The following is a 60948-nucleotide window of genomic DNA, read 5'->3' as shown; positions in this document are numbered from 1 at the left end:
TCACTGAGTTTAGCAAAGAAGATGCTATTTAACAAAGGGACAGATGTATGAACCAGCGTTAAGTGCAGAAATGCACTTAACGCTGGTTAACTGGGGGATTAAGATTTTCCTAATGTATCACTAACGTGCGCTAGTGACAGCCCGCCGAGGCTGTCCCCTGCAACCCCCCCCCCCCCCCCAGTGATTAGCGGCCGGGGCGATGTATTAACAGCCTTCAAGGCGTTAATTTGCCCAAGCCGCTTCGCCAGCTCAGAGCTAGCGTTGTCCTATCACTGTGGGGACAACGCTAGCCCTGCTTCTGGCTCGGGCTGCACTGGAGATCTCGTGGTTTTAGCAAGATCTCGCGCATGCCCATTAGAGCCGGGTAGGGGGGGGGGGGAGCGCACTGAGAATGCGCAATGCGCCGGGGGGAGCCGATAAGGATACAAAAGTCATAAAAAGACACCCAATTTTACACGGCTCTTGTGCATTGTAAATATGCAACTTGTATTGCATGGAGTTCAGTTATATAACTGTAGCTACGTGGCCACATCGTACTCACCACCAATAAATGTTCTACTACTTTGGTGGTAAAGCAGCTTTGACATTGGGAACTCCTAATCTTTGTTTTCTTAAATATATGTAATTCAACATAGCCAGGTGATAAACAGCCTATATAACAAGTTCTGAGGACAATGCAGTACTCTCTACAAGTGATAGGCAACAGAAACCTCATGGGATCAGAAGGCTTGTCATAGGGATGGAGGCCTTAACTGTCCCTGTGTATGAAATTCCATGAAGTGTTACGAGCATCTTATGACCCATAATTCTGTTTACGGTGCAGTTCTGGCTCTTAATATTGTATGTAGCCTGTATATGAAGCGGAAGCCTGGATTATATACCCACATCACAGTTTTGGAATGTAACATTCCCCCTGCATATAGCAGGTACTAGACCTCTGTGACAAATGCAGTAAAATACTCTAGTTTCCAAACGGTTTAATATTATTACAAACAAAAATAGTTTTTTGCAATGTTTTCCACATTTTAAAAAGAAAAGTCCTTCAAAAATGATCAAAGGAAAGTTCAGCAAGTCAACTTTTTATTTGCGCCCTCTTTTTGCAGGACTTTGCCTTGTGTCTTTTCTAGCTCGCATAGAGTAGCGGTATTGTGTGGGTGGAGGCGTTAATGTGGCAGTAGATGCTACAGACTGATAGTGTGGCATTTCGTCCGGTGAAGTGTAGATACCGGTCGGGCGCATTGTTCTGTGCAGTTCCAACAGGCAACGCAATTCTCGCTGGTTGTCATTCTGTTGGGTAGCCAAGAGCTGCAGACTTGCGGCCAATTTGCCAATGTTTGTACTCATCTGCGAAAGCAAAATGTTTCGGTCTGTCTCCATCTTTAACATCTTCTTAAATATTGCGCTATTTTTGTTCACGCCCATGGTCAGTTGGCATAAGTCTATATGCAGTGCGCTCATCTTTTGCATTATTCCCTTTCTAAGACCCTCCTGTGCCTCAATAAAGCTCTTGATATGTTCCTCAAAGGTCCATAGAGTTGGGTCAATGGATGGAGCACTCTGGCGTGGCTCCTCTGGGTGTGAAACGTCTTTATCAGGACAGTTTGTCCAAGTGGAGTCCAAAAGGAGACTGTCCTGTGTTTCCAAAGCCTCTGCAGATAGTCCTAAAGATGGAGCAGTACCCTCTTGCTCTTTCTGTTTGGACCTGGCCTTTATAGGCTCCTCTATCGAAAATGGTGGAACCTGGTACTTGGATTCACAGGATCCCTCCGCCTCCTCCTCGTAGTGTAATTCCTGATAACATGAATTTCCTAAAATAGTAATTTGTAAATATTAAAATTATGCAACTTAAAAAAAAAAAGCCCCATTGAAGTAGATTTGGCCCAAAATTAGCTGCACTGTGACTTCTTTATACATGGGACCGGAAGTGCATTTAACAGCATGGTTGCAGAAACATTAAACAAGCTTACTAATGCCCTAAGGGCCAGTGCACAATCGGTATGTGCAGTAAAAGTCCTGTACGTGTAACACATGACAAACCCGAGACTGAAGAGGGCAATGGATGATCGTGTGTGCATAACCCGAATTAAAAACAAATTCACCTAAATAGTTACAACAGAGTAGGTTTCACACGCACACACAAAAAAGTCTTGGTGGCAAGGTACACCGGACAAACATCTACTACTTGTGAGGCGCAGAGAGTAAGGCATAGTTCCTGCATGGTGGCAGTCTCACCGAGAAGAGCATCTACCAGCTCAATGTGAGGACAGCAGAGGCCTCTAAGCTTGGAGGAGCCATCGGACTTGAGTTGATGTCCCAGGAGAAATGTCCTGCCAGACAGCAGGAAATAACCAGAGAATGATTTGGGGTCTATATTGTTGAGTGTTTGGCCGCCCATCGTCCCACATCTCACTGAAGAGACATTGTTACTCCTGGATGAAGTCGGATATAGAGGATGTTCTTACTCCACTTTCATGCAGTTTTCCAGAAGCCAATGTGGTTATTAAATCACTTTTAAAAGTAGTTTTAACTAGTAAATGCCTCTGAAAGCTGATCCCACACACGTGATATTGATGGAGCAGAAGCCTCAAGCTTGGACTACCCGATGAGAGGTCATCTGCTGGTTTCTTTAGTCTCTTCAAAAGTGCTCAGTATTTCCTCTATGCTCCCCGGATCTTCCCTGTCCAGTTACTCACAAAACAGTCACAGAAATGAACAATCACAGACCTATGTACTAAACCATGCATGGGGAACCTTCAGCCCTCCAGCTGTTGTTGAACTACACATCCCAGCATGCTCTTCTACAGTTTTTCTATTTGGCCAGGCTTAAACTTGCATGGCAGGCTGGAATGTGTAGTTCAACAACAGCTGAAGGGTTGAATGTTCCCCATCCCTGTACTAAATGGTCAGCGACTACAAAGACATATACTACATGCCTCACCAGCCATTCCACTTTAAGGGGTATATTTACTAAAGCTTCTAAAAAAATAAAAAGAGGTGATGTTGCCAATAGCAACCAATACAATTTTGTTTATCATTTCTCAAATGCATCCTAGAAAATGATAGAAATTGATTGGTTGCCAAGGACAACATCACCTCTTAATTTTTTGTCTCACAAAGATAAAAGACAATGAAAACAAAGGACACATACACAGGAGAATTGTAGACAACTCATCTATGCTATCTACCTCTCTTCCACCGATTATTACAAGTAGCAGAGAAGATATACAAAGTGTCCTAGAAGCAAACTATTGCATTGATTGACGCTCTTTAAGAGAGTGGACAGAAAAGATCTAGCACTGAAGATGTCTATGAACTTAAAACCTGATGTTTATTCGGCAAGCTCCCCCCCCATACAGATTGAGCCCCTCATTCACTGCAAGGGCTCGCCAGAACGTCCCTGCTGGCGAGCGCTTGCTGAGAGGGACTTCATTAGACTGGGACGTGCGAGCATCCCACATGCACGTGCATCCCAGTCACTCTGCGACAGGACCCTGCCCATCTCCGCTTCAGGGGAACGGGCAGGGTTGGGGGGAGGGGTATTGTGCGGGGGGCAACCGGTGACGGGGAGCTCTGTCGGAACGGGTGCGCGAAAATCTCGTGCACGCGCGCCCCCTTCCGACGGGTGGAGGGGCCTGCCGATTCTATCGCCAGCCCCTGCAAGCATGAGAGGGGCTCCGTCTGTATATGGAAGAGGGGGCACCCAATAAAATGGGTGCGGACAACCGTGAAGTAGTAGGCGTAATGCTGGTCATACACTAGAACAACATAAGCACATACGATCTACTTACGACCGCAAGCAAAGGCGACTGATCATACGTGCAGCACGTATGATCAGTGGAGCAACCCACGTGACCGCACCAATAATCTCACATTGTGAACACAATCGATCGGAGGATCCGTCGAAATCGTGCAGATCGGCCAGATATCATTCTTGTGTATGTCCAGCTTAAGAGGCAAGACAAGCAAAATTCCCGGGTTCCCTACCTTTGGTCTGACAATTTGCAAGGCTTGGGCCGTTTTTCTGAGGGAGATCTCTGCTCATCCCTGTCACACAGAGGAAAGAAGGTGATGAGATACAGGCTCGGGCCAGTCTAGAACCTCTAGTCAGCTCAACATATAATTGTGCTTTACAGAGAAACAGAACTATAGTATTAATAGAGGCCTCCCAATAACATACAGCCAAAGGCCAAGTTACCACTGTGATCATTACATATTGGCCTTGTAGGATCAGAAGAGACCGGAGACGATGTGGAGAAGGGCCGAGCCATTTCCCTGGGGTTTATGTTTTATATACAGACATGAAAAGTGAGGACTAATCTCTGATATAATTTTGGCGACATTCACCCTCTTAGTAGCCTCCCTCCCGATCCAGCAGTTGGGTCTGGCCGCTCCCAAATCTAATTCGCACATTTTACATCTGCCCCCCTGCAGTGCACATGGTTTTGTCCATCTAAGAAGGATTTTGTCAGAAAGAGTGAACTAGAATAAGGCCCATAATGTGTGTGTGGTTACAACAAGTTTATCTTATTCCTTTTGACATCAGTGTAATGTGTGGGGTCACTGAAGGCCTAAAGACCACAAGTAAATGTATCCTGTAATCTTTGGGAGACTGGGAATCAGATTACAGATATTTACCTTATATATGCGCAGAGATTAACCACCACCTAGAGAACCGTTTACAACTTGTTAATGCGTTTCCCATTTGTAAATAAGAGGATTATTACCCAATAAGCTTCATCCAGATGTTTGAACTTGGAGCAAGGCTCCCTCGCTGACAAAGTTCCAGAAAGTACAATGATACATGATATTAGACCATACTGCCTGCCTTATTTGGGGCGCTCTGACATCTACCCCACTTTCAGTATCCCCCTAAAGTATTGTCCCTGGCACTGGAATACTTTCCTATTTGTCTCATCTCCTCACGTCTGGTCTGCCCCACTCAACATTGGCTCAGGACCGATGCTGCGCATCTGCAGATGTATGGTGTGTGCACCCACAGTGAACTTTTGGTTCGCCGGGTGTACGCACTCATGACGGCGTGGGGGGGGGGGGCGAAGGGCGCCAGGCTGCCTCATTACCATATGAGAACTCCCAGCGTTCCATGGTCATTCTTATGAGAAGGCTGGGCATCACCGGATGTCAACTGCCCGGCCGTATCCGTGCCAGTGTGCACGCATATGTAAGTAACTTAAATGTCACTGATATATGCGTGTACCTTCCACATCTTTCGAAGGTCCCCGACCCTCGAAAGATGTGGGAGGTCACCCGCTGGCATTCGAAAGGATGTTTATGCTAAACATCCATTCGCAGCCTGTGCGGGCAAAACCGCGCTGCAAGGGGGGGGGGGCGTTCATTCGTCGGGCGGGGTTTCGTGGATTTGCAAGGCTGCAAGTTCGCAGCCTTGCGAATCAACCAGAATTACCCCCTATATAATTTGCGGAGACCTGAGGAAATCTGGACCTCACCAATTGGGATGCTATATGAAGAGAGATATTTATTCTAAAGAGGAGTATTAAAAAGCAGAATGGTCTTACAAATTAAATAAAATCCCATGTACATTGTTAAAGTACTCGCAGCTGCAATTACATTACTTACAGTTTGTCTGCAGCAGTTACACCGCTACATTACTTGCAGCGCTTCTGCAGAAGTTACATTGTCACATTACTTGCAGTGCTTCTGCAGCAGTTACATAATGTAACTGGTTACTTGCAGCACTTCTGCAGCAGTTACAATGTTACATTATTTGCAGTGCTTCTGTAGCAATTACATTGTTACATTACTTGCAGCACTTATGCAGCAGTTACATTACTTGCAGTGCTTCTGCAGCAGTTACATTGTTCCATTACTTGCAGCGATTCTGCAGCAGTTACATTGTTCCATTACTTGCAGCGCTTCTGCAGCAGTTACAGTATTACTTGCAGTGCTTCTGCAGCAGTTACAGTATTACTTGCAGCGCTTCTGCAGCAGTTACAGTATTACTTGCAGCGCTTCTGCAGCAGTGACATGGTTACATTACTTAGGGCAATTCTTCAACAGTAACACTGTTACAGTACTTGCAGCGCTTCTGTAGATACATTACTTGCAGCGCTTCTGCAGCAGTTACATTACTTGCAGCGCTTCTGCAGCAGTTACTGGCTGTGTGGCTTGGTGACGTAAGCCTCATCCAACCCCCGAAACGTAGCCTTGTCCTGCCCTGCTTTCACTCCTCTCCATGCTTCTCCTGGAGAGGAGTTATAAAAAGTAGGCAGGTATGCATTACTTGCAGTGCTTCTGCAGCAGTTACAGGGTCACATTACTTGCAGTACTTCTGCAGCAGTTACAGGGACACATTACTTGCAGTACTTCTGCAGCAGTTACAGGGTCACATTACTTGCAGTACTTCTGCAGCAGTTACAGGGACACATTACTTGCACTGCTTCTGCAGAAGTTACAGGGACACATTACTTGCACTGCTTCTGCAGCAGTTACATGGTCACATTGCTTGCAGCGCTTCTGCAACATTTTCTACACTTGTTCTGCAGTACAGTTTTGTTGTAACCTGAGGAATTTCTCTAATCTGCATCCAGCTGAGAGACGTCTATATGAATGTGACTATGACTCACTGGTTTGCTGCAGAAAAAAAACCTAGAGAAGAGTGAAGAATAAGAGACTGCATCCTATATAATGTCTTCCTGAGAACTAGCTCCCAATTCAGCAGAACTGGGACAGGCCTTGGCTGTCCATCACAGCAGATTGTATTCTATTACACCGAATTAAAAAGCTGGTTTTATTCAGATTATTAGTACATAGATTTTCATTTCAGATAGCAATTTTTACAAAAATAAAATATTAGATCCAATACAAGATCCAACACCGACAGGTGTTAAAACAGAAAATTTCACAGATGCGACCCTACGCGCTTCGTCTGTTAGGACTTCTTCGGGGGTGATCTGGATCTAAATGGTGAAAAACGGACAGTCCTGGGGGCAGTTGCTAGGCCGAATGGAAGAACCCGGAACTGGAAATGACGAATTTGAATAGCAAACCTTAGGTATTTCTGGTGTGCGGGTAGGATTGGAACATGCAAGTAAGCATCCCGGATGTCTAGGGAGACCACGTAATCCCCCGGTTCCAGGGCTAGGATTATAGTCCTTAAAGTTTCCATCCAAAACTTAGAAACCTTTGCCACTTTGTAGAGTGACTTGAGGTTTAGAATTGGCCCGTAAGTTCCATTTGTTTTGGAACCGGGAACAGAGTCGAGTAGTAGCCTAGTCCTCTCTTTGTACTGAGGAACTTGAAGGACCGAAGAGAAGATGTTCTTTTTTGTGTAGATAGACACGCCGATTTGGCAGCTGTCAGAAAGGCCACAAACTTGTTAAGCTCTTCCCCAAAGAAATTTTCACCCTTAAAGGGTAAAAGTTCCAAGGTGTACTTGGATTCCAGGTCCGCTTCTCATGGTCTTAGCCAAATGATGCGGCGGGTCTGAATGAAGCTGGTGTGGCAACTTAAGTGGCCGCATCTGACCTGTATATAAATAAAATGCTCGATTTAATGTGATATACACATAACTTGGCATCCTTCGAGGTGTCAAGGGTAACCTTGTAGGACCTGATCCATCGTAAAATGGATTTAGCCGTGCTAAGGTAGAACCGCCCCAGTGAATGGGGATATAGCCCCTAGGGAGTGTTCTAAACACCTGTCCGCAGGGTCTTTTAATACTGAAGTGGCCGGCAGAATTAAGTAACCAGGCCACATGAGAATGGATACCTGGGCTTTTCTCACCCAGAATTCTCACTCATCCTTCCTGATCTCCACGGAGTGGTCAGAATGAGGGAATTGAAATCACTTTCTGCTTTTATTAAAACCATATTTGTTTCTAGCAGTAGGTTCAGGCTCTCACCGAGTCAGACATTAACACCTCACAGATTGCATGAATGAGAGCTGCCACATCAGTTGTCTCTGCTTATGAAGCAGGAGTGTCTGTAGGCATAGGATCATTATCCTGGTGAACATCAATATTGATGTAATCCTCAGCATTTACATTATCATGCCCATCATGAACTGTGTCATCCTGTGCTGCAGAGAGCAATGGTGTGAACAGAGGCCTAGCAGGTAGCGCAACATTAGGTAGCAGCTTTTGTATACTACCGAAATCTGCTGCAAGGTCTGCACCGTGGTTGACAGGGCATCCACCCAAAGTGGAGGGGGCTGGACTACAGAGAGTGCCATGGGGTGTGCTGAAAATGGTTGCGCATGGTGGTTGTTGATAAACCACCGTGGCAGAGGACTGGCCAGGGGGGATAAAGAAATTTACACTTAACCCTTCCTGGATGCATCCTGTTCAGACAGGTCTGCAGCACAGCTCCTGTATAAAGTAGGAGCTTTGGAGACTCTGTCTGTATGCGCCCCCGTTTGGATATAATGCCCATAAATCCAAAGTGGGGGGTTGCAGTGCACAATAGGTATATTCAACAGAGGAAAACCTACAGTGATATCACTGAGTGTATGTGACCCCAGAGGATGAAACCTCTGTCATCTTCCTCAGAAGATGAGAGAAAAACAGTGCATAAGTACTGACAGACAGTGAAAGTAAAGAGCTAGCACATTGTGGTCATATACAACAGCATTTACATTTAGCCATTACAGCCTATAAATGCTATCACACCCTGTGTCAACCACTTAACTCTTTAAAAGGAGTAAGGGGGATTTAGGGTGGCTGTGAAAGCGACTACTTAGGCTGTAGACAGTTACACAGAGGAGACTGTGCCCTCTCTCTGTAAGACATTTGTGCCTTTAAAATGGCACTGGTCTGAGAGAAGGGGGGCAGGCACAGGGTTAAAACAGCTAATGGACGACCATCTGCGGAGAGAACGGCGCCAAAACTGGGGGAGGGATTACAAGCCAAGCGACACCTCCCCTGCTGGACTTCCCCCACTGGGGCAAAATGGAGCCTTGTTTTAAAATGGGCCCCCCAGCCCTGGCCTGTGCTCTGTCCCCGGTGGTCTAGTGGAGTCCCTGATCGGAGCCAGTGTCCACGCCAGCTGCTGCGGCTGTCTCCCACAGCGATTTGCGCTCCCTGAGGGAGCCTTACCTGCTCCTGGTATCGGCCACACTGCCGGGGGGGGGGGGGGGAGATGTCCGGCGGTGCTAGTCGCTGTGTGTCTCCCCCGCCGGGCTACCCCGCTTGACGATAGTCGTGGGTGGAGTGATGTGGTAGCGAGGGGGTTACCTCAGATGCAAAAACGTCTCTGCCGCTAGAGCGGCTATGCCGTTTAAGCGGCAAATTCAAAGGTAAAAAATAGAAAAATAAAGCAGCTTCTTATGGGATTACCTCAGTGAGGTAATCCCTGCTGATAAAAGGTGCATCTGCTTCCTGCAGGCTCCAAACAAAAACTGAGCTCTGTGAGCCTGGAGGCGGGGTTGCAGGGAGAGGAACCAAGGCATCCTGGGAAATCTTCAACAAGCTTCGCTGATTGGTGCCTAATAAAATACTTTAGTGGTCAAACTGACCACTAAAGGAGGAACGAGATATAAGAAAAAATGGAGGGAGTGAAAAACCGTAAGGGTTCTATGTCCCATCCACCAAAGTGTGCTTAAAAAAAATTCCATACCTAATTCAATGCAAATGGTCTTGAAATCTCAGACAAAATTAATTTTAAAACCACCAGACAATATAAAAGGCTGAAGTCATCAGACTTCAGGCTGCATGAGTTTTGAATTATGTATGTTGAGCATGTATTATATTTTATTATTTCTAGTCTATGACCGAAGAGTTCTGAATATACTGGTTTATAATTTGTTGCTTATTTTTTTTTTTGAAAAATATTTTTATTCAGCACTTTTTTGTACATTGTGAAATATTAAATTATAACAGTTGTACATCATTTCAATAAAAAGAAATTTTACATCACAGTATGACATTGACTGTTGATTTCACAGTATTTGGTTTTACATATCCATTATATTCAGATCATAGTTATAGTTGTTTTGTTTTCAGATCTTACAGATAAACATATTATGGCATTTTATATTTCTTCGTATAGTGATGTTCTAGTAGTTCTCCGGCATTAACAACATTATAAATTTATTGTGAGTACAAAGTGTTGTCACAAAAGAACAAAAATCAAAAGAGGTCCAGAAGTGGACCTAAGAGATCAAAAAGGTGTGCTCCTCTCTCTCGCCCCCCCCCCCATCCCGCCCCTGCCAACCCCCCAAAAAAAAAGAATAAAATAAGTATTGGGGAAATGCTGAAGTGAGGAAACTATGTCACAGCCACAGGATGGTCCTCGGCTATCACGCGTAATAGATACCAGGATGTGTCTTTTAGACTTTTGTGTATTTGTTGTCTCACCTCTAAAGATAGTGTGTCTATGTAGCTTTCCCACATTGAGAAGAATTTTTTTACCTTGGATTCCTTGCTTAGAGTAGTCTCGACCCAGTCCATTCTAAATAGATGAAATAGTTTATGTTTAAATAATGGAAAAGTTGGGGGGGACGTTGAGGTCCATTCTTGTAGTATGGTTTTCCTTGCGGCTGCACTAATGGCTAATAATAGGTCTCTACAACCTTTTGTTACTCTTAAGTCTGAGGGAATTACGCCCAACACTGCCCAGTCATCTACAAATGGGACATAGTTTACTAGGTGGGTTTCTGCATATCTTTTTACTTGAAGCCAGAAGCCTCTGACCATTGGACATGCCCAGAAGCAGTGGTAAAGATCCGCCTCCAGTTCCCCACATCTATAACAAGCGCTCGAATTTGTTCGGCCCATTAAATGGCTCCGGTGGGGAGATAAATAAGCCCTGTGGAATATATTAAGAAACATCTCAACATATGAGGAGGAGGGTAGCGTTTTGCAGGATTTTAGTAAGAATTTAATTAGGTCGTCTGTGTCGTATTGTGGAAATTTTAGTATCCATTGGGCTATGCCTTGCTTACTGGATGTATAGTCTAGAATGGTTCGAAAATGTTGATAATAGCAGGATATAGCTTTTTTCTCTAGGGGTGGCTGTAGTAAAAGGGTATCAAGGGTATTGTTCCAATCTTTGTCTGAGAAGTTGCGTATTACCGTGGAAACATAATGTTGGGCTTGTAGGAAGGCCAGAGGGTGTCCCGTTAGGCAGGGGAATTTTTCGCTCGCCTCTAAGAAGGTTAGAGGTCTACGTGCTGATCTGTCAACCAAGGATCCGATGCCCGTGACGCCCCCCACCCTCCATATGTTGAATGGGTATGTAGCGGATCCCTCTTGGAATTCTGTATTGTTTATGAATGGGAGATGTATTGATTTGTGGGAGTTTAGACCTGCTTGGCCTCTTACCCAGTGCCATGTTTTTTTCGTGTTCCATATCAAGGGGTTTTCCTGTGAATGTTTCGGGACCTCTTGATCGTGAAGGTGTAAGAACGACAGCAAGCATTTCCCTGGAACCATCTCTCTTTCCAGGGAGGTGCATGTGTAATATTCTGTCCCGGCTAACCAATCTGAAAGATAACGGAACATTGTGGCCTTGTTGTATTGCCTAATGTCTGGTAGGCCCAGGCCACCGTTCCATTTAGGCTGTTGCAGCTTTATTAGGCCTATTTTGGGTCTGCCGTTGTTCCATATAAATTCTCTGATGTTTTTATTAAAAGTTTTGATGTCATTTGGGGAGATGTAAAGGGGTAGTCCCTGCAGTAGGTACATTAATCGTGGAAAAGTTACCATCTTGATTAAGTTTATTCTCCCGATGTAGGAGATGGGTAGGTTTTTCCAGTTTTTTTAACTCCTCATAGGCTTGTTGGAAAGTGGGGGCATAGTTTAATTTGTAAAGTTGTCCTAGGTGTCGGGGGATTTGTGTGCCTAAGTAGGTAAATGAATTGGTGGCCCAGACGAACGGTACACTGTTGGTGAAGTCGGTGGGTAGGGGGCGTGATGTTAGGGAAAGTGCCTTGGATTTTTGCATGTTGATTGCGAAGCCCGATATTTCTTTGAAATGTTTAAACAGTTGTATAATGTGATGGAGCGACTCCGTCGGGTTAGAAATATATAATAAAATATCGTCCGCAAAGGCGGTGAGCTTCACAACCCTGGATCCGATTGGTATGCCTTTGAAGATGGGGTCAGCTTCTAAAAGGCGTAGAAATGGGTCCAGTGCCAAGTTGAACAGTAGGGGCGATAGAGGGCAACCCTGGCGGGTGCCTCTGTGCATCACTATCGGGCCGCCTAGGGTACCATTTACCATAATTCTAGTTGTGGGGGAGTTGTATAGATATTTAATAAAGTCTATCAGTGTTTTATTGAATCCTCTTTGTTCTAAGGTTTGGAAGAGGTGGGTCCACAGAACCGTGTCGAAGGCTTTTATGGTGTCAAGGCTTAGTAGGATATTGTTGTGGGTGTTAGTTAGGGCGGACGATGCCACCGCCGCTATGGCTGTTCTAATACCTTTTACCGAGTGCCTTCCTCGGATAAATCCTAGTTGTGTTGGTGTGAGGAGGTCGGGGAGTATTGTTTGCATTCTGTCCGCTATGATTTTGGCTAGAATTTGTTGCTTATTGTAGCACAATGCACGATAAGATTTTCTGTATAAGATCCGTTCCTTGAATTATGTATGTTGAGTATGTATCATATTCTATTATTTCTAGAATATACCATTGAATATCCATTTGGAAGTGACACGAAAAACGGCTGTTTTAAAGTGATACACACCAATAAGTGAATAGCCCCTACATTCGATATTGGGTTTGTCCCCTGGTATGTGCCCATTTATTGTTTTTAGGTGTTCCTATATATATTTATGGCTCATAAGACTATTTTGGCTTACTAGGATTACATCCATTTATAGGCAATTCTGGAGCCCTCAGTGTGACAAGGGTTCTTCACACAGAGTCTGATGACTTCAGCCTTTGATATTGTCTGGTGGTTTTAAAATGAATTTGGTCTGAGATTTCTAGACCATTTGCATTGACTTAGGTATGGAATTCCATTTTTTAAGCACACTTTGGTTTATGGCACATTTTTCACCATTTAGATCCAGATCACCCGTGAGGAAGAAACGCGTAGGGTCGCATCTGTGAAATTTTCCGTGTTAACACCTGTTGTGTTGGATCTAATATTTCATTTTTTTTTAAATTCCCATCTGAAATTAAAATCTATGTACTACTAATCTGAAAAAAAAACAACCCATATATAAACAACCCATATATATGATGGGGTTATCCCGCTTACAGCATGAGAAAAGCCCATTTATGAAGTAGCCCTGAAATGGAACTAGAACAGCATGCAAGAACTCAACATGCTCCCAGTGAGGCGCCATCATGCACTTGTGTGTTACCTGTACGTCCTTTGGTGGAGATCTCGTTTGCCAGTCTCTCAAAGTACTCGGGTAAATCAGAGTACTCTGTGCCATAGGAGATGACCTTGATGCCCTTGTCCAACATGTTCTCCCGCAGCTTCTTGAACTCATCCACATCCTCCCGACGAACCAGCATGAAATGTTCTAAGTCTGACTTATGTTTCACCGCCTCCAGGAACAGGGCCTGGAACGTTGTGTCGTCCACTGTGCGGCCACAGCCCAGGAACAGGAAGGACTTGGTTTCATAAAGCTTCTGAATTTCCCTCTGCAGAAGGAAAGCATATTAAGGATTAAAATAAATATGGTACTGACTGACCATGTTACTGGGGGTTGGACTGTCCTAACATGGTCCCTATGCAATCATGCGGTCCCTGAGAGCTCATCGCTGGAAAACAAGCTCATTACCACTCATTCCTGTGCTCTGCAGCTTTATCCCAACACACCAGAAGCACAGACATAGCTGTAAATCACATGTCACATGACTTTGTGCAAAATACCAAACATCATTATGGGGCAGAATCCCAAAGGAGACGCTGTGTGGTGGGGATACCCATGACAAAGAATAGTGCGGAGCAGTGTAACTGCAGAGACCGCAACCCGATTGGTTGAAGAGGCTCTGCATCAATGGCTGTTCCAACACTGGGCCAATAAGAAGTGTTTTATACAACCAAATAATAATAATGGTTAATAACGGTCTCAGAGCGATTTAGCAATGTACATATAGCCCCATACCTGATAGGATATGGTTGCTAGCTCCACACTATGAAGGTCAACATACATTAGAGGTAGACCTCTAAATGTCAACAGGGCTTACTTAGGTCGACACATAAAATAGATCTGAAGGTCGACAGTCAAAAGGTTGACATGAGTTTTTCACGTGTGTCCCCCCCCCACCCCCAAAACAGGCAGTATTTCATACCCTACCAACCACTAAGACATGGAGGGAGAATATAATACGTGCCCGAAACGAGGGGGCCTGGTACACTGATAGGTAGTCCATGTTGACTTTTTGCAAAATTCGGGACAAAAAAATTGAAAAACTATATCGACCTTTTGACTCGTTCCCTACATCCCAGCTGTATTGTGTATGAAGACTTGTGCTGCTAATTGTTACCTGTGCTCTGTTGTAGTGTCTCAGTTACTGTTATGTTTAGTCCTGTGCACTCTGTATTGTTCTAATGTGTGCCCTATGTACGGTGCTGCCTTAGAAATACAATGTATTAATAATAATAATACTACTAATAATATACTGGAGCATATAGAATAACCTCACCATGACCTCCGTGTTCCTGAGAACATTCTGGTAACCAGCCGGGTGAAGGACTATTCCGCTGGGGTTGGTGTACACCCCATGGATGTGCAGGACACTCAGTTTCTTCTTCTCCTGAGCCCACTCTAGCACCTGGCAGGAAGACAACAGTTTAGTCCAGCAATAGTGAATCATGCGGGGAACACAGAGCAGCTGAAGATCCAAAGCTATGTAAGTGGGGAAAGGTGTGTGGTTGTAGGTGGTTGGCTGGGCTCAAGGTTTGCACTGCGGTTACTGGGTCCACTAGCAATAGAGTTCCTTTCATGCTGCCTCCCATCCTAGCCCAAAATGATTCTACGTGAAGGGAGCAACCAGAGGTTCTCTCATTTATTTTTCAGGACACAAGTGAAACACAGCAGCCGGAATTCCGCTTACAACAAATGGGGCATGAGAGTGTGTAACATCCGCAGAACGTTCATTCCATGAATTCCACCAGTGTGTACATTATCCTGTGTCTTACGCTAAGCTGCAAACACCATATTACCTTCTTCTCATCAGTGAGGTCTATGGACTCCAGCTTTTTCCCCTGGTGAAACGCGTAGATCTCCAGCAAGTTGTCGAAATTAGTTGTTAGGACCAAGGCACCATGTTCCATCAGCTGCAGCACAGACTGTAATAACTGCTTCCCTGAGTCTTCCATCTTTGACTCAAGGTCATCAAAGACTTCATATAAACAGTCCTTGAAGAAGGTGGAGCGTACATTACTTGTCCGCTACAGTGATCAAAGGAAAAGAGCATGCAAGTTAGGTGACAGCTGTGATAGTCCAAAATATAATATAAATGGATCTGTACACAAAAGCTTGGGGGATGCTCGTTAAATGCCTGTGATGCGTTTCACCTATCGACAGAGCAATATCCTCAGGCAGTACCATTCAATTTAGTACAGGACAACACTAAGGGGGGAATGTATACATCTAACAAGCCTTGAAGAGAGAGTGCAATGCAACTGATGACAGCTTCTGTCATTTATCTAGCACAGTCTCAAATGACAAAGCTGATTGGCGGCTTTGTGAAACTGTTGCGCTCTCCTCTCCTGGCTGATTAAATGTGTCATATTTAAAAGTGTTGGATCCATTCAGTAGGGGGGGAAAGAGGCGGCAGATTAATGTGCCACCAAGCAACATAGACAATGTTCTCTGGCCGGGATGAAGAATGGATTAAACTAAATATCACTAAATACTGATGGATTTCAGCAAGATAATGCAAATTCTACCATCAGCCATGAAGAACAGAGATAAGAGGAAGGTTGTGGAATGGGCTTCACAGGCAATTTATTGCCAAGATGCTGTCAGTAGCAGGGAGGAGGGGTATCTCTAGCCAGAATAGAGTTTTGTAAGCCAAGTACCTCAAGACATTTGGGATGTGTATCATTAGGTCGAGAGTGAAAAGTTTGGCCACTATTGGTCGACACATGAAAAACGTGGCCACGCAAGTCGACATCGTCAAAAGTGGAAAAAAGTTGGCATGAGTTTTTAATTTTTTTTTTTTTGTGTCGATGTCAAAAGGTCGACATGGACACCGTATTAGTGTAAGCTACGCTTGGCAAATTATTATATTCTCCCTCTACAGATGGAGCCAGGCTCACTCCAGATACCAGAGTCTGGCGCACCAGCAGAGCAGAGGAGAATGGTTCCATCTGTATGCCCAATGGGATGGTAAAGTATGAACAAGTGGTTTAAAAAAAACAATCCATGAAAAACTCACATCAACCTTTTTCATAGGCCTTTTGCTTGTGTCAACCTTTGACCCTGTAGACCTTTTTTATGTGTTTTTCAATAGGGATCATCTTTTTGATTGTCCACCTAATGACCACATAGTGACATTTGGATACTGTGATCGCTGCCAAATGGAGGCATTACTAAGTACAGACTGGCAGCTCACCCAAACCTTCACACATGGCACAGACATGGTTATTATTCAGTAAGTTGAGACTCGGACAATTAGAGGAAATACATAGAAGGTATGCCTCATTATGTGCAGAAATAGGCCCTGTGGCACACAAGCTTCTGTTGGCACTCACGCCTGCTTGTAACACTGTGCCCGTTGCCTCCCCACAGTCCCAATCCGGGGCAAATACAAGTGTCTGACCATAAGGACTATATACATTTCATCTCCTGACCGCACTGACCGGAGACAGCTTCTGGATGAGGTCATGAGCCACGTGGATGAGATTCTTGTCTTCGTGGAGACATTTCTGGAATTTTTTGCTCTCTTCTTCTTCGAGGAGGTCAAAATCATTAGCAGCATCGAGTAGAGCCTGGATTAACCCTTTCCAAGACTTCAGTGCAGGGACCTGGGGTGCTACGGCTGAGCTGATTCCCGTTCCGATGACTAATACCAGCTCCTGGGGTTTTTTGGTTTTTAGGCTTGGTAAAAGCTTTCTGGAAAACACAAGATCCAGTCTGATACAATTAGTATCATGTGCCAACATGGCCAGCACCCAGGAAGGCTACAATTTACATTGTAGGTAGGTCAGTGCCAGGTACCCCTCTGTGATATAACTAATGACAGGAGGTCTGCTCTTCACTGCTAGGCAGCGGAAACTGCTGCACGATGACCAGTTTATGACATCAGAAAACATCTATGACGCTGAAGGCAGTCATACTAACAATGGGCTCAATTAAAAAGAATTGGCAGTCACTTATTAAGATCTGAATGTGTGGTTGAGAAGGCGGCAGGGACAAGGAGCAGGCGGCTAAGGATATCGAGGTTTGTGGGGATGACGATATGGGTGCTAGTTCTTGGGAACAGAGGACCTGCCAGATGAGGATTACATTATGTGGAACGACGGGCGTAATGTGTGGGTGGTGACCAAGTATTGTTTGAGGGCCTGTACTTGGGACTACAGCTGGTGACCAGGGCACTGAGCAGTAGTGGGGACTACAGCTGGTGACCAGGGCACTGAGCAGTAGTGATGACTGTTACCTCAGGGAATATTGGTAATTGGGAGACTGGTGTTTGGGATTAGAGAAGGTGCGCGGACTGTTGAGATAAGGTTAGGGTATGGGTTGGGTGTCTGTTACATGTGATTGGGATTAGAGCAGGCATGATAACTATTGGATTAGCATTACAGTGTGGGGGTGACTGGGACTGATTTTATCACAAGCTGTTAATGAGTGGTACAGATAAAAGAGAATTATCTATATATGTCTAGCTTCCGTGTGTAACTGAAACACTGCCATCTGTTGGCAGCGAGTGAAACTTCATCTCTTTCTCTCTCACACATGCACAAACACAGAGGCAATCACATGGCAGCAGACTAGCTTTTGAAGCATTTGCTTTGAGCAGGCTTATTAGTACTGTTATCGGTGTTGTTAGTAGTCCATTAAGCTAATAAATTGGATTATTGATGAGCTCTGTCTCTGAGCTGCTTCGCTGTGGTTACCTGCAGGTAACCAGTACACGTGAAGGCTCAGTGATCGAGGAAGCACATCCGGTTGCTGCAGCCACTGAGGTTAATTCCAGATCTCTGACCAATGAGCTGTGAGCAGGCTATAAGAGCCAGTGTAACAAAGGCGTGTTGCGCAGTATTCCTATACACAGGGGAAGTTCTAATTACTCATTAACCATCCTGTAGGCAGCAGTGTAATCTGGTGTGACAAATGATGGAAAGTGAGCCCATAAATGTCAGGGTTATATAATGCTGATTTCTGAGACACAGAGGAAAATGTAGATTATTCCGTCATGTGTCCCCATTGGTTGCAGCTGCTGGATATAGCCCCATACCAATAATGTATAGTAACACAAGGGGGAAAGATGAATACACAATAGTTGGATGTGATTGTTTCTATGCGCCAACTGTGATTGGGCTATATCATGAATACTGTGTATTGGGCCTCATTCAGACCTGATCGCTGGGCTTCTAATTTTCAGAGCACTGAGATAACCGCCCCGCCAGAGTGAAATCCTGCCCCATGCAAGCCTGCTAATGGCTTAGCACAGTGATATTCGCAATCAATGATTCCCCAGTGTGCGCAGTCTGTGTGTAGTCCAGAACTTACTCGGCGGCTGCAATGGAAAACCGGCTGATCGGGGCCGAAGCTGACGTCACATGACTTCCCCTCACACACCTGGTCACGCCTGCATTATCCCTGACACTACCAGATAGCAGCCGCTCACCATGTAATGATTCCCCAGTGTGCGCAGTCTGTGCGTAGCCCAGGACTTACTCTGCGGCTTCGTTAGAAATGGGCTGATCATTGCCGGAGCTGAGGTCTCATGACTTCCCCTCAATTGCCTGGGCGTGCCTGCGTTTTCCCTGACACTCCAATAAACTGTCCAGTTACCACCCACAAACACCAGCTTCCTGTCAATCAACTTGTATATAGCCAGCGATTAAAAAAGTAGCAGGATTTTATCGTAGGATGGCCTCGTGCATGTGTACTACAGGCCATATGCATGCACAGTCTATCGATAATCGCCCGGCCTGCGAATTTGCAGCTGTGCGATCAGGTCTGAATTAGGCCTATACTGTATACAGACCAGGCCAGGATGGGTAGAACGGCTATAGAGCATGCAATACAATGAATAAGGACAGCTGTAGAGATTGAGATGTTTATTCTGCACACTAAGCTGCACGTAGGCAATGTTCTCATACAGTAAGTGTTCAGCTGCTGCTTTCCCACACACACATATACATTATATATATATATATTGTATTATGACTATACAAGTACCCCATGCTGGGAAGATGGCACCAGCATGCCCTGCTATAGTTTTACTATTTGGCCATGCTAAAACTGAGGCAGGGCATGCTGGATTGTGTAGTTCAACAACAGCTGGAGTGTCAAGGTTAGCCATCACTGATATAATGTATGTTTTAGAGTTTCAGCAGCGTATTCTGCATGTCAGTGTTTCATAATTCCAGCCCTCAGGGACCGATAATAGTGCATGTTTTCCATACTTGTTTTAGAACAAGTGTAAAAGATTCACAGCTGGTGCTAATGATGTTTCTGCCAGGATACCTGGAAAACATGCACTGCTAGGATTTCCCCAGGTCTGGAGCCTGCTGTAAGTAATGTTTCTGGGCCAGTGTCTTCTCAGACTGATTTCAGGGCGGTTCTCATGCTGGGACAGGATAGAAGGTGGCCTCTTCCTTTACTGAGGTTGCCCCCGATCCCTCCCCCAGAACTCTCTTCGCACTTACTGTTTGACTCCCCCGATGCCAGGTGAATTCTGCTGCAGAGATTGCTCAAACTGCCAGGGCGAATGGGAGCAAGCCAAGGCACTGTGTATGGCCTGACGAGATGGGCGAAGCTGGGCGGTCACGGAAGCACAAGGCAAATTAGGGCTATATGGGTGGACATAAGATGCATAGTGAGGAGGAAGATCTAAATGATCGGTGTATGAGAACATTATACTGTAAGGAGAGACCACCTATGGCTGTGGGTCCAGGTTGTAGCATGTACACAAGGATCGCTCACCCCCTGGAGCGCACTACCTAGAAAGACTGGGGTTTGGATCGCAGTAAGTGGGGAGGAGAACGAGGCGAAGCGTGGATGTGACTGACAATGCATGCAAGGAAAGGTGCTACAGCCTTCTGCAGTGTGACTGGCACAAACTGAAGAGGAATAATCACACTTTAGCTGGGTACATAATGGCAGATATATCTGCAGATCAATTGATCAACATATATACAGTATCTCTGGATAGATCGGGCAGACCCATATTTTTGTCCCTTCCCAGTTGAGCTGTCAATCACCACCGGTTGGCAGATTGCCAGTACATACAGCTGATGTGATGTACATTTGTGTATGTGTGGGCAGTACGGATCGGCGCTAACTGCGCATGTGCAAACCTCCGGCGCCTTTCAGAGCCCCTTTCCCTGAAAATACATCCTGCCAATAGGATCGCATTTTGCAATGTGATCCTGGGGGTTTGACCCTTCCCAGATCAGATCTTATGGTAAATGGGCCCCTATAGGAGTTATAAGTAATGTAGAGAATCCCGATTGGCCCTGTGTATGCATCATGGTCACATGTCCAGGATATCAGCCAATTACGTGTGATGTTGCAGTTCTCCATAGTGATCAGTGATACTTATTGCATATTATGGGGGGGGGGGGGGGAACACACTTCCTGTTTGTGGCCTTTTCCATCTAGGAAGAGAGGAAGTGATGAAGATGGGACCATCCCAGAGCAGACAGATAGCGAAAGGTAACTGGATCCAGGCCAGAACAAACTTAAGTGTCTGTGGGCCTTATGATAGTTCACTCTTTCTGACAAAATCCTTTTTAGATGGACAAAACCATGTGCACTGCAGGGGGGGCAGATGTAAAATGTGCAGAGAGAATTAGATATGGTGAATTATTTTGTTTCTGTGCAGGGTAAATACTGGCTGCTTTATTTTTACACTGCAATATAGATCTCACTTTGAAGTAAAACCCCACCCAAATCTAATTACTTCTGCACAAGTTACATCTGCCCCACCAGCAGTGCACATGGTTTTGTCCATCTAAGAAGGAATTTGTCAGAAAGAGTGAACCTAAATAACCCCCTGTGTTCTTGTGGGGAAGCAGCGTTCAGTGAGGCAGTAACCACAGACATCTAGGGGCAGTGCAGGCTCTATGTGTGGGGGAGAGCGCGGTCATGTCACTCTTGTCTGTCTGCCCCTCCCCTTTAGAATGTAAGTTCTCACCAGCAGGGTCCTCTCTCCTCATGTGCCTTTCCTTCTCTTACTTAAACCATATTCGATGGCACCAAATCCTATGGTTCTCTGCCCCCCAGCCCTGATACTTATGTCAATGTCTGCTGATGCAGCCGTGTTGCTTATTCGTATATGTGCTATGTAATTGGGGCACTATGGATCCCTTGGGGCGCCATATGAATAAAATCATCTCTGGGGGGACAGTGGTGCCAGGATACATGGTGAACATTTACCTGGGTTTCTTGGGTGGGGGAATCCCGTCCTCTATCAGCATAAGCCTCTCCGACTTCAGATTCAGCGCAGAAGCCATCTAATCGCTGGGCTGAGGAGAGAAGACAGAACTGATTTCCTGGCACTGGCATAGAGACTACTCACCCCCACAGACACGGTCACATTCCAGTTCCTCACTCATCCAGGTCTATAACAAGATAAGACTTAGTTTCCCTCCCTAGTCTATAATGCAGCTGTTCCTATATCTGCATCATCGGGCCGGCCCTATCCTGAACACCCCCCCCCCCACCCCCCCACCACCACAATAAAGTATCAGATGCCCAAATGAATACCCCATGTCTTGCTGTACCTCTCAAATTACTCCACAAACTCGCCACCATGGTAATGTAACGCTGGACAAATTTACTGAAGGTCTTGGCTCTCTACAGGACAAAGATCTGACTGTGAACTGAATCAGAGAATGTGCAGCACCAGAGAACCCTGCAAATCACTGATTTAAACACCCCTAGCATGTATAGAGCTTTCTCTGTCATTACTCTTGGACGAGAAAAACATAAGAGTCTCTGGGCTGAAAGTGATTGTTTTCTAAGATACCGAGTGACTGTGGAGCACGCAGCCAACAGTGGGCCGGGTTCCATATCAGCACCGATGGGGGGCTGGGACGTAAATCCCTGTGCACAGCTGCTTACCTGGGTGGGCCAGTCACTTCCGCTTGCTGCTGGAGTGTGCGCTCAGATCATGGAGCCTCTGTAAGTATACAATGTGATTTATTAGCTTTCCTATAATACGGTGTCCCAGCTCACTCATTTATTTATTACCAGTTATTTATATAGCGCACACATATTCTGCAGCACTGTACAGAAAATATTGGAACATTCACATCAGTCCCTGCCCCAGTGGAGCTTACAATCTATATTCCCTACCACATGTACACGCACACACATAAATTCTAGGGTTAATTTTGTTGGGAGCCAATGAACCTACAAGTATATTTTTGGAATGTGGGAGGAAATCAGAGTATCCACAGGAAACCCACAGGGAGAATATACAAACTCCACACAGTTAGGGCCATGGTGGAAACAGAACCCATGACCTCAGTGCTGTGAGGCAGTAATGCTAACTATTACACCGTCTGTGCTGCCCATGACCTGGAGTGGCTACTGCTGGCCTATCATTTGGAATGTTATCAAATAAAATGGAAATAAATGATTACATTTAGGTGTAACAATAAAATGATCCGATGTATTTTACAGTGATGTCACACGGCGTAATTATCATGTATTATGCAAATTAGGGACACCAATTAGATCAGTCAAATAGGGGCTGATTCACGTACAAGAATTCATGCATTAGGTGTGATACCGAACAGAAATAGAAATGCCTGAGGTGTTGACGTAATAACCTGCTGACATGGTAAGTTAATAAACCAATACACTGAAAGGTCACAGAGTCTATGGAAAGGTTTTGTTTCCACCAGTGCACAGTAGTATATCTCCACCTGCATTACACACAATCGCTAGTAAATGTCATTCTAGCACCCTGCCTCTTTCAAAACCCGTGCAGTTCCTTTTCCCTGCCTGGGGTGTCATTCTCTGCTGTGGAGCTTCTAGCATAGGGTGGTCTGCATATCAGTGCTGAAATACAGACCACACTGTGCTAGAAGCACCACAGCAGAGAGCGACACCCCAGACAAGGAAGAGGAACGGCAAGGGTTATTTAACAGGCAGGGTGCTAGAACGTTTCTGGACGCAATTTCAACCTGGGTCAGATTCAGTTTACGGTGCACCTTGGACCCGGGTTATTTGAGAACTCTTTTACACCAAGCTGTGGAAGTGGAAAAAGGGGGTCTTCTATCCACAAGTCAGTAATCCATCAGTCCCAGACAGCATAGAAAAGTGTGCAATTGCTATGGTGTCTAGGACATATACATACAAGCAGCTGGCGGCTGTTACAAAGGTCACCAGACATTAAGAGCAGGGAGGAGTACAGCTATTTACAGTGCATCATCTACTGTATTTACAGCTACATATGAGAGCAATATATTCTTCTACCTCAGCCGCCCTCTGGCATTGGAAGGGGTGTGTATTGGGCTGTCCAGCCAATTGGTAACAAATCTGTAACAAACACTCACTGTACAGCATGCTAATTGGAAGATATATAGCTGCACAGTGATGTCACACAATAGTAACTGACATTATGGTTTCAGCTTTTTGTCTCTTTTCTTAAAGTACTGGCGGCAACTGCTATTTGCAATATTGTCATCTCTAAGTCCTTTTAATTAGTACAGGGATCACAGAACTGCTGAGTATTCTAAACCCATTCGCATTTTCTTTTTCATAGAATGACTGGCCGTATAAATGCCTTTTATCTTCATTTGTGCATCTTAAAAAATAAATAAATCTATCTGTCCTATAAGCTGGGTACACAATAGATGATGGACAAACAATGAGATATTGCCCACAATTTCTCTTGAACCCGGGACACGATATAGTGCGTATACACTGTGCAATCGCACAAATTATGTAACAATATATAGGTTCTTAACGCATAAATGTAGGTACTATAGAATAGAATACTTTATTTGTTATTAACAATACACTGCGATCAATGCACTGTCAATCAAAGTACCTACACAAAAAAAACATTAAAAGAACAATTCCCATTTCATTTCTTGTCATGTAGCATGCGAACAGCAGTTGGAAAAAAGCGGTTTAGAATGCGCTTTGTACGTGCCGGGACACTGCGGAACAGTTTTGTAGATGGCAAAATATCAAAGACCTCAATTCGGATGACTAGGATCTGCTAAGATATGATTTGCTTTCTTTAGCACTCTGTTATAATACAGATCACGGGTGCGCGGTAGAGACACCCCAATAATTTTACTTGCAGTTTTTATCACTCGGTCTTACGCGGCCTGCTCTGCCGCAGTACAGTTCCCAAACCATACTACAATCCCGTACGTTAAAACACTCTCCACAACTCCCTGATAGAATCTGATTAGCGTCTTTGTCTCAGAACATACAGCCTTGAGTCTTCTTAAAAAGAAGAGGCGTTGTTGGGCCTTCTTAATCATAGAGACCAAGTTAGATCATCAGAAATATATAAACCTAGGAATTTAAAAACCTCCACCTCCTCAATAGGCGTACCCTCCATAAACATGGGAAGTATTGGCCTACCACAACTTCGCCTAAAATCTATCATCATCTCCTTGGTTTTATTTGTGTTTAATTGCAGACAATTTTGTCTACTCCATTCGAGTAATCTAAAAACCTCGGATCTATATGCTACCTCATCATTTTCGGTTATCAGGCCAACCACAGCGGTATCGGCCGCAAACTTCACTATCTGTACCGATTTTGAAGTCAACACACAATTCTGTGTGAACAAAGAATATAGCAGTGGGCTCAAAACACACCCCTGTGGCACGCCTGTACTAACCATAACCTCACCAGAAATTAGATTACCAAATTTCACTAGCTGTGGTCTGCCAATCAAAATTTTTTAAATCCAATTGCACAAATGCCCATTTAAGCCTACATCAAAAAGTTTGGAGACCAATGACATCGGAATAATAGTATTAAAAGCAGAACTAAAATCCACAAATAGAATTCTAACATAAGAACCCCTTTTCTCAAGATGATTCATCGTCTGGTGTAGAACCGTTAGAATCGCATCATCAGTAGAACTATTTGCTCTATAAGCAAATGGGAAGGGATCAAAATTTGCAGCATAGTGCGAATTAATGTGGCTTAAAATCAAACGTTTAAAACATTTCATCACCAACGATGTTAGGGCGATGGGACGATAATCATCCAGACCTTTGGGGATATTTTTCTTCGGTAGGGGGATAATCTTCATGGCCTGTATTCACACAGCGCAATGTACTAATCATCATCCCCAGATTGAACAACCTGTATGGCTATGCAAAAAAAAAGTGAATGACTCACAGGAGTGTGCAGTAGTGCGTACACACTGGACGATTTATCGTTACGATTCGCCGCTGAATGCAACATCGTCCAAAGAATCATCTGGTGTGTTCCCAGCTTAAGCCCCTGGCCCAGAGCCAGAATACAGGTGTATCAGAGGTACTAATACTATTCCTGCACCTGTCTGTTATCTACACTATATTACACCTAACCCACAATCACATGTAGGGCAGAGAGTCTAGCTACAGTAGAACGCTCAGTTACACCCCTAAACCCATAGGAGTAGCACACAGCCTTGTGCAGGGAGCAGAGCCCTGATCACATTACTCCAGCAGAAATCACAATTTACAGTTCATGCCGCATCACTCATCCGTAAAGTCTGGAGTCACAAGTTATTCCTCAACCCAGTGCTACAATTTCTATCCTTTCAAACCCTGTACAAATAATAAAGAAACATTTTAAATAGAGACAAGTTTCATACTGTAACAAGAAAGCCCAACTCCTATAGATTACTAACATTACAGCGCTGCCAATCTATGCCTGTGAATGCTGGGCTGAGTTATATTACAGTGAGAGATCTCCCTATGCCCACAGGAGGGGCTGACAGAGAGGAAACACATTACCTGGTCTCACACACGCAGCAGGTAACAAATGCAGCTGCTCTCGGTGCCTGCTCAGGTTATGAGTGGGGGGAATAGAGGCAGTGATAAGTCCAGCCTTGTCTGGTCAGGTGTACCTGGGGAAGGGATGTAACCTGAGGCCAGGACAACACTCCAACACGAGTTATGTATGTGATGAAATAGGGGGACAGTCTTTATTTCATTGTCACTCCGTCCTGCAGTTTGTACCTCATTCCCAGGAGAAGGTGTCCTTATGAGGCTGCTGAACGTGATACGATAACTAGAACCACCCTATTTAGGTCAACTTGCATTGGTGTCAACAATTGAAGGTCGACAGGGCTTATGATGACACTTGAAATAGGCCGACATGGCTAAGGTTTACAACGATGGAAGGTCGACACAAGCATTAGGTCGACAATGGGAAGGTCGGCAGTCAAAAGGTCGATGAGTTTTTCACTTTTTTTTTTCTGAGCTGACAGTATTTCATGCCCTACCATCCACTATGACGTGGTGGAGAAATATAACAGCGTGCCAAGCGCAGTGAGGCAAGTATGGCAGGCGGATGCGGTACACTTTGATGGTGTCCATGTCGACTATGTCGACAATCGGGACAAAAACCCTTTGAAAAAGTCACATTGATCCTTTGACTGTCAACCTTCCCATTGTCAACCTAATGCTTGTGTCAACCTTCCAACCCTTTCGACTTAAGCCATGTTGACCTATTTCAGGTGTCGACCTTCCGTGGTCGACCCAATGACCCCATACCCTGCTGAACATAGCAACAAATGGTAACTCAGGCTGAGCCTGTAATTCTAGAATCGAGATGGTCATAATATACACTATAAGGGGGACTGAAGGGTTAGAAGCAGCAGCAGAATGATGCCAGGTAACCATAACAGGACAGGTTTTCCATGTTCTATGTTGAAGCACAGGTGTACGTATTAATGACCCATTTATCAGTCACATTTACAGTGCAATCTGGGTGGAATATTAGCACCTAAACCCTTTTGCAGGCTGCGATTACACCAGGCAGATGTAGAAGCCTACAGCGACATTACTGCAATATGTTCTCACCGGTGGTGGGACTCCTGTGCATGAATGGCCTGCTGACCACACATGTGCGGCGGCCATTGCTGGGGAGGGTCCTGAAAGGTTAAATGGGCTAAACGCCATGGTCAGATGGAGCGAGCTGCAGCGGCTGCCATCAGGAATGGAGAGGTCACTGTTAGGGTTCCCTGACGACTGGTGTTGAGAAACGCTGCAAACGCCTTACTGGAGTCCGTGTGTGTTGTGCATGGTCAGACCTGGGGTAGGACAGGTGCTCTGTGATATAGAAAATCTGCCCCATGATGCATTGCTGAACCTCTGTAGGATAAACATTAATAAAATCTTCAGCTGAAAGCAGATACTGTCCTTTATTGCCGCCTGGAAAGAAGTCTTACCAAGGCAGATGCAAGGTATTTCGGCACCCTGGGCAAACTTCAGCTTCCTGCTCCCATCACCCACCCACACACCAATACCAACTTCCTAGACCCTCAGGTGAGAGTGCGGATGAGAGTGAATGGATAAGAGCGTGGTTGCAGGACAGAAAATAGAGAGTTGTAGTAAAAGGAGTACAGTCAAAGGAGGGAAAGGTTACAAGTGGGGTACCCCAGGGATCTGTACTTGGACCAGTATCTTTATTGGTGATATTGCAAATAAAAATTTAGGGTAAAATGTGCCTTTTTGCAGATGACACAAAGGTATGCAACAGGGTAGACACACCAGGAGGGGTGAAACAAATGACTGATGATCTAGGTAAATTAGAGGAATGATCAAGAGAATGGCAACTACAGTATAATGCAAAAAAATGCAAATACATGCACTTGGGTCTCAAAAATCCAAAGACTAAATATACTATAAATGGCACTATAATGGAAACTACTGAGGAAGAGAGGGATCTAGGAGTCACTATCTTAGGGGACTTAAAGGCAGGTAGGTAATGTAACAAAGCAATGAAGAAGGCAAGTCAGATGCTTGGTTGCAGAGGGAGAGGTATCAGCAGTAGAAAGAAAGAAGTAATAATGCCACTGTATAGGTCATTGGTACAACCTCACCTAGAGTACTGTGTTCAGTTCTGGAGGCCATATCTCCAGAAGGATATAAATACATTAGAGACTGTACAAAGAAGAGCAACTAAAATGGTGCATGGCCTACATCACAAAACGTACCAGGAAAGACAAAAAGATCTTAATATGTATACTTTAGAGCAGAGAAGGGAAAGGGGGGACATGATAGAAACTTTCAAATATATCAAGGGCTTTAACAAGGTACAGGTGGGAGACATTCTTCACAGGAAGAGGAGCAACAGAACACGAGGACATGCACTGAAACTAGAGGGAGGAAGATTCAGGGGAAATGTGAGGAAAAATTACTTCACAGAAAGAGTAGTAGATAAGTGGAATAGCCTCCCATCAGAGGTCGTAGAGGCAAATACAATTCACCTCCTCCCTGCCTCCGCTGCAGTCTGCACCCCCCCACCCAACCTCCATACTGACCACAGGACGCTGCAGTCCAGAGGTTGGGCATCCCCATTGCTGTAAACGGTAGCTGGGTCGGACGACCCGGCATACCCGTTTGCACTGCGCACTACCCGGGTCCTGTTCGTGTTCCACCATGGTTAGGACCTGGGTAGAAGTCCAGTGTAACTGGACACGGGTCGACCCCTTTTACACTGCCGTTGACCCAGGTCCACGAGGGAAAATCCCTGGTGTTTGCAGCGATGTAAAAGGGGTATTAATAACAATCCTGCTACTACTTGTAGCACATAAGCAGACCTGGAGAGCCGGCCTGCGAGAATGCAGGCACTGTCCAGACTGCTCCCTTCCAGCTCTAGTAAGGCCTTATGGATACTACATACAGTTCAAGAAATGTGAATTACAACACGATTAGTACAGGTCCTTGTATTGGTGCCAAAATGTTAAAGCCCCATACAGTACCGTTATTGGGGATGATTTCACCAATTCCCAAGGGAACAGGATGAGAAATCAGGCCCAAATTGGGTGCGTGTGATGTCCCCTCATGTCCGATGAGCGGTCCCGTGCGCATCAGACCTGAGTCGGAGGTCCGTCGGACCAGCATGCAGGTCTGATCTCCGCCCATCCTCCCGGCGGAGGGGAACAGGGGTTGCTGCCCAGGGAGGTCCCAAGCGGCTTGCGGGGGATCGGTTGACAGATCACGGTAATGTATGGCCAGCTGTATAATGGGCACTATTATAGGGAACTCCTGGATAAACTGACATAACGTGCAAGTTTTAGGGACTAAAGCTTCTCAAAATAAAGAGGTGATGTTTCCCACAGCATCCAATCAGATTCCATAATTTTCTAGGATGCAATTGAGATAAGAGAAGCAAAATCTGATTGGCTGCTAAGGACAACGTTAACCTCTTTCCATTTTCAGAAGCTTCAGTAAATTTATGTTTAAAATGATAGTTTACAGTGCAACCTAGTCGTCCCCCCTTCCCAACCCCCAAAAGAAAAGAAAGAAATGAAAAAAAACAAAAACAACCACCCCTTACCTGATTTTTCAGTCTAAAGCGCTTCTGAAGTGTCCTTAGCCAATAGCCTCCCACGTCAGGGAGGCTCCAATCCAAGGACCAATCGGTTTATGTATGAGACAAAGCAGCATCAGAGATGCAGGTCTCTGCCACGACCTTACTTCCAGATCTCCAGCTGTTGCTGATTCAGGAACCCGGGGCTGCAGGAATACAAACATTTATTCCCTGAATAGTGAAAGTGCTTTTCTTTACACAGGATATTATTCTGGATATAAAATGCTTTTCAATGTAAAAACTTAAGATAAAGTGAATAAAAGAGCAATTCATACTTGCTTCTTATAGCCTAAGATTTCTTAAGTCCTTTAATTCCAGGTTCTATTCAAGCTACTGGTTCTTCCCTCTTTTGCTTGTGCTATTGGCTTCTGTGCTGAATGTATCCATCCAATTGTCCCCAAATACATTACCGATGTATTGCAGCAATGGGCCTAATTCAGGCCTGATCACAATGCACCTTTTTGTCTCAAATGGACAAAACCATGCTGCACTGCAGGTGCGGCAGATGTAACCTGTGCAGAGAGAGTTAGATTTGGGTGGGAGGTGTTCAAACTGAAATCTAAACTGCAGTGTAAAAATAAAGCAGCAAATATTTGCCAATATTTACCAATATCCAGGAACCCCCCCAAACCCATGGCTAGGCGGGGGATCTGGAATATTAAACATGTTTAGATAGCCCGGCATTTTTAACAAGTGTAATTTCCCAATTCCCCAATGGATCGCCAATCATCGCAGGTCACTGATTAGCAGATATGGTTAGAGGATCTTGGAATGGGGCAAACTGCCTGATGTATGGGGGATATTATTATTTTACTACTTCATTAGCTATAACAAGCAGAAATTCTGCAATGTTATTTTACCTTGATCTCTAAAATCAATTAAGCTGTCTAGGAACAAGTGGGTGGTGGACACAGCTTACCAGTACAATATGGCTGCCCCATGGCCTCGCACCTCCGAACAGCCCATACTGTCCATTACGCTAATTCCCTTGATTGTGATAGGTTATATCTCATAGGATGTAATACTTCGGCAGGTGTTACATTATGAACCCTCCGCCTCACACATCTCTCTGTTTTCCTTCCGTAAACTTAGCAGGGCTCCGGCAACCCTGTTTGGTTGGAATTTACTTACAGTTATAAATAGTAACAAAAATATGTGATATGTTCAGGCACACAAACCTGTGTAATGAACTGCGGCTCAGGGTGGAGTGACAAGGAAGAGACCACCTACGGTCATGTCTCTTGTGCGCTCGAGACATATGGACAGGTAGGAAATAATGTGACTGGTCCTAGGTGGTCCTGTAGGTGGTAACGGCAACACAAGTGGCCAAATCAGAGTTCATTTGTAAGTGGCCAAATCAGAGTTCCATTAAAGTTAACACAGGTCAGCGGGTTAGCGGTAGTATAGTGTGATGACTACACATTTTGCGACTTGAAAGAGGTTCATAAAAAAAAGAGGTGAAATCACCCTGAACCACCCGAAGGTGGGCAATACATAGCAGACCACATAGAACGGTGTTAGTGGACACCTCCTGCCTAGGGATGGTAATCATATGATGTCTCATCAGTAACATCGGATTTATGGTTTCAATGTTTAACCCTGCAATGTTGAGGATCCAATGTTTCCTTAACATCGCTAGATTTCTCCCCCGATGTTTTTCTCAATTTTCAAATGGTTTTTTTTTTTGTGTGTGTGTGTCACTGTGTGGTGCGGTCACTGCTTTCGGCAGCCAGCTCAATCCTTGTTTTATATTCATTGACAACTTAAAAAATAGATACAAAACAGTAACACACACACTGGATGAGATGCACTAAGCTTCAAAACTGATAAAATGGAGAGTGATAAACCACCAGCCAATCAGCTCCTACCTGCCATGTCACAGACAGTGTTTAAAAAATGTGAGGCAGGAGCTGATTGGTTGGTGGTTTATCACTCACCATTTTATCACTTTTGAAGCTTAGTGCATCTGGCACTGTGTGTGGTGATGATACAGACTTCAGTTGATAGAGAAGAGAAAGAGAAAGATTAACTAAAGAGGAAGTGAGAACATAAGTTAATTAATTAAGTTATTAGCCTGTTGCTACTGTTATGAACCAAGTTAAAAATGCTACTTCCTCATCTTGCTTGTCTGCTTACGCTACAGAAGTTACTTAGCGTACGGCAAGCCGCGATGGTTATTTTCGGGGTCCACGCCACCATCTATTACCTTTAGTAATGTTGTGGAAAGCGAAGCAGAGCGAGCCAACGAGTCTGAAGCATGGTGAGCAATCGTGAGGGGACAATCGCAATTCACGTAGCGGCTAAAGTAACTGGCATAAGCGGTGGCCGCAAAGATGAGGAAGTACCTTAAAAATATTTAAAAATAGCAGATTGTGAGCTGCTGTGAGTTGTTGCAATAATGTTTTGCTTGTTAATGCTTCATTATTTTCTTCTCCGTAACAAATTTTAGTTACCAAATAACATGAATAATATATCCAATGTGTGTGTGCGTGTGTGTGGATTATTTATCATTTCAGAAGTTTATTAGTGTATTATATGCTTAAGTAGGCAGTTTAATAAAAAATATATAGAAACATTGGTTAACATCGTTTTCAGAGTACCAATGTTTAGGTCTGTATGAGGTTTTGTAACCAATGTTAAAAAACATCATTTAACTGATGTTTTCTTTCGATATCCCATCCTGCCCCCTGCCTGCATTTGAGATTGATAAAAATGCTTATGCAATTGCAGTTCAAGCGGAACATTGCAAATACTGGTAGTGATCTTCATCTGTGACTGCAGCATAAGTAACTCTGACCTTACTCAGACTTGCAGTCGCAAGGGAGCTTTTTGAGGCCAAGGAAACCACAAATGTGATGCAGTCCTTGGCCACGTCATGCCAGAAAATGGGGGCAGCACTCCAAAGTTTTGCCAAATACCAGGCTCCCCTGTTTCTCCCTGCATTATAGCGATGCGATCGAAGGACTCTATCTTGACTTGTAGCCAATCAGATCACTTTAATGACTCCTGTCACAATGGCGCAGTAAGGTTATGGTACCATCGCTATACAGGACACAGAGATGACACCAATGTATACAGACACAGACAAATGTCTGACCTATGTATTCTGATTGGTACACCTTCTTAACCCTTTGAGTGCCAACGTTGCTGTCAGAGATAGGCAAAATATCCAATAAAAATTCCAGCGCCGCTAAAAGCGACTGTTGGTTTATTGGTGCAATGTTTAACAAATCTTCAGTTAATGGACTTCAGATCATTTGCCGGCAATAACTAAAGTGATTCATATTCCTAGACTTTGACCCTGGCATTTTTAGCAGATATTTAGCAAATCTCTCACAGCAACGCTTTCACACAAAGGGTTAAGGATGCCCGGGCTGTTCATTGTTGGCTGTTTCAGGCACCTTACAAGGCAAAGTGCATATTTAAAGATCTGTACACGGCACTGATCCATGAGCACACATTACATAGGTGAAGGATATGGTGGGTTAAGCCAGGTATAATACTGAGTGTACAGATTCCACAGGAAGAGACCCTGCTGGCTAATCACACAAATGTCTAGTACGTGTTCCCGAGGTCATGTGGCGTATAGCATGATCTCCTATCTGCAGACTGAGGCCCCCATTTATCATTGATCGCATTTACAATGCGATCTGGGCGGAATATTACCGCTCAGGATCGCATTGTAAAATGCGATCATATCACCTGAATGTATCATCTGCCGGGCGCAGGGACAGGGCTCTGAAAGGAGCCCGTCCCTGCGATGCCTGGAGCCGGAAGCCGGGGGGGTCTGCGCATGCGCGGTTACGTGCTGACCCCCCCACGACCCTGCTGACCGCACTGCCGCTCGGGCAGTGTGATATGTAGCCATAGGCTACAATGGGCTATCACCATATCAGAATGGCGATAGCCCAGGTGTGCGAAGCCGGGCTAACCGATGTTGATACATCGGGCAGCTTTGCATCCCTCATAGAAACCTATGGGGGATGCGGCCGGCGGCGCTGCAGGGGAGATTGCAGCAGGGATCGGAGATTCCTGCTGCGGTCCCCTTTTAATACATTTCAGTGCTACTTAATATTTGCGGTTAACCCCCGAAAATGAAGGGCGAAAGCCGTCCCAGGACTGATGATCTGAGGGGCAGCTCCCCCAACTCAGCTTCCTGACCCCCCTATCACTTAGATGCCAGCTCTACTGACACTCAGCCCCTGGACCCTCCGTCATCCTCGCTGCCGCCCAAAGCGGAATCGCTCAGACGTCTGGCCGCCGGTGGTTACTCCTAAAGGTTTTGGTAGGGAGCACGACGAGGGGTGTGTGTGAATTGCACTCTGCCTCTGTCCGCTCTGTGAGGGGTTTAGCGGCTCCCCCACGGCTGGCTTTAGACATTTCTTAAATTTCGAATGTGCTAACCAGAGCTCGCTGCACACAGGCCTGGCTTGTGGTTAATAAGGAGTAGTAGACGCGTGAGGTGAGCTCTCCTCACAGAGGGAAGGAGCCAGCGGGGGGCCGTAGGAGCAGCAGATGCGGTTGCAGAAGTGAGTATTGATGGGGGCATTGTGCATTAGGCACTAAAGGGGGCAATCTTCATATTGAACTGGGGTGGGGTATTTTGCATATGGTACTATAGGTGGACACCACAACTCCCTCAATGCTCTACGCCACTACTCCCACCCTCCGTCCCTCCCTGCTCCACACTACCACCGTCCCTACTCCGCACCACTACTGTGCTTGATGGGGGCCCCAGAGATATCAGTGTATGGGGCCCCAAGATTTCTGTTGCCGGCCTTTGTGCCGTGCCCCCCCCCCCGCCCCCCGCCCCCCATATCAGGTATCTGGGATAGCCACTGAGGCCCCTTCTGAACACATTACAGGTATACATCATTTTTACAGATAACCCACAAAAAAAACAAATGTTTTGGGGGAAATCACTGGGGCAGATGTATTAATCCTGGTAATGTGATAAAGTGGAAAGGAGATAACAAACCAGCCAATCAGCTGTGTTTGAAAAAAAAAATGACAGGAGTCAATTGGCTGGTGCGCTATCACCATCCACGTTGTCAGGATTAATATAAACAAGGATTTCTCCTTGTGTAATTATTTGCTCAGATTGCACTGTATATAGAAGCATGAAAAAGTTCCCCAAAATGGGGGGGGGGGGGGGGGGATTTTGGGGTAGAGGGGGTGGCAACCTTTTGTCAGTGTCGACCAATTGACTGTCTAGCAAGTCATTGTGTGTGATCCCTCCCGATAGAGATTCTAACTGATATGTCACTGTCGGTATTCCCACTGCAGGGATTTTATACCCAACCTGCAACAGGTAGCCCTAGCGCTGTGACTAGCCGAGCCATAATTCATATATTGTATTAGCTTATTACTGAGAGCAATGTGCAATCCTTGTTATGTCAATATAAACAATGTTAAACCTTAACACTACAATTTCCAGTCAACACTGTGTATGCCAAGGTCAGAGGGCAACCTGAGCAGCCCCTGAAGGGTATCATGAGGTCAGAGGGCAACTGGTGCAGCCCCTGAAGTGGATCAGTTGTCCATTACAGCAGTATGGGAGAATAATATGTGCCATTTCAGGATATATTAGCTTTGTCCTGCACGTGGAATGTAAGCTGAGTAAACTGATGACATAGCACTAGCTGGAAGTCTTGTGAACCTCATGAACCTTATGTTATATATGCAGCACAGAAAACACCCAAGGGTATTACGTCAGCATGGAACGTTAGAACAATATAGCTAGTGTCTATTCTATATCTTACTGTAACAACTTCTGTCTAAAATAACCTGTTGAAAACTGAGCAACACACTGTTTTTGCCAAAGTCGAATATAAGACCTTTATTTTAGCAACTAGGAAAACCTACTGGGCAAATCAAAAGCTTTCCATTAATACAGTGGGTCTCATTTACAACAAACAGTATCTGTCAAGCAGCAACAAGAGTATTTTTGCGTTTTCAACAGGCAATTTCATGCATATGTTCCAAGTAGAGCTCCAGGTGTTTTAGCAGTGATAATAGTGATAATTATTAAGCAACCATCTAAATTCTAGATCTTAATAAGACATATTTTCTAAAACTTGCTAGACAATAGGGGTCATGAAGCTATACAAAGGACACAATGCCGCCTCTATATAACACCACCTTAGCCTACTACTAGGTGTATATATATATATATATATATATATATATATATATATATATATATATATATATATATATATATGTATATATATATATATATATATATATATATATATATATGTATATATATATATATATATATATATATATATATATATATATATATATAGAGAGAGAGAGAGAAAAGTCCGGCACTCAACACCTGTCCCTGCTCCACTGTGTAACTCGGCCTGGGTGCCCGCTGGTCGCTGGCTGTGCCAGCGCTTGTCAAATAGCGTAGAAAGAGAAGCGTCACTCCAGGTTCTAGTTCAAAGATTCTTTACTGCTTAGTCAGTCAACAGTGTTTCGGGCCGTGGCCCGTCATCAGGACATACACAGTGCAATGCAAGCGTTACAGATATTAAATAGCTTACCAGGTCCCTGCGATTGGCGTCGCCATTCCGCCCCCTCCTTGGCGTCGGATCCTACTTCCGGGTTGTCATCGCCGGAAGTGACGCGATGCCCTTACCGGAGGCGTCATGCGTGCGCCTCACTGCCTGTCTGCCAGGAGTTGTTACTGGCATCTGCAAAAGTAACAAAACATTTCATCTTTATTAGAATTGTTATATTACGTGTCTCTAATACATAGTGATTATTAATATCATCTGGCTCCCCTCTGATGATCATTATGGTGCATAGATTAAAACTTTAGTGCGTGACTACCTGTGTGACATATAAAAACTAAAACTGTATGTGAGTACAGAATGGCCACTAGATGGTGCTATAGTTATTAATATGAGGTGTCACTTGTACCCATCTAGCTCTCATCTACGTGGTAATTCTGTTGTACTATTGTGTCTTTATTATTATTAAAATTTAAATCTTAAACAAAAAAGCGTCTCCAACTCGTGTGAGTAATAGGGGTACATCCTTTACTATAGGATGAATGGTATAATACATAGTGTACATGTCTAATCTGTCCTAGGATTGTCCCCTATCCCACGGCTCACATCCTGGTGCTTGTTATTTATTATGCATGTTGATATCCATGTCACTATGCGTAATGGCCCAATATATCATGGGACCTGTCTATATTGCTGTGACACCGTGTATCAATCTAGAAAGGGGTGTGTAAAAAGCAATTTTTTATGTGAAAAAGTACAAGTGCAACGGGAAGTGCCCATGATTATCAAAGGGAATTGTGACCAATTCCATTGCGTGTCATCTTGCGCTATGCAAGTGTATAAGAGTGCTGTCTGGGCAGGTGCATATCTGGGAAAGTGTGATGACCTAGTATTGACAGTAAGACCAAGTACTGTCCAAATTAGGCAGACTCGGATATGTGTGAAACATCATGAAAAATAATAAAAAAATCTCAAAATAACACAGTGAAAAAACTATATTAGAAAACCAAGAATAGCCTGTAATCTATTGTGGTGTCAATGAGTGTATGAGATATGATATCCCTATTACTCCGATAGCATCTAAGTTGGTGACAGAAAAGAAGAAAAAAAGGTTAAAATCTCTTTGTGATGTACATTTCACTGTAGATGTTACTCTTGAAAATCTGCTGCCTATCACAATATGTCACAACTTGTTGTATATGGTGATTCTATGGCCTTGTACCATTCTTACTATTATTGTATTTTCAAGTACTAGCACAGAGCTGTGTAAACTAGCATTTATAAGAAACATTTAAAGTTGAGAGCCTCATTTAAACCGTTGGGGCTCACGGTGTTGAGCCTACTGATCCATCGGCATTCCAGCTGCAATAGTCTCTTGTCCCTGTCTCCTCCACGTAGTGAGGCAGGGACATGGTCGATGATTCTATATCGGAGGGTGGCCATGCCGTGTTTTTTCTCTCCGAAATGCCGTGCTACAGCTTGATCACTGGTGCCACTGTGGAGAGCATCTCTTATGGCCTTCCGGTGTTGAGCCATCCTTTCTTTGAATTGTCTCGCTGTCTTGCCCACGTAGTGTTGCCCACATGGACAAGACAGCAAGTATATCACATGTGTAGTGGTGCATGTTACCACGTGTTTGATTTTATACATGTGGCCTGTATAGGGATGTCGGAATTGGTCGCCTGTGACCATATAATTGCATGTCACACACCCCAGACACTTGTAGCATCCGGGTTTCTTCGTCAAAAAGTTGACTGCTTTTATAACACCCAGACCCGTCACATCTGTTTTCACTAGGAGGTCTTTTAAGTTGGGCCCCCGTACATAGCTTGGCATAATTCGTTTGCCCATCAGGCTTTTTAACTCTGGGTCCGTGTTAACTATGGGCCAATGGGATTTCACCTTTTGTACCATTTCGGGACTTTTATTGGTGTATTTAGTGACCCATGTCATCATGTCGTTTTTCACCTCTTTGTTTTTACTTGCGAGGAGTTCGGTCCTGGTTTTGGCACATGCCTTTTGTCTAGCCTTGAGTAAAGCTTCTTGTTGGTACCCTCTTGCTATAAATTTATCATGCATCTCTTCAAGTTGTTTCTCTCTCGTTCCATGATTGCTGTTGATGCGGCACACCCGCAGGAACTGTGAATATGGCAAACTGGAGATTGTGTGCTTAGGGTGGAAGCTGTGGCTATGTAAGATGGTGTTCCGGTCGGTTGGTTTTGAATACAGCTGCGTGTGAATCTGTCCATCCATAATCAGTATCTGACCATCCAGGAAGTTGACACTGCATCTGCTTAAATTATATGTCAGTTTGACTGCACTGTCTGACGCATTATGCCTCTGCAGGACATTACTCAGAGACTCCTCAGTGCCTGTCCACAGAAGCAGGATGTCATCAATGTACCTCATATATTTAAACACCCCGCTCATGATGTCACTATCCGTGAAGAACAGTCTCTGCTCAACTGCATGCATGAAGGCGTTAGCATATACAGGAGCTGCCGCCGATCCCATTGCGCAGCCGGCGCTCTGGTTGTAAAATCGCCCATCATGCAGGAAGCAATTATGTGTCAGGGTGAATTCTATGAGGCTTATGAAAAACTCAACCTGTGGCCCTGTATATAGGCGGTTGTTTTCAATGAGTTCTTTAACTGCATCCAGGCCTAGTTGGTGCGGGATGCACGTGTAAAGATTAGTGACATCAATACTTGCTAGTATCAAATTCTCTGGGACCTGTGTGATGGATGTGAGTTCTTGTAGCAACATGGTGGTGTCCTTCAGATATGAGCTGGTGGCTTGTATGCACGGCTGTAAATAGTGATCGATGTAAATCACCAACGGTTCACAGAGCGACCCCCGGGCAGAGATGATCGGTCTCCCCGGAGGACGCTCTGCGTCCTTATGGATCTTCGGTATGGTGTAAAACAGAGCAGTCTTGGGATCCTTTCTGGTTAGCAAGGATTGTGTCTCTTTAGAGATAACGCCTTCCTCCACTGCTGTGGATAGTAAAGTGTCCAGTTCCTTGGAATAGCGTTTCGTGGGGTTCTCTCCCAATAGCTCATAGGTATGAATGTCCATCAATTGACGATTGCACTCCTCACGGTATTGGGTGATATCTTGCACGACGATGGAGCCCCCCTTGTCCGCCCCTCTGATTATGATATCCTGTCTGGCTCTTAGATCCTTCAAGGCCTGGCGTTCTTCCTTCGACAGGTTAGGTTTCATTGATGCAGGTATGGCTTGACAGGTTGAGTCCATCATCCTTGAAAATGTCCGTATGGAGGCATTAAAAGATTGTGGATCGAAAGTGCTATTTAATATCTGTAACGCTTGCATTGCACTGTGTATGTCCTGATGACGGGCCACGGCCCGAAACACTGTTGACTGACTAAGCAGTAAAGAATCTTTGAACTAGAACCTGGAGTGACGCTTCTCTTTCTACGCTATTTGACAAGCGCTGGCACAGCCAGCGACCAGCGGGCACCCAGGCCGAGTTACACAGTGGAGCAGGGACAGGTGTTGAGTGCCGGACTTTTCTCTCTATATACGCTACACAGTAAGCCTGGACTTAGGCTACTGTCATTTATCAAGGCACCCTCATTGTATGTTGTTTCCCTGCCATTTAAACGCCAGCAATTCAGGACCTGACCAGCACTGTCTGCACTAAGGATTCCGTCCCACACAGGGGAGACACGGACACACAGGCTTCCTTGACAGTGACTTCACCTGCACTCTTTAAGCACTGAACCTTATTTCACTTGCAAACTGTTTTGCCAACCACAATATGGCGACACCTGCAGCGACTGGGGAGGATTCCATCCAGATGCAGCAATGTGCTAACACTGATGTGTTTAGCTATTCGGATAGTGACGCAGGAGGGATACTATACACGCAACCTGTATTCGACATAGGGACACAGTCGACTGGAGATGACGTATTTCAGGAATTAATCCGCATGAAAAGGAAGGAGGTGGATTTCCTAATGCATGGACTCACCTTATCTGAATATTTCAGAAATAAACAAATCCCTAGAGGATTTAGAGTCCATAACTCCCCGACTATAGGTCGACACAATCCGGCCTTTTGCACCAAGTGGATCAGTATCCTAAACAAATGTTCTATGGATCTGATCCTCTTGGTGATCGAAGAATCAACCAGGGAGCTCAACCTGATCAAAGAAAAAATTACTACATTCGAAGGAGAGCACCTGCAGGCCCTAAATGAGGACACAAGCACCGACTGGATGAATAAAATCAAAACAAACGTCGAAAATTATCGACGCGATATTCTCAAATTTAAGAAGGAGAAATTCCAGAAAGTGCAGGCTGATTATCAACAGCATCGTGTGTATAGGTGGCTTAATAACGATAACCGTAGTCAAAACGCCCAAGTTACCAGGAATCGGAGGGATCGGAGACCCCCTAGACACCAAGGGGGGTATACAAGTACCTCGGCCAGTGACACAGAGGTCCCCACCACTAGCCGGAGAGGAAGAAATAGGCCTACCCTCCCTTTAGGCGTGGATACCCGGTCCATCATCAGGAACCGGGAGAGGACGGCTATCGGCACCCCAAAAGAACAAGAAGAGGGGGGCAGAGCCGCAGACTCCAGAAAGCGGAAAACAACAAACCGATACAGGAACTAGTTTTTAATTTGTCAAAAACTCCCCTTACAACGATGGAAACCCAACTACTCAGCAAGGGTTTGAGTTACACACCCACAACGCAATATGATGATTTCCAACTCCAAGTGGAGAATTATAAATTTCAAAGGAAACTGCGTTTACGGGAGTATTTTGACAAAAAACCGGATACCCCAGCACTTACACATGAAGGTGATCAAAGCATAATAAAGAAAAAATTGGGAGCCACCAGCACTTTCGATCCACAATCTTTTAATGCCTCCATACGGACATTTTCAAGGATGATGGACTCAACCTGTCAAGCCATACCTGCATCAATGAAACCTAACCTGTCGAAGGAAGAACGCCAGGCCTTGAAGGATCTAAGAGCCAGACAGGATATCATAATCAGAGGGGCGGACAAGGGGGGCTCCATCGTCGTGCAAGATATCACCCAATACCGTGAGGAGTGCAATCGTCAATTGATGGACATTCATACCTATGAGCTATTGGGAGAGAACCCCACGAAACGCTATTCCAAGGAACTGGACACTTTACTATCCACAGCAGTGGAGGAAGGCGTTATCTCTAAAGAGACACAATCCTTGCTAACCAGAAAGGATCCCAAGACTGCTCTGTTTTACACCATACCGAAGATCCATAAGGACGCAGAGCGTCCTCCGGGGAGACCGATCATCTCTGCCCGGGGGTCGCTCTGTGAACCGTTGGCGATTTACATCGATCACTATTTACAGCCGTGCATACAAGCCACCAGCTCATATCTGAAGGACACCACCATGTTGCTACAAGAACTCACATCCATCACACAGGTCCCAGAGAATTTGATACTAGCAAGTATTGATGTCACTAATCTTTACACGTGCATCCCGCACCAACTAGGCCTGGATGCAGTTAAAGAACTCATTGAAAACAACCGCCTATATACAGGGCCACAGGTTGAGTTTTTCATAAGCCTCATAGAATTCACCCTGACACATAATTGCTTCCTGCATGATGGGCGATTTTACAACCAGAGCGCCGGCTGCGCAATGGGATCGGCGGCAGCTCCTGTATATGCTAACGCCTTCATGCATGCAGTTGAGCAGAGACTGTTCTTCACGGATAGTGACATCATGAGCGGGGTGTTTAAATATATGAGGTACATTGATGACATCCTGCTTCTGTGGACAGGCACTGAGGAGTCTCTGAGTAATGTCCTGCAGAGGCATAATGCGTCAGACAGTGCAGTCAAACTGACATATAATTTAAGCAGATGCAGTGTCAACTTCCTGGATGGTCAGATACTGATTATGGATGGACAGATTCACACGCAGCTGTATTCAAAACCAACCGACCGGAACACCATCTTACATAGCCACAGCTTCCACCCTAAGCACACAATCTCCAGTTTGCCATATTCACAGTTCCTGCGGGTGTGCCGCATCAACAGCAATCATGGAACGAGAGAGAAACAACTTGAAGAGATGCATGATAAATTTATAGCAAGAGGGTACCAACAAGAAGCTTTACTCAAGGCTAGACAAAAGGCATGTGCCAAAACCAGGACCGAACTCCTCGCAAGTAAAAACAAAGAGGTGAAAAACGACATGATGACATGGGTCACTAAATACACCAATAAAAGTCCCGAAATGGTACAAAAGGTGAAATCCCATTGGCCCATAGTTAACACGGACCCAGAGTTAAAAAGCCTGATGGGCAAACGAATTATGCCAAGCTATGTACGGGGGCCCAACTTAAAAGACCTCCTAGTGAAAACAGATGTGACGGGTCTGGGTGTTATAAAAGCAGTCAACTTTTTGACGAAGAAACCCGGATGCTACAAGTGTCTGGGGTGTGTGACATGCAATTATATGGTCACAGGCGACCAATTCCGACATCCCTATACAGGCCACATGTATAAAATCAAACACGTGGTAACATGCACCACTACACATGTGATATACTTGCTGTCTTGTCCATGTGGGCAACACTACGTGGGCAAGACAGCGAGACAATTCAAAGAAAGGATGGCTCAACACCGGAAGGCCATAAGAGATGCCCTCCACAGTGGCACCAGTGATCAAGCTGTAGCACGGCATTTCGGAGAGAAAAAACACGGCATGGCCACCCTCCGATATAGAATCATCGACCATGTCCCTGCCTCACTACGTGGAGGAGACAGGGACAAGAGACTATTGCAGCTGGAATGCCGATGGATCAGTAGGCTCAACACCGTGAGCCCCAACGGTTTAAATGAGGCTCTCAACTTTAAATGTTTCTTATAAATGCTAGTTTACACAGCTCTGTGCTAGTACTTGAAAATACAATAATAGTAAGAATGGTACAAGGCCATAGAATCACCATATACAACAAGTTGTGACATATTGTGATAGGCAGCAGATTTTCAAGAGTAACATCTACAGTGAAATGTACATCACAAAGAGATTTTAACCTTTTTTTCTTCTTTTCTGTCACCAACTTAGATGCTATCGGAGTAATAGGGATATCATATCTCATACACTCATTGACACCACAATAGATTACAGGCTATTCTTGGTTTTCTAATATAGTTTTTTCACTGTGTTATTTTGAGATTTTTTTATTATTTTTCATGATGTTTCACACATATCCGAGTCTGCCTAATTTGGACAGTACTTGGTCTTACTGTCAATACTAGGTCATCACACTTTCCCAGATATGCACCTGCCCAGACAGCACTCTTATACACTTGCATAGCGCAAGATGACACGCAATGGAATTGGTCACAATTCCCTTTGATAATCATGGGCACTTCCCGTTGCACTTGTACTTTTTCACATAAAAAATTGCTTTTTACACACCCCTTTCTAGATTGATACACGGTGTCACAGCAATATAGACAGGTCCCATGATATATTGGGCCATTACGCATAGTGACATGGATATCAACATGCATAATAAATAACAAGCACCAGGATGTGAGCCGTGGGATAGGGGACAATCCTAGGACAGATTAGACATGTACACTATGTATTATACCATTCATCCTATAGTAAAGGATGTACCCCTATTACTCACACGAGTTGGAGACGCTTTTTTGTTTAAGATTTAAATTTTAATAATAATAAAGACACAATAGTACAACAGAATTACCACGTAGATGAGAGCTAGATGGGTACAAGTGACACCTCATATTAATAACTATAGCACCATCTAGTGGCCATTCTGTACTCACATACAGTTTTAGTTTTTATATGTCACACAGGTAGTCACGCACTAAAGTTTTAATCTATGCACCATAATGATCATCAGAGGGGAGCCAGATGATATTAATAATCACTATGTATTAGAGACACGTAATATAACAATTCTAATAAAGATGAAATGTTTTGTTACTTTTGCAGATGCCAGTAACAACTCCTGGCAGACAGGCAGTGAGGCGCACGCATGACGCCTCCGGTAAGGGCATCGCGTCACTTCCGGCGATGACAACCCGGAAGTAGGATCCGACGCCAAGGAGGGGGCGGAATGGCGACGCCAATCGCAGGGACCTGGTAAGCTATTTAATATCTGTAACGCTTGCATTGCACTGTGTATGTCCTGATGACGGGCCACGGCCCGAAACACTGTTGACTGACTAAGCAGTAAAGAATCTTTGAACTAGAACCTGGAGTGACGCTTCTCTTTCTACGCTATTTGACAAGCGCTGGCACAGCCAGCGACCAGCGGGCACCCAGGCCGAGTTACACAGTGGAGCAGGGACAGGTGTTGAGTGCCGGACTTTTCTCTCTATATACGCTACACAGTAAGCCTGGACTTAGGCTACTGTCATTTATCAAGGCACCCTCATTGTATGTTGTTTCCCTGCCATTTAAACGCCAGCAATTCAGGACCTGACCAGCACTGTCTGCACTAAGGATTCCGTCCCACACAGGGGAGACACGGACACACAGGCTTCCTTGACAGTGACTTCACCTGCACTCTTTAAGCACTGAACCTTATTTCACTTGCAAACTGTTTTGCCAACCACAATATGGCGACACCTGCAGCGACTGGGGAGGATTCCATCCAGATGCAGCAATGTGCTAACACTGATGTGTTTAGCTATTCGGATAGTGACGCAGGAGGGATACTATACACGCAACCTGTATTCGACATAGGGACACAGTCGACTGGAGATGACGTATTTCAGGAATTAATCCGCATGAAAAGGAAGGAGGTGGATTTCCTAATGCATGGACTCACCTTATCTGAATATTTCAGAAATAAACAAATCCCTAGAGGATTTAGAGTCCATAACTCCCCGACTATAGGTCGACACAATCCGGCCTTTTGCACCAAGTGGATCAGTATCCTGAACAAATGTTCTATGGATCTGATCCTCTTGGTGATCGAAGAATCAACCAGGGAGCTCAACCTGATCAAAGAAAAAATTATTACATTCGAAGGAGAGCACCTGCAGGCCCTAAATGAGGACACAAGCACCGACTGGATGAATAAAATCAAAACAAACGTCGAAAATTATCGACGCGATATTCTCAAATTTAAGAAGGAGAAATTCCAGAAAGTGCAGGCTGATTATCAACAGCATCGTGTGTATAGGTGGCTTAATAACGATAACCGTAGTCAAAACGCCCAAGTTACCAGGAATCGGAGGGATCGGAGACCCCCTAGACACCAAGGGGGGTATACAAGTACCTCGGCCAGTGACACAGAGGTCCCCACCACTAGCCGGAGAGGAAGAAATAGGCCTACCCTCCCTTTAGGCGTGGATACCCGGTCCATCATCAGGAACCGGGAGAGGACGGCTATCGGCACCCCAAAAGAACAAGAAGAGGGGGGCAGAGCCGCAGACTCCAGAAAGCGGAAAACAACAAACCGATACAGGAACTAGTTTTTAATTTGTCAAAAACTCCCCTTACAACGATGGAAACCCAACTACTCAGCAAGGGTTTGAGTTACACACCCACAACGCAATATGATGATTTCCAACTCCAAGTGGAGAATTATAAATTTCAAAGGAAACTGCGTTTACGGGAGTATTTTGACAAAAAACCGGATACCCCAGCACTTACACATGAAGGTGATCAAAGCATAATAAAGAAAAAATTGGGAGCCACCAGCACTTTCGATCCACAATCTTTTAATGCCTCCATACGGACATTTTCAAGGATGATGGACTCAACCTGTCAAGCCATACCTGCATCAATGAAACCTAACCTGTCGAAGGAAGAACGCCAGGCCTTGAAGGATCTAAGAGCCAGACAGGATATCATAATCAGAGGGGCGGACAAGGGGGGCTCCATCGTCGTGCAAGATATCACCCAATACCGTGAGGAGTGCAATCGTCAATTGATGGACATTCATACCTATGAGCTATTGGGAGAGAACCCCACGAAACGCTATTCCAAGGAACTGGACACTTTACTATCCACAGCAGTGGAGGAAGGCGTTATCTCTAAAGAGACACAATCCTTGCTAACCAGAAAGGATCCCAAGACTGCTCTGTTTTACACCATACCGAAGATCCATAAGGACGCAGAGCGTCCTCCGGGGAGACCGATCATCTCTGCCCGGGGGTCGCTCTGTGAACCGTTGGCGATTTACATCGATCACTATTTACAGCCGTGCATACAAGCCACCAGCTCATATCTGAAGGACACCACCATGTTGCTACAAGAACTCACATCCATCACACAGGTCCCAGAGAATTTGATACTAGCAAGTATTGATGTCACTAATCTTTACACGTGCATCCCGCACCAACTAGGCCTGGATGCAGTTAAAGAACTCATTGAAAACAACCGCCTATATACAGGGCCACAGGTTGAGTTTTTCATAAGCCTCATAGAATTCACCCTGACACATAATTGCTTCCTGCATGATGGGCGATTTTACAACCAGAGCGCCGGCTGCGCAATGGGATCGGCGGCAGCTCCTGTATATGCTAACGCCTTCATGCATGCAGTTGAGCAGAGACTGTTCTTCACGGATAGTGACATCATGAGCGGGGTGTTTAAATATATGAGGTACATTGATGACATCCTGCTTCTGTGGACAGGCACTGAGGAGTCTCTGAGTAATGTCCTGCAGAGGCATAATGCGTCAGACAGTGCAGTCAAACTGACATATAATTTAAGCAGATGCAGTGTCAACTTCCTGGATGTTCAGATACTGATTATGGATGGACAGATTCACACGCAGCTGTATTCAAAACCAACCGACCGGAACACCATCTTACATAGCCACAGCTTCCACCCTAAGCACACAATCTCCAGTTTGCCATATTCACAGTTCCTGCGGGTGTGCCGCATCAACAGCAATCATGGAACGAGAGAGAAACAACTTGAAGAGATGCATGATAAATTTATAGCAAGAGGGTACCAATATAGCGTGGGGATGATCCGGCACTCCAAATCACAAACCAGTGGATGCCCGGGTACCACCTCCAAATTGGCTTGAACAGCCACAATATAACTAGTACTCCGACAAGCGGGGGCGGGGGAGTGGCACTCCAAGGTCTTCAATAGCCGAAGTAAATCACAGCAACAAGCAGAAGATAGCGATCAACGTTTCGGTTTAATGCAACCTTTGTCAAGATCAACATATGCAATAAAAAAACATACCTTATATCCCCTGTGCGTGTCAGCCGCCCGCCTCCATCTTCCGGGTTCATCAGCGTCACCAGCCGGCGACGTGCGTTCCCGGCGCAGTCTGATGATGCTTGAAGGTCTGTGTGCAGCTGAACACAGTCCTTCCGGTGTCCGGAGACGGGTTGCTAGGCAACCTGTTCTATAACAAAACAGCGAAAAAATACCAATGAGTTACCAAGTGAGACTGATAAATTAAAAACAAGCAAGGAACACAACAATGGGTCACCATGTATTGGGGGTAGTGACTAACCACCTAACATACTGTATCTGAATCCTCAGTGGGCTTGCGAAATTCTGGCTGGATAGATCATAATCGGCTAGAATGACACTCTGTAAACCTTTGCAGATGTGTCCAAAAATATATTTAAATACTAAGCCTATGAAATGTCTTAATATAATGTGCCAGAAACACAGCTGAGGGGAAACAATTATGGTCCTACAGTCAATGCATGTGTCTCAGTCAGAGAGACTAAGGGATAAACTTCAGAAAATCACCAACATGATATGTAGAAAAAAATATATGAAATAAGAAAAAAAAAAAAAATGACAATGAAAATATACAAAAAATCTAAGCCAGACTCAAAAAAAGTAATATACATAAATGCAGAGCATGTAGACAAAATATATACAAGGGCATACATCAGAATGTATATGCTGAACTCCCTACAGGAAACATGAAAGGGGTAAATTTTCGTTAAGGCCATCTGGCCACACTGTCCTCAGTTTATAGATCCACCTGGATTCATGTTGGAGCAGTGTTTTACCTCTATCTCCCCCCCGTAATGTTTTGGGGATTTGTTCCATGATTTTATATCGGAGGGCAGACAGGTTATGTCCAGATTCACGGAAATGCCGGGCTACCGGTTGTTCAGTGTCAGGTTTTTTGGTACTGAGAGATTGACGTATGGAGGTCCGGTGCATGGCCATCCTTTCCTTGAACTGCCTTGTGGTCTTACCGATGTAGTAGAGACCACAAGGACAGCGCAAGAAATAAACCACGTGTGTGGAGGTACAGGTTACAACTTGCCTGATTGGGATTTTTCTGCCCGTTTGAGGATGATTGAACGATTCCCCTGTCTCCATGAAACTACAACAGGTGCAACCCGTGCACCTGTAGCAGCCCGGTTTTTTGGTGAGGAAGTTGGCGGTCGGCGGGGGTTTAAACGTGGAAATATCATTGTGCACGAGCCAGTCTTTTAAATTACGGGCACGTGCATAACTGGGCATAATGGTATAGTCCTTCAGGGCCCTGATGTCCCTGTCCGACGTGACCATGGGCCAGAACTTCTTGATGTTTTGATTGATGGCCGGACTGCCAGTATGAAATTTTTGGACAAAGGGAATTTTTTTCTTTATGGGCAACCCCTGGATCTTTTTTGGTGCAAGTGCCTGTGATCTAGGAATGGACAAAACTTTATTTTTGGCCTTGATGAGCTCCGGGAGATGATATCCGCGTGTGCGGAATTGGTCAATCATGAGATCTATCTCATGCTCAGTATTGGACCTGTCGTCCGAGATCCTGTGTAGTCTAAGGAACTGGGAGAATGGCAAACCTTTTTTAGTAGATTCAGGGTGGGAACTTTGGAAATGGAGGATGGTGTTCCGATCAGTGGCCTTTTTGAACAAATTTGTTCTGACACAATGCTCCTGGATTGAAATGCTTACATCTAGGTAATTAACCTGAGTTTTGCTCATACAGTAAGTAAATTTTATCGGAGAGTCCGACTGATTCGCGGCAGTGAGAAGTTCCTGAAACTCGAACTCACTGCCCAGCCACAACAAAAGCAGATCATCAATATATCTAACGAAAAATGGGATCTTGGCGGCTACATCGGCATTCGCGAAAAACAACTCATGCTCCACATCGAACATGAACGTATTCGCGAACGCCGGTGCCACACAAGATCCCATGGCACACCCCTGCAGTTGGATGTACCATTTGCTATCAAAAAGAAAATAATTTCTCTTGAGGGTGAGCTCAAGGAGAGTGATAAAAAAATCAATGTTGGGCCCTTTGTAGAGGTGATGGCCCGTGAGTAGCCTGCGTGCAGCCTGCACACCAGCATCATGTGGGATGCTGGTGTACAGGCTTACCACATCCAGGGTACACAGCCAGCAGTTGTCTGGCTGAGGGGGCAGGGACTGAAGTTTGGTAATGAGAGTGGTGGTATCCTTGAGATATGTAACCTGTGATTGAATAACCGGCTGGAAAAAAGAGTCAAGATATTGGGAAATCACATAATAAACAGAGTCCCTGGCCGCTATGATGGGGCGACCTGGTGGTTTAACTTGATCTTTGTGCAGTTTTGGAATGGTGTATAACACCGGAGCCACTGGAGTGTTCTGGAATAGGGCTCTACGGGTCACATCCGTGATGATGTCAGATGATACAGCATGTTTGAGAAGAGTGTCCAGTTCAAGATTAAACCTGGCTGTGGGATCTTCGGGAAGGCGTCTGTAGACCATGTGGTCCTCAAGTTGGCGATAAATCTCAGAGCGGTACTGTTCAATATCCTGCACCACAATACCGCCCCCTTTGTCTGCAGGGCGTATTATAATTGACTGGTCCTCACTTAAAATTTTTAAAGTTTGCATTTCTTGTTTGCTGAAATTCCCAAAATCTGGGCGAGAAGGAACACTTGTGTGGTTTCCTTGTTCATCCACAAGGCGCAAGAAACACTTTAAGGAAATGTTGTTGTTGTGAGGGTCAAAGGTCGAATGTGGTCGGAACCGCTTAATGGGTAGAATGGCAGAGTCCATGTTTTGTTCAGAGGTGGCATAATGTTCTTTGAGGCGTAAGTTTCTTCCAAACTTATAGGTGTCTACCTTCCACTGGAATTTGTCTGGTGGACACGCGGGCACAAATGACAGGCCTTTACTCAGAATAGCCATCTCGGCGTCTGTTAGTGTCCGTTTGGAAAGGTTAAAGACTATTTGGTCGTTTTGCCCCTTGCTCTGCCTTTTCCAGAGCCTGTTGGTTTCGCCGCCTCTGCGTGTCGGCCTTTGCCGCCTGGGCCCCGCTGTGCGCGGGTAAGAACCCCTAAAGGGGGTTTACCGCTGGATGATGGGCGGGTTGAATCAGCGTCACTAGGTGAGGAATATCCCCCACTGGAGGTCTCGGTATCACCGGCAGTTCTCGGGGTCCTGCGTCTATTATATTGTTTTCTTTTTCCTTCTGGGTTATATACCCATGAATAGACACGGTTCTCAGAATAGTCACACTGAACTGTTTGTAGTTTATCACGTTTGAATTTCGATAATTCTTGCTTATAGGTTTCAATATCACTGGTTAGTTTGTCCAACCACTTGGTTTCTGTGTCGGATTTTAATGAATCAAGATGTGTGGATTCAAAAACGGAGCGTTTTTCTTTGATGATGGAGAGTTCGCGAGCGGACTCCTGGATCACTAGTAGTATCAGATCCAGGCTGCACTTATTAAGAATCGCAACCCATTTGCGACAAAAGTCTTGATTGAACTTGCCAATAGTGGGGGCGTTGCGAACTCTAAACCCTCTTGGTATCAGACCACTGCGGTGATAGTCCGAGAGGGTTACTCCGTGCATGTAAAATTCAAATTATTTTTTATGAAGTCGGAGCAATTGAATGTACAGTTGTTCATTGGTGTCACAACCACTGCTAACAGGTAGATTATCCTTGAAATATGAATTCTCTGCATCCGTGTCAGAGAATGTCAGCGTTTCCCTGATCGGGAGAGTGATGCTCCTAAAGCCAGTGGTGTGTTCCATGGATTAAAAACAAAGAAGTGTGTTACCCACACTGACACAAATTGACAGAGGATCCGCAACCGAGGAAATAAAGCATAAAACAACAGTTTATATGCTAACAAGGAGGGTGCCCTCGATCCGAAACTTAAAAGGGAAGAGCCTGCGTATTGGCCCAGTCCTTGTATAAGAATCAATATAGCGTGGGGATATACTAGATATATACAGTACTAAATATATTGTGGCTGTTCAAGCCAATTTGGAGGTGGCACCCGGGCATCCACTGGTTTGTGATTTGGAGTGCCGGATCATCCCCACGCTATATTGATTCTTATACAAGGACTGGGCCAATACGCAGGCTCTTCCCTTTTAAGTTTCGGATCGAGGGCACCCTCCTTGTTAGCATATAAACTGTTGTTTTATGCTTTATTTCCTCGGTTGCGGATCCTCTGTCAATTTGTGTCAGTGTGGGTAACACACTTCTTTGTTTTTAATCCATGGAACACACCACTGGCTTTAGGAGCATCACTCTCCCGATCAGGGAAACGCTGACATTCTCTGACACGGATGCAGAGAATTCATATTTCAAGGACAATCTACGTGTTAGCAGTGGTTGTGACACCAATGAACAACTGTACATTCAATTGCTCCGACTTCATAAAAAATAATTTGATTTTTACATGCACGGAGTAACCCTCTCGGACTATCACCGCAGTGGTCTGATACCAAGAGGGTTTAGAGTTCGCAACGCCCCCACTATTGGCAAGTTCAATCAAGACTTTTGTCGCAAATGGGTTGCGATTCTTAATAAGTGCAGCCTGGATCTGATACTACTAGTGATCCAGGAGTCCGCTCGCGAACTCTCCATCATCAAAGAAAAACGCTCCGTTTTTGAATCCACACATCTTGATTCATTAAAATCCGACACAGAAACCAAGTGGTTGGACAAACTAACCAGTGATATTGAAACCTATAAGCAAGAATTATCGAAATTCAAACGTGATAAACTACAAACAGTTCAGCGTGACTATTCTGAGAACCGTGTCTATTCATGGGTATATAACCCAGAAGGAAAAAGAAAACAATATAATAGACGCAGGACCCCGAGAACTGCCGGTGATACCGAGACCTCCAGTGGGGGATATTCCTCACCTAGTGACGCTGATTCAACCCGCCCATCATCCAGCGGTAAACCCCCTTTAGGGGTTCTTACCCGCGCACAGCGGGGCCCAGGCGGCAAAGGCCGACACGCAGAGGCGGCGAAACCAACAGGCTCTGGAAAAGGCAGAGCAAGGGGCAAAACGACCAAATAGTCTTTAACCTTTCCAAACGGACACTAACGGACGCCGAGATGGCTATTCTGAGTAAAGGCCTGTCATTTGTGCCCGCGTGTCCACCAGACAAATTCCAGTGGAAGGTAGACACCTATAAGTTTGGAAGAAACTTACGCCTCAAAGAACATTATGCCACCTCTGAACAAAACATGGACTCTGCCATTCTACCCATTAAGCGGTTCCGACCACATTCGACCTTTGACCCTCACAACAACAACATTTCCTTAAAGTGTTTCTTGCGCCTTGTGGATGAACAAGGAAACCACACAAGTGTTCCTTCTCGCCCAGATTTTGGGAATTTCAGCAAACAAGAAATGCAAACTTTAAAAATTTTAAGTGAGGACCAGTCAATTATAATACGCCCTGCAGACAAAGGGGGCGGTATTGTGGTGCAGGATATTGAACAGTACCGCTCTGAGATTTATCGCCAACTTGAGGACCACATGGTCTACAGACGCCTTCCCGAAGATCCCACAGCCAGGTTTAATCTTGAACTGGACACTCTTCTCAAACATGCTGTATCATCTGACATCATCACGGATGTGACCCGTAGAGCCCTATTCCAGAACACTCCAGTGGCTCCGGTGTTATACACCATTCCAAAACTGCACAAAGATCAAGTTAAACCACCAGGTCGCCCCATCATAGCGGCCAGGGACTCTGTTTATTATGTGATTTCCCAATATCTTGACTCTTTTTTCCAGCCGGTTATTCAATCACAGGTTACATATCTCAAGGATACCACCACTCTCATTACCAAACTTCAGTCCCTGCCCCCTCAGCCAGACAACTGCTGGCTGTGTACCCTGGATGTGGTAAGCCTGTACACCAGCATCCCACATGATGCTGGTGTGCAGGCTGCACGCAGGCTACTCACGGGCCATCACCTCTACAAAGGGCCCAACATTGATTTTTTTATCACTCTCCTTGAGCTCACCCTCAAGAGAAATTATTTTCTTTTTGATAGCAAATGGTACATCCAACTGCAGGGGTGTGCCATGGGATCTTGTGTGGCACCGGCGTTCGCGAATACGTTCATGTTCGATGTGGAGCATGAGTTGTTTTTCGCGAATGCCGATGTAGCCGCCAAGATCCCATTTTTCGTTAGATATATTGATGATCTGCTTTTGTTGTGGCTGGGCAGTGAGTTCGAGTTTCAGGAACTTCTCACTGCCGCGAATCAGTCGGACTCTCCGATAAAATTTACTTACTGTATGAGCAAAACTCAGGTTAATTACCTAGATGTAAGCATTTCAATCCAGGAGCATTGTGTCAGAACAAATTTGTTCAAAAAGGCCACTGATCGGAACACCATCCTCCATTTCCAAAGTTCCCACCCTGAATCTACTAAAAAAGGTTTGCCATTCTCCCAGTTCCTTAGACTACACAGGATCTCGGACGACAGGTCCAATACTGAGCATGAGATAGATCTCATGATTGACCAATTCCGCACACGCGGATATCATCTCCCGGAGCTCATCAAGGCCAAAAATAAAGTTTTGTCCATTCCTAGATCACAGGCACTTGCACCAAAAAAGATCCAGGGGTTGCCCATAAAGAAAAAAATTCCCTTTGTCCAAAAATTTCATACTGGCAGTCCGGCCATCAATCAAAACATCAAGAAGTTCTGGCCCATGGTCACGTCGGACAGGGACATCAGGGCCCTGAAGGACTATACCATTATGCCCAGTTATGCACGTGCCCGTAATTTAAAAGACTGGCTCGTGCACAATGATATTTCCACGTTTAAACCCCCGCCGACCGCCAACTTCCTCACCAAAAAACTGGGCTGCTACAGGTGCACGGGTTGCACCTGTTGTAGTTTCATGGAGACAGGGGAATCGTTCAATCATCCTCAAACGGGCAGAAAAATCCCAATCAGGCAAGTTGTAACCTGTACCTCCACACACGTGGTTTATTTCTTGCGCTGTCCTTGTGGTCTCTACTACATCGGTAAGACCACAAGGCAGTTCAAGGAAAGGATGGCCATGCACCGGACCTCCATACGTCAATCTCTCAGTACCAAAAAACCTGACACTGAACAACCGGTAGCCCGGCATTTCCGTGAATCTGGACATAACCTGTCTGCCCTCCGATATAAAATCATGGAACAAATCCCCAAAACATTACGGGGGGGAGATAGAGGTAAAACACTGCTCCAACATGAATCCAGGTGGATCTATAAACTGAGGACAGTGTGGCCAGATGGCCTTAACGAAAATTTACCCCTTTCATGTTTCCTGTAGGGAGTTCAGCATATACATTCTGATGTATGCCCTTGTATATATTTTGTCTACATGCTCTGCATTTATGTATATTACTTTTTTTGAGTCTGGCTTAGATTTTTTGTATATTTTCATTGTCATTTTTTTTTTTTTTCTTATTTCATATATTTTTTTCTACATATCATGTTGGTGATTTTCTGAAGTTTATCCCTTAGTCTCTCTGACTGAGACACATGCATTGACTGTAGGACCATAATTGTTTCCCCTCAGCTGTGTTTCTGGCACATTATATTAAGACATTTCATAGGCTTAGTATTTAAATATATTTTTGGACACATCTGCAAAGGTTTACAGAGTGTCATTCTAGCCGATTATGATCTATCCAGCCAGAATTTCGCAAGCCCACTGAGGATTCAGATACAGTATGTTAGGTGGTTAGTCACTACCCCCAATACATGGTGACTCATTGTTGTGTTCCTTGCTTGTTTTTAATTTATCAGTCTCACTTGGTAACTCATTGGTATTTTTTCGCTGTTTTGTTATAGAACAGGTTGCCTAGCAACCCGTCTCCGGACACCGGAAGGACTGTGTTCAGCTGCACACAGACCTTCAAGCATCATCAGACTGCGCCGGGAACGCACGTCGCCGGCTGGTGACGCTGATGAACCCGGAAGATGAAGGCGGGCGGCTGACACGCACAGGGGATATAAGGTATGTTTTTTTATTGCATATGTTGATCTTGACAAAGGTTGCATTAAACCGAAACGTTGATCGCTATCTTCTGCTTGTTGCTGTGATTTACTTCGGCTATTGAAGACCTTGGAGTGCCGCTCCCCCTCCCCCGCTTGTCGGAGTACTAGATATATATATATATATATATATATATATATATATATATATGTGTGTGTGTAATATTTTTTTTACAGAAGTGCATAAAAATATATCATTACTATTATATATCGCGGTCTGTTACCTCATTTCTACCAGAGTAGCATTTGTAATACTGTGATTGTTACATATAGATGTGTTTCTTGTGGCTGTATAAAGCAAGTCTCTGTATATAGCTGTCCTGCAGCCATGACAACGCGAGCTGGTGGAAAGCACTAAACATGCCATTCATATTTCACATTCTGCCGTTGTGTAACTTCCTTGGTGCCACTGAATGCTAATATGTGATTTTTGGCATATTATTCCAGAAAGGAAGGGAGCCGCATTATTAACTAGATTATTGCCAGAGGCGGAACTACCATTGGTACCCGTCACCCACTGTTTTTTCATGTCACACTCTGCCTCCCCCGTCACCTACTGCCATGTTGCATATTGTGAACTTGGGTTGGGGTGGAGGAGGGGGGCCCAAGTTATATTTTTGCACCTGGGCTCACCACCCACAAGTTCCGCCACTGATTATTGCCCAAATAGGGGTTATTTTATAATAATCTACATTTATTGTGCATGTGAGATATTGCTATATACAAATCTACGCAAGGGGTAAACAGTCTATCAGAGTGTGAAAGAACACTGCAAAGAATGCATTACAATAGCTAAATTGGATGTAAATCCATGGTAAAAAGGGACAACTTTCAGCATGATATATAGGATATATCTAAAGGTGTGTACACACGGGCCATAATCGCTGGTAATATGGTCAATGAGCGACCATATTGCCATCGTTTGGAGTGTGCACCGGCGGTAAATCGCCGGTGCTCGCTCCTGTTTTTAGCCCCCTTATGAGCTTGCTTCTGCGACCAGCTGATTCCCTCTGCGGCTCCCGCGGCAGAGGTTCCCTTTCATCAGCAACCATCTCTGGTCGCTGATGAAAAGGAGACACTAAGCAATATATTGCTCAGCAATATATCGCCCCCATGTGTACACAGCTTAAGAAAACAATCTAGCGGACGTGCATGGGTCAGTCAGTGAAAGATGAGGAGGCGTCGGCTGTGCATGCGTCAGTCAGTGGGAGATGAGGCGGCGGCTGTGCGCGCGCCAGTCAGTCAGTGAGAGATGAGGCGGCGGCTGTGCGTGCGTGCGTCAGTCAGTGGGAGATGAGGCGGCGGCTGTGCGTGGGTCAGTCAGTGGGAGATGAGGCGGTGGCTGCACGTGGGTCAGTCAGAGGGAGATGAGGCAGCAGCTGTGGGTCAGTCAGTGGGAGATGAGGCAGCAGCTGTGAGTCAGTCAGTGTGAGATGAGGCAGCAGCTGTGGGTCAGTCAGTGGGAGATGAGGCGGCATCTGTGGGTCAGTCAGTGGGAGATGAGGCGGCATCTGTGGGTCATTCAGTGGGAGATGAGGCGGCAGCTGTGGGTCAGTCAGTGTGAGATGAGGCAGCGGCAGTGCTTGGGTCAGTCAGTGGGAGATGAGGCGGCGGCTGTGTGTGGGTCAGTCAGTGGGAGATGAGGTGGCGGCTGTATGTGGACCAGTCAGTGGGAGATGAGGCGGCAGCTGTGGGTCTGTCATTCGGAGATGAGGTGGCAGCTGTGGGTCAGTCAGTGGGAGATGAGGCGGCAGCTGTGGGTCAGTCAGTGGGAGATGAGGCGGCAGCTGTGGGTCAGTCAGTGGGAGATGAGGCGGCAGCTGTGGGTCAGTCAGTGGGAGATGAGGCGGCAGCTGTGGGTCAGTCAGTGGGAGATGAGGCGGCAGCTGTGGGTCAGTCAGTGGGAGATGAGGCGGCATCTGTGGGTCAGTCAGTGGGAGATGAGGCGGCAGCTGTGGGTCAGTCAGTGGGAGATGAGGCAGGGGCTGTACGTGGATCAGTCAGTGGAGATGGGGCAGCAGCTGTGGGTCAGTCAGTGGGAGATGAGGCGGCATCTGTGGGTCAGTCAGTGGGAGATGAGGCGGCATCTGTGGGTCAGTCAGTGGGAGATGAGGCGGCATCTGTGGGTCAGTCAGTGGGAGATGAGGCGGCATCTGTGGGTCAGTCAGTGGGAGATGAGGCGGCATCTGTGGGTCAGTCAGTGGGAGATGAGGCGGCATCTGTGGGTCAGTCAGTGGGAGATGAGGCAGGGGCTGTACGTGGATCAGTCAGTGGAGATGAGGCAGCAGCTGTGGGTCAGTCATTGGGAGATGAGGCAGCAGCTGTGGGTCAGTCAGTGGGAGATGAGGCAGTAGCTGTGGGTCAGTCAGTGGGAGATGAGGCAGCAGCTGTGGGTCAGTCAGTGGGAGATGAGGCAGCAGCTGTGGGTCAGTCAGTGGGAGATGAGGCAGTGGCTGCACGTGGGTCAGTCAGAGGGAGATGAAGCAGCAGCTGTGGGTCAGTCAGTGAGAGATGAGGCAGCAGCTGTAAATCAGTCATGTGAGATGAGGCAGCAGCTGTGGGTCAGTCAGTGGGAGATGAGGCAGCGGCTGTACGTGGGTCAATCAGTGGGAGATGAGGCAACAGCTGCGTGGATCAGTAAGTTGCATATAATATAACAGTGAGTGAGTGTGAGTATCAGTCAGTGTGTCATTCTCAGTGAGGTACAGCACCTGAGCGTCAGTCAGTGAATGTGGGTGTCGGATACCTGTGTGTCCGCAGCAGCCGGTCCTCCTCCTCTTCTTCCCCGCACACGACTGTCACTGTTCCCACATCAGCTCCACGTACGGCGGCCGGTGTGTGACAAACCTTCTCAGTGTACGTATCAGTAACTGCAGCGCTCTGCTGACCCCTGTCGGCGCTCTCCGTCACTGCGGCCACATGCAGCAGCGTCCCACTCCCCAGTCTTTTGTTATACAGCTGCAAATGGCAGCCCAGACTGTACATGTATACTCATGTATATGTATATCATTGTAAGCACATGTGGTGACGCTGCCTCTTGTGTACTGCCATGTTGCTATGCAGTGGCGGATTCATTTTGTAGCTGAGGACCAGGGCTTTCCAACGAGCTCAGCCCCGTGTCCATACCTCCCAACTGTCACGATTACAGCGGGACAGTACCAATTTTCGGCATACCTCCCAACTTTTGTCCGGAGGAAATAGGCGTATGCAAATGAGGGCGCGGCTTATGCTAATTAGCCGCGACCTCATTTTCATATGAGAATAGACGCTGTGCGCATGCGCACAGCGTCTATTCTACTAGATTGGGGGCTCTCCCAACTGCCACCCCCCGCAGCGGGACAATGCCTGCCGCGGGTGGGACAGCGGGACAGGACCCGAAAATCGGGACTGTCCCGACGGAATCGTGACAGTTGGGAGGTATGATTTTCGGGTCCTGTCCCGCTATCCCACCCGCGGCAGGCATTGTCCCGCTGCGGGGGGTGGCAGTCGGGAGACCCCCCAATCTAGTAGAATAGACGCTGTGCGCATGCGCACAGCGTCCATTCTCGTACAGTGGCGCTGGAACGTTTTTAGGTTGGGGGGGGGGGCAAGATATAATCTCATTTTGGCGCCCCCTAAATTGCTATATGTTACCCCCTGATAGTTAATGAAATATGTTTTCATCAATAGTAATAGAGTAACAGAAAAAACACTATAGATTTATTAGTAACAAAATAACATTTGTCCAGCACATGTCCCCACATCCCTCATATGTCCAGCACATGCCCCCACATCCCTCATATGTCCAGCACATGCCCCCACATCCCTCATATGTCCAGCACATGTCCCTATAACCCTCATATGTCCAGCACATGCCCCCACATCCCTCATATGTCCAGCACATGTCCCTATAACCCTCATATGTCCAGCACATGCCCCCACATCCCTCATATGTCCAGCACATGCCCCCACATCCCTCATATGTCCAGCACATGTCCCTATAACCCTCATATGTCCAGCACATGCCCCCACATCCCTCATATGTCCAGCACATGTCCCTATAACCCTCATATGTCCAGCACATGCCCCCACATCCCTCATATGTCCAGCACATGCCCCCACATCCCTCATATGCCCAGCACATGCCCCTACATCCCTCATATGTCCAGCACATGTCCTCACATCCCTCATATGTTCAGCACATGTCCCTATAACCCTTATTTGCCCAGAACATGTCCCCACACCACTCATATGCCCAGAACATCAATTGTTCACACACTCCCCATAACTTAATACATCCCCAATGTACATTAACTCAAATTGTGAGCAAGTTTAGAGATCTCCTCAACTTACTTTTTTTGTTTTGCTGCCTGGATCCCTCCCATACACAGCAGGGCAGACACGCTGGCCGCAGCAGGATGGGGTTGGAGCGCGCTGGGGACCTGGATGCTGGATGCCATGCCCATGCGACGCTCGTCGCTGAAGCAGCAGGGGGCGGGCGGGCGCGGCGTCGGACACTGTAAGTGTCAATCAAACACCGCTGGGCAGGGCGGCCGGCAGGGAGGGGACTGAGTCTGACAGGGAGGACGGATGGAGAGACCCGGCGCAGCGGCGCCAGCGCGCATATCACTGCAGGATATGTGAGTGTAGAAAAGACCTCACACATACATCAAGACACAGACGGGCCCCGGCCGGGCTCTGGGGCCCTTCAGATCGCCGGGGCCCGTCACACATGTCCCCCTTGACCCCCCCTGTCGCCGGCCCTGACAGCGCCCCCAGACAACGGTACTTTAGCGCCTCAGTAATTTTAGGGGGGGGGCAAGCTGCCCCCTCGCCCCCCCCCGTTCCGGCGCCCATGTTCTCGTATGAAAATGAGGTCACGGCTAATTAGCATAAGCTCTCATTTGCATGCGCCTCGCCCCCTTTTCGGATATCAGGACAGAAGTTGGGAGGTATGCCCGTGTCTCTAGCCCTTCGGGAACCGGAGATATCGCCTGGCAAAGCTGAAACGTTTTTTCCCCATAGGATAATATGGGACCCGTCAATTCCGACCCCCACCCGATTCCATTCCAAATCAATTCCAAATCGCTGGGCCTTCAATATGATACCAGGCTGGTCCATATCGGTCAATCGGTTCCAGAGATATTGCGTGTAAACCGATTTTTTTATTTTTGAAATGTAATTTCATGGCTGTTCATGTTCTTTGAGGGCAGATTACTCTGGAACCAAACGTTCCAGTTTCACTGGACCAAAATCATTCAAAGCCCACTCAAAAGTTCTTCAATATGATACTCATGTAAATGGGTCAGTTGCTTCCGAAGATATAGCCGGTTAAATGAGATAACTGGTTAAAGGGGGAAGGGGGGGCGGAGGGGTGGTTTTCTCTCCCCCTCACACCAGAAAATGCAGGGACTAGGCTGGTGTAAAAGGGGCCAAACTGGGAATGCATTTTCTGGTGTGAAAGGGGTATTATTTCAAATAGCCGGTACCTGCAGTGCTCTGAATACAGCCAGGCTCTGCCACTGTCAGTGGCTA

General features: G+C 45.6%; 1 protein-coding gene across 7 annotated transcripts; it reads right to left on the bottom strand.

Moving 5' to 3' along the window:
• Positions 1-960: 960 nt before the first annotated feature.
• On the bottom strand, positions 961-58350 carry SIRAL1 (SIR2 antiphage like 1). 7 transcript variants are annotated; one of them, XM_083162800.1, is made up of 12 exons: positions 58181-58350; positions 36182-36331; positions 29595-29773; positions 22182-22239; positions 21495-21583; positions 19763-19906; positions 16745-17018; positions 15101-15328; positions 14581-14709; positions 13287-13572; positions 3985-4044; positions 961-1808 (listed from the first exon to the last, which is right to left on the bottom strand). In XM_083162800.1, exons 5-12 carry the CDS (start codon positions 21569-21571, stop codon positions 1081-1083), a joined length of 1926 nt encoding a protein of 641 aa, XP_083018926.1. In that variant the 5' UTR covers positions 21572-21583; positions 22182-22239; positions 29595-29773; positions 36182-36331; positions 58181-58350; the 3' UTR covers positions 961-1080. The 7 variants fall into 7 exon arrangements, with proteins under 7 accessions (XP_083018926.1, XP_083018927.1, XP_083018925.1 ...); XM_083162801.1 differs by lacking the exon at positions 36182-36331 and adding an exon at positions 29903-30139; XM_083162799.1 differs by lacking the exon at positions 36182-36331.
• Positions 58351-60948: the final 2598 nt, after the last annotated feature.

The sequence above is a fragment of the Crinia signifera genome, chromosome 19 (assembly GCF_055691185.1).
Source record: "Crinia signifera chromosome 19, ASM5569118v1, whole genome shotgun sequence".
Lineage (NCBI taxonomy): Eukaryota > Metazoa > Chordata > Amphibia > Anura > Myobatrachidae > Crinia > Crinia signifera.
This window is presented reverse-complemented; position numbering and strand designations above follow the sequence as displayed.

Coding starts and splice junctions, on each gene's coding strand:
- SIRAL1 (XM_083162800.1), bottom strand. CDS start 21,571: ATGGCTTCTGCGCTGAATCTGAAGTCGGAGAGGCTTATGCTGATAGAG. Junction 17,019..19,762: donor GGCATCGGGGGAGTCAAACA/GTAAGTGCGAAG, acceptor TAATTGTATCAG/ACTGGATCTTGTGTTTTCCA. Junction 13,573..14,580: donor TCAGGAACACGGAGGTCATG/GTGAGGTTATTC, acceptor TTCCTTCTGCAG/AGGGAAATTCAGAAGCTTTA.